Source organism: Schistocerca cancellata, chromosome 6 (genome assembly GCF_023864275.1).
Source record: "Schistocerca cancellata isolate TAMUIC-IGC-003103 chromosome 6, iqSchCanc2.1, whole genome shotgun sequence".
NCBI classification, from domain to species: domain Eukaryota; kingdom Metazoa; phylum Arthropoda; class Insecta; order Orthoptera; family Acrididae; genus Schistocerca; species Schistocerca cancellata.
The window spans coordinates 265,428,847-265,500,935 of record NC_064631.1 but is presented as its reverse complement, the minus strand read 5'-3'; the positions used below and the strand labels follow the sequence as shown (position 1 = coordinate 265,500,935).

Below are 72,089 nucleotides of genomic sequence, written 5' to 3'. Positions count from 1 at the left end.
GGAAAAACTGATATGTGTTAGAAATCAGGAATAGACCAACTGAAGTGCGATACATAAGTCAAACCAGGAGGACATTTGACACCAGATACAAAGATCTTATAAGACCAGGGAAGTATAGCACAAATAATTCAACTTTTGCATAACACTTACACCAACACCAACATAAAATTACAACCAGAGACACAGACATGGAAATGATAACGAAAAACAACAACAACAAAATACGTCCTCACCTTACAAGAAAACTACCACATCCAAAAAACCATAACAGGAAAGAAATAACTCGTAAACAATCAGATCAACTTGGCAAACCGCACAGTATTTAAACTGACTGACACTTAATACAACATTAAAAGTACACATACGACCACAGGCTCCATTTAACACTACCATTTCCTCCCTGATCTGTCCCATAATGACTGTTCACGCCATCCCTGTCTTTCCTCCAACCCTCCCCTTACCCCACTTCCCTCTAGTCAAAAGGAAACCCTCTCCTCTCACGTCTCTACCTACAAATTGACTAAATCTGTCTCTTACCCTCTCTCTCTCTCTCTCTCTCTCTCTCTCTCTCTCTCTCTCTCCCTCACACACACACACACACACACACACACACACACACACACACACACACAAACACACCAAATCGCTTCATAGGTTGGCAACAGTCACTACGTGAACGAAAGCAAACGAATAGGCATAAACACTGGCACTGATGAATGAAAAACAGTTAAGAAAGTCATTTCTACATAGTGAAGCGCAGGAAATAACGCAAAATGCCCAAAACTGCCAAGTGCAGATGTGAAATGAAGCCCGTCGACACCAACCACTGCTAGCAGATAATGTAAAGAAACACCGTAAGTAGCTTGGAGATCAACTTTATAAAGAAAACGCTGTTTTTAACGTTTAAAAAAAATATTACCAACGTGTGTACCCAATTTACAGAATACCACAGAAAATGCTTTGAAAATAAAAGCGAAACGCATCTGTTGTAATTCTTTTTAATAAGATTGCAGTCAGCTCAAGACAGATAACCTAGAATAACAGATGTTAACAGCTGCTGCGGAAGATGGTCACACAAACAAACGTAGTTCCGTTTCGTTATGCGATTATGGAAGAAATAAAAAAATCGATTAATCTATCAGAGTTCATTGTGAGAAGTTGTCCGTAAAAATTTAGTCTTATTTCTAGTACAGTATCTGAGAATTTTTCAGATTATTTTGTAGGTTGTTTCATTCTTCACATATACTATTTTGTTATCCTCAAATTTTTTCCCATGAGTTTTCTTAAAATTTTTCTTCCTTTTAGTTTTAATTGTTCAATCTGGCCTATGCGATTCTTGGCTAGGGTCTGCGCTGTATAGAATACTTCTGGCTTGATCCCTGTTTTGTAATGCGTAATTGGACTCCCATGAAAGGCATTTCTTATTCTACTTTTTGAGACTTCCCCTACGTAATAATTGCTTCATTGTTGTATGTCTCTTTTCTCAAATGGAAGGTCATTCAAGTTTGTTTTTCCTTGATGCTATTGTCTTATGTACTATTGCATTCCAACTAATATTTCTTTTGTTAGACTTTCAGTTATTTAATTAGTTTTTTGTTGTTTGGCATGATTTTAGTTGTTTCAAAGAAAATTTTAAGATCTACTTTTGAGCTTGTTTCTCTAGTTCAAGGATTTGTTCCTTTGCTTCTTCCATAGTTTCAGCAAACACGACCACGTCATCTACAAAGGCAATGAAGCTGATTTTAAGATTCTTCTTTTCGCAGCCCAGTGTTATTCTACTCTTCATATTTTTGTTCCATTCTTTGAATGCTTTTCCAAGTGCAGAATTAAATAATAACGGGACAGCCCATCCGCTTGTCTACTTCTGTTTTTATTTTAAATGACTCTGATTCTTCACACATGAATTTAACTTCTGAAAACGTATTTATAATAGTGTATTGAATTATGTTAGTTGGCTCAAATGGCTCTGAGCACTATGGGACTTAACATCTGTGGTCATCAGTCCCCTAGAACTTAGAACTACTTAAACCTAACTAACCTAAGGTCATCACCCGCATCCATGCCCGAGGCAGGATTCGAACCTGCGACCGTAGCTATCGTGTGGAATTATGTTAGTTGGTTTCTTTTCCAACCCTAGGTTTTCTGTTGCTGATGTAAGTGATTCTACATCAGTTGAATCGTATGTCTTCTTGAAATCAATGAAGAAAATTATGTATGTTTTTATTCTTGATTTTTAGTACTCCATAATGTTATTTTAGGAACTAATTGTGTGGATCAAACTGTGGCTCTGCTCTGTTTAAAAGGACATACGAAAGAATCGTTATCTAATTGATACAGATTTCTCTTTTCTGTTTATCTGTGTATTATTCGTGTCAGCAATTTGAATGAATGTGTTGTTAAACAGGTTATATGGTAGCTGTCGCACTTATCTGCATTTGCTTTTGAAAATTTAATGTCTGTTTATGCGTATATCGTGGCAAACGGCTTGCCCCGAAAGCTAACTGGTTAGTTGTTGGGAAGGACTTTGCAATGAAATACGAGGGTGGTTTAAAAAGTTCTCGGAACGGAAAGACTCCTTGTAGATTAATGCTCTTGGTCCAACGATGTTCCAGTCTCTTGACCCCAATTCGAAAATTTTCCCCCAGGCCTGGAAAATAGTTGTCAACTCCGGCTACCAGCTCTCCGTTTGAAGTGAATCTTCGTCCACTAAGAAAAATTTTCAGTTTTGGGAACAGATGGAAGCCTGAGGAAGCCATTTCAAGTGAATAGGCGGGTGTGGCAACAATTCATACCTTAGTTTGTGTAATTTTGCCATGGCGACGGCAAATGTGTGCAAGCGCATTGTCTTGATGAAAGATGGCTTTCTTCCTCGCTAAACCTGGCCTTTTTGCATATCTTTTGTTGCAGCTAGTCCAGGAAGTTAGCATAGTATTCTCCAGTAATTGTTTGCCCAGTGGGGAGACAATCAACAAACAGATTCCCCTTCGCATCCCAGAACACTGATGCCGTGACCTCTCCCGTCGATAGAATTGTCTTTGCTTTCTTTGGTGGTAGAGAATCAACGTGTTTCCACTGCTTTAACTGTTGCTTTGTCTCTGGGGTATACAAGTAGTAGTTCTGGGGTACAGTAGTGCACCCAAGTTTCGTCTGTGGTCACAACCCGGCGCAAAAAATTTTGTTTGTTTCTCCTAAAATGGACCAAACATTATTCCGATATGTCCATTCTCATGCGTTTTTTATCCATTGTCAACAATCATGGCACCCATCTTGCAGATATTTTTTTTTCATTTCTTGTTCTTCAGATGCCATCTGGAAAGCTAGAGCAATTTCACGCACTTTCCAATCGGCGATCCTTCATGACTATTTTGTGCACTTTTGCAATGACTTCTGTAGTAGTTACATATCTTGGCCGACCACTGCGCAGATCATCATCTAAGCTCTCCAGACCAAATTTAAATTCATTTGTCCACTTGACAACAATTGACGGAGCGGAGTATCGCAGTGTAATCTGGAAATCGGCTTGACTGTCTTTTGCTTTCATACCATTACTGCTCGAATCTCGATTTTTTCCATCTTCGCAAATCACCACGCGGGAACAACAGAGCCACATCACCGCCACGACTCTCTTCCAAGAGCACGGACGTGGCACGCAATTACAGGCAATAGTCCAATGAATATCTCGTGAACAACTCGTTGCGCTAGCGCTGACCTTTCGTGGTGATTCCGAGAGCTTTTCCAACCACTCTCGTATTGCGCGCTCGTCATATCATGAATCAAGTTATGAGGGACTGTCACAAACGAAACAAAACAGGTAAGTAGCTACGGCAAAGTGCCCGCAGAAAATAAACGGAAAGTATGAAAATGTCCCGTCATGGATCTCATGATACAATAAACGTGGCTAATAGAAGAGAAAAATGTAAGGAGGTGATCGAAATATGGCCTAACAGCTTGAACAAAAGCAATCCTACTACGAGATATGAGAGCACAGTTCACTCGTTGTCACCTCTTACATCTCTCATAGACACTATCATTCCGTGATGATGTTACGCATTTTTAAGGAAGATGTAGTAAAGGAAATGTGTCAATTTGTGGTAAGGGACGCTGGTCCATAAATGATTAGTCGGAAGTTCTAAGCGAAAATCATTCTCATACTTGTGACATTGGAATACATGTACTAGTACTTTTGTTGCTCGGATTGTAGGTTAGGCAACGTTCAGCGGATATAGTACTGACCAAAACAAGAAAAAATGTCAAGTAAACATGAGTTGTATAATCTATGGATCAAAACAAAATAGTGTTTAGTAAACAACTCTTAACTCCATACCTTAAGGGCTGTGACCATTTGTTGATTTTTGCTCATGTGAAACACATCACTTCCACTGAATAAGTGTTCACAGCTCTTAATGTATGCATTTAGAGCCCATATAATATGGATTTTTTTCCTTGTTTTAGTCCATACTAAGTCCTCCAAAAATAAGGAAGCTAAAAAGCTTGCAGTAGAAGAGCTGTGTTTCACAATATCGAAAGCAACCAGTGCTCATGGCTCTTAAGGTGTACAGTATAGAGTTGTTTACTAAACAATTTCTTTCTTGATTTGGTCCATACTACCACCTCTGAAAACTGGTTACCCTACAGTCCTAGTTAGAACAGGCCCGGTACGTGTATTCCACATTTTAGAACGATTTTCGTTTGTAAGGTATGGCTCGGTTGTGCCGGACCAGTGTCAGAAATCTCAAATTAATACACTTATCCTTCTCCACCGGCTCTGAATGTTTGTAACACCACTCTGAAATCACCCTGTACTTGAGTATAATGTTGGTCTCTAAACACAGTTGCAACAGCCTGAAAACCTAGCTGGTTATCCTTACTACTTAACCATGAAGAAGTTGTAGGAATTTACGGATATCAAAATATAAGACAAGATTGTGAACACGAAACATTTATTTGCTCTAGTCAACATTTGAAGAGAAAAGTGATTCTAAACATCAACCAACTCCTTGAAGGTTAAGTACGAGACAGCATATTCGCAAAACGCACACGTAGCGTGGCATATTTTGCCGTGTTAAATGGATCATAACTATATACTGGTGAAAGGCATAAAGGTTCGGGTCATACCTTCTCCCGACCATGTAATGAACATAACGTCCGACAAGCCAAATAATTGTTATGTCCTTCGTTCAGGGAAAGACGGTTGAATCGGGATGCAGGAGAATCTCGCTGGAGATTGGCGCCTTCGAGTCCAGGCAAGAAAGGCCAATTGCTTGGGGGCCAATTAAAATGTTTGCGTCCACAGGAGCACAACCGATGACATAAGGTATCCGTTTTATGGTATCGACTGCAGTGGTCGGCCGCACTAGGGCTATGAAAGAGCCAGAGTTGGTGAGGAAAAGGTTATGAACGACTTGGCCGGCCGCGGTGGTCTCGCGGTTCTAGGCGCGCAGTCCGGAACCGCGCGACTGCTACGGTCGCAGGTTCGAATCCTGCCTCGGGCATGGATGTGTGTGATGTCCTTAGGTTAGTTAGGTTTAAGTAGTTCTAAGTTCTAGGGGACTGATGACCTCAGATGTTAAGTCCCATAGTGCTCAGAGCCATTTGAACCATTTGAACGACTTGGTACCATGTGGACGCCATTTTCATCGGAAAAATAGATAGGCTGACGCAGGACCAAACAACCTTCCAATCCGTCTCTGGCGACGGGGAATCCATACAGGAAATGCGATTTGGAACGTCCAGTGATATAACATTTTTACAGACAAGTGCAATCGGGAAAGGAGATTAAACCCCAATAACTGACAGGAATTAAAAAATCCCAAATATAGCTTAATTTATTATTTATCCTGCCAACATCTACGGGAGGGGCTAGACTCGCATGTCAAAGACAGGAAAAAGGCTAGTTTTAAGTACTGGGAACGCGAAGACACGTTAAAATAGTGCGTCGAAGAAATAAAGCAGAAGCCTTGGCCCGAAAATCAGGGGGGGGCCCAAAACTCTCATCAGCCGGGGTCTCGCTATAACCTCATTTTTTTTTGGTCATCAGTCTACTGACTGGTTTGATGCGGCCCGCCACGAATTCCTTTCCTGTGCTAACCTCTTCATCTCAGAGTAGCACTTGCAACCTACGTCCTCAATTATTTGCTTGACGTATTCCAATCTCTGTCTTCCTCTACAGTTTTAGCCCTCTACAGCTCCCTCTGGTACCATGGAAGTCATTCCCTCATGTCTTAGCAGATGTCCTATCATCCTGTCCCTTCTCTTTATCAGTGTTTTCCACATATTCCTTTCCTCTCCGATTCTGCGTAGAACCTCCTCTTTCCTTACCTTATCAGACCACCTAATTTTCATCATTCGTCTATAGCACCACATCTCAAATGCTTCGATTCTCTTCTGTTCCGGTTTTCCCACAGTCCATGTTTCACTACCATACAATGCTGTACTCCAGACGTACATCCTCAGAAATTTCTTCCTCAAATTAAGGCCGGTATTTGATATTAGTAGACTTCTCTTGGCCAGAAATGCCTTTTTTTGCCATAGCGAGTCTGCCTTTGATGTCCTCCTTGCTCCGTCCGTCATTGGTTATTTTACTGCCTAGGTAGCAGAAGTCCTTAACTTCATTGACTTCGTGACCATCAATCCTGATGTTAAGTTTCTCGCTGTTCTCATTTCTACTACTTCTCTTTACCTTCGTCTTTCTCCGATTTACTCTCAAACCGTACTGTGTACTCATTAGACTGTTCATACCGTTCAGCAGATCATTTAATTCTTCTTCACTTTCACTCAGGATAGCAATGTCATCAGCGAACCGTATCATTGATATCCTTTCACATTGTATTTTAATTCCACTCCTGAACCTTTCTTTTATTTCCATCATTTCGATGTACAGATTGAAGAGTAGGGGCGAAAGGCTACAGCCTTGTCTTACACCCTTCTTAATACGAGCACTTCGTTCTTGATCGTCCACTCTTATTATTCCCTCTTGGTTGTTGTACATATTGTATATGAACCGTCTCTCCCTATAGCTTACCCCTACGTTTTTCAGAATCTCGAACAGCTTGCACCATTTTATATTGTCGAACGCTTTTTCCAGGTCTACAAATCCTATGAAAGTGTCTTGATTTTTCTTTAGCCTTGCTTCCATTATTAGCCGTAACGTCAGAATTGCCTCTCTCGTCACTTTACTTTTCCTAAAGCCAAACTGATCGTCACCTAGCGCATTCTCAATTTTCTTTTGCATTCTTCTGTATATTATTCTTGTAAGCAGCTTCGATGCATGAGCTGTTAAGCTGATTGTGCGATAATTCTCGCACTTGTCAGCTCTTGCCGTCTTCGGAATTGTGTGGATGATGCTTTTCCGAAAGTCAGATGGTATATCGCCAGACTCACATATTCTACACACCAACGTGAATAGTCGTTTTCTTGCCACTTCCCCCAATTATTTTAGAAATTCTGATGGAATGTTATCTATCCCTTCTGCCTTATTTGACCGTAAGTCCTCCAAAGCTCTTTTAAATTCCGATTCTAATACTGGATCCCCTATATCTTCTAAATCGACTCCTGTTTCTTCTTCTATCACATCAGACAACTCTTCACCCTCATAGAGGCTTTCAATGTATTCTTTCCACATATCTGCTCTCTCCTCTGCATTTAACAGTGGACTTCCCGTTGCACTCTTAATGTTACCACCGTTGCTTTTAATGTCACCAATGGTTGTTTTGACTTTCCTGTATGCTGAGTATCTCCTTCAGACAATCATACCTTTTTCGATGTCTTCACATTTTTCCTACAGCCATTTCGTCTTAGCTTCCCTGCACTTCCTATTTATTTCATTCCTCAGCGACTTGTATTTTTGTATTCCTGATTTTCCCGGAGCATGTTTGTACTTCCTCCTTTCATCAATCACCTGTTACCCATGGTTTCTTCGCAGCTACCTTCTTTGTAACTATGTTTTCCTTCCCAACTTTTGTGATGGCCCTTTTTAGAGATGTCCATTCCTCTTCACCTGTACTGCCTACTGCGCTATTCCTTATTGCTGTATCTATAGCGTTAGAGAACTTCAAACGTATCTCGTCATTCCTTAGTACTTCCGTATCCCATTTCTTTGCGTATTGATTCTTCCTGACTAATGTCTTGAACTTCAGCCTACTCTTCATCACTACTATATTGTGGTCTGAGTCTATATCTGCTCCTGGGTACGCCGTACAATCCAGTATCTGATTTCGGAATCTCTGTCTGACCATGATGTAATCTAATTGAAATCTTCCCGTATCTCCCGGCCTTTTCCAAGTATACTTCCTCCTCTTGTGATTCTTGAACAGGGTATTCGCTATTACTAGCTGAAACTCGTTACAGAACTCAATTAGTCTTTCTCCTCTTTCATTCCTTGTCCCAAGCCCATATTCTCCTGTAACCCTTTCTTCTACTCCTTCCCCTACAACTGCATTCCAGTCGCCCATGACTATTAGATTTTCGTCCCCCTTCACATACTGCATTACCCTTCCTATATCTTCATACACTTTCTCTATCTGTTCATCTTCAGCTTGCGACGTCGGCATGTATACCTGAACTATCGTTGTTGGTGTTGGTCTGCTGCCGATTATGATTAGAACAACCCGGTCACTGAACTGTTCACAGTAACACACCCTCTGCCCTACCTTCCTATTCATAACGAATCGTACGCCTGTTATACCAATTTCTGCTGCTGTTGATATTACCCGATACTCATCTGACCAGAAATCTTTGTCTTCCTTCCACTTCACTTCACTGACCCCTACTATATCTAGATTGAGCCTTTGCATTTCCCTTTTCAGATTTTCTAGTTTCCCTACCACGTTCACGCTTCTGACATTCCATGCCCCGACTCGTAGAACGTTATCCTTTCGTTGATTATTCAATCATTTTCACATGGTAGCCTCCCCCTTGGCAGTCCTCTCCCGGAAATCCGGATGGGGGACTATTTTGGAATCTTTTGCCAATGGAGAGAACATCATGACACTTCTTCAAATACAGGCCACATGTCCTGTGGATACACGTTACGTGTCTTTAATGCAGTGGTTTCCATTGTCTTCTGCATCCTCATGGCGTTGATCATTGCTGATTCTTCCGTTTTTAGGGGCAATTTCCCACCCCTAGGACAAGAGAGTGCCGTGAACCTCTATACGCTCCTCCGCCCTCTTTGACAAGGCCATTGGCAGAATGAGGCTGGCATGCCGGAAGTCTTCGGTCGACAATGCTGATTATTTATCAAAATTTAGGCAGTGGCGGGGATCGAAGCCGGGGCCGAAGACGTTCTTGATAATGAATCAAAGACGCTACCCCTAGACCACGAGTAACCTCATAGAGCATCCGAAAAAAGAGTTTCGCGTGATAAACTTGCCCACAACCTTTGTAACTTTCGGGACATTGTCACAGTAAGAGAAAAAATTTGTTCAACAAAATAGGATTTACTTAGCATACAAGGTACCAAGGTCTGAATCATACGAAGTAATGAGAGGATCGCTCCCTGAATCCTGTCCGTGACATACTTCCAAATTAAAGTAGCCACCTTCATCGGGCACAGATTAATAACAACACCCAACAATAGATGGCGTGCGACCGTCACAGCCCATGGAATCTCAACAGCGTCAAATCACTGCAAACTGAGTAACCGACAATTGTGGCGTTTAACCTGCGCTTCTGTAAGAACAGATACTTTTCTAAGCTCAAACAATATGAAATTCCTGCAAGAAAACAAGCTTTTCACGAAGTATCAGCATTAATTAAAGAAAGTCCGCTATCCAACTGTAACCTACAAAACCGTATATGCAGGAGGCTAGACAGCGTCTCTTAAGCTAGATCTGTGAGAGAAGCTACACACTTCACATAATGGAATCATATACAAAGTGCGACCATAAGGAGTATCTTCGAGACAGAGGAGAGCCGTGCAAAGATATTTCAGTACGTGTTGTGTATTCTCTCTGACACGTCCGAAAGTATAGATACCATTTATGTAGTGTAATTCCGGGAGACATAGACCACTGGGTAGATGGACCAGCTCGTAAATATCCAACTAATCTGCTTGAGCGCAACACCGGCGGTCTTTTAGCAACGTGGCGGATAAGAGGGCCTTGTCGTTTTAAACTGGTTTCTTGCAAGTTTTCCATCGATAAACTGCGTAAATGTGAAGTCAGATACGTGAAAGTTTTCTTTCCTCTGCCAACAAATTTTTTCCACACCAGTTTCATGTTGCGTAACTTCTCTGGCGTCCAGTATTCGTTCAGTCAATTATCTTACGCCCAGGTGTTGTGAGGTTAGAAGCGTCTCCTGGCAACATGACGACCTGGTCCATCTTTGCCGGTACTCGGGGTAGATAGACCACTAGGCTGACCAAGATGATGAGTGCTGTTATGCAAAACTCTGGTTTTGAACACCACCTTTACCTAGCCTAATTTCAAACATAAAACTACAAAACATAACTAATATTCGCTCTTTATCGTTCTTTGTGTTGTTAATAGTTTCTATTTGAAATCAGTCTCACGTTAAGTTTTGTTTTCAGTTGAATTGTATTAAATAATTTTTTTATTCTTGAAATTATATAGTTAATATAATTGTTACATTATGTTAAATATTTAAATATAATAATTATAATAATAATTGTATTATATTAAAAATAATATTACGGTTTGGTACAAACTAGTATTATAATATACAACCATCGTCCTGAACTTTTCATTGTAATTGCCTAAATGTAAATGCAGGCTCCTATTAAATTATTTTGGTTCTTATTTGTGCAGTAAAATCCCGACACCTTATGAAAGAAAGCCAGGTTCCGTAAGGCGATGTTGGAGCCTACAATGCTGTGAAGAACCGCTCATTGTGTCTCAGTGCAGCCGCCAGTCATTACCAGGCAACGTCAGCCACACTGAAAACAAGATTAAAGTCCGACAAGGAGTTAAAAGTTCGTCTTGGGCCACCACCTGTTCTCGCAGAAGGTACTGAGAAAAAAAATGGTGCAGCACATAATAAAACTACAGTCTTGCGGTTTCCCTCCTAATAGAGAGACCATTTGTGAGATCGATTTTATATTTACTGAGAGCCTTAAAATTCTCCATAATTCTAATATGGAGCGTCAGAAAGTACGTTTTGACTGGCTTGAAAGTTTCTTGTCACGAAACCCCGAGTTATCAGTTAGGAAAGCTACAAGGGAGAATAAGGAAACAGTAGAAAAGTATTTCGTCATACTGGACAGAAGCATCCGGGACAACGATACCAAGTAATAACGAAGAGATCCTCAATATGTGAGCACTATTAATAGCGGTGAAAAATGCGAAACAATTTCAGTTGTTGCTTGTTTCAGTACCGAATTGATGTTCATTCCTCCTTACGGCATTTTCAAGGGGAAGAATATGAAAAAAAATAACTTATTAACGTAATGCCATGTGGATCTCAAGTTGTGATGAATGAGAAGTCAGCCTTTGTAGCTTATGGTGTATTTTATGCTTAACTTAGACTTCATTTTCCTCCGAGGGCACGGGCTTGAAAGGTTTTCCCAATTTGGGATGGGCCAGTGTGCCTCAGTGGTGGACTCGTTGGAGCGTGCACGCTAATGGCAATATATTGTTTAATCTGCCAAGTCACATGACCCACTTCCAACAGCCTCTTGATCGCTGTTTCACTACTCTGCATGTAACAGTTTCATCTACAATAACCCTGGCAGACAAATAGCAAGGCTGTAATTCGGCGAATGGTTGGAATCAGCTTGGGTGGAAGCAGCAGCAGTAGCGAACGCCGTGTCTGGATTTAGGGCAACTGGGACTGTAACTTTCTATCTGCCAGGTATTCCAGAACCATATCTACCTAAACACCGAACAACCAACCAACCACCATTGGAAGAAGCACCTCCTACCACCAGTGGAGAACCTGGCTGGACTTCTTCAAACAGTTTTCAAGCCTCGCTAAATTTTTTTGTACATGGCTGCACGTTCAGTGACCGTGAATAGTTACAATTGAAAGAAACACAGCCCTCGGTCACTATTTTCAACAAATTAGTCTAGTTTCAACACTGCTAGGAGTGTCTTCTTCAGAATTTAAAACAATGAATGATCTATGTTCTATAACATGGTCACAGAATAATTACAAAAACGTATGATAGGGTATAAGTACGGAATCGTTGTAAAAGACTGACAGTACTTATATGTCATTTATAAAATAAGAAATATGTCAAAAGCGCATTAGTCACAAAGATATTTAAGATAAAGGAAACTGTCATGGCGAGCCACTAACTGCTGCTGGTTACTTCCGTGGTGCAGGTTGTAAAACGGAGTCCTGTCTATATAACTGTGAATATACCTAATCAAGTTTGAAACAAATTTTGAGTTCACGAGTCCTTCTTGTACTTGGCCAATTTTTATCCTGTAAGAAGAATATGGCGGGTACTTTTTACCTTGATACAGTATGTTGCAGGTGTGGTGTTTCCACAACTGATTGTTGATTCCGAGCATTTCATCTTCCATCAAGACACGGCATACCCTCATTGGATAACCATTATTCCTCTATACATAAACGACGAATCCTCATCTCTGGATTGGGCGTATTTGTGAAGCTGGTAAGTCTCCGTTCACTTAGTCCCAGTTCGCCTGACATAACGGTTCTGACATTTTCCTGGAGGCACCTTAAAGACTGTGTATCCCCACTGCCAAGAACTTTGGATGGAGGACACATTACTGCAGCTGTGATTACCAATAAGAGGATGTCACTGCAAATGGTATGGAACGAACTTTAGTGTCACTTACACGTGTGTGGTGTTAGCAGATGGGCACTTTAAACTTGTAAGGTGTCAGAATAAATGAAGTTCAATTTCACACCTTACATAAGTGTTTTATACATTGTAATGGGAAGGTGAATATGACACCTAACTTACTTCAGTGGTAATGAGCAGATTTCCCTTTAAGTATGTAATGCAAAAGGGATGACACTCAATCGACAGCATTAACACACCACTCCTATATAATGTATGTCAATGAAAAGAAGGTGAAACAAGCAGCGAGAGGAAACGTTTTGTGTGGAAGCCAGTGTGGACAGAAGCAGAGGCTGCACCCGTGGAGTCACTATGGAAAGCCCTTAAAGGGGCGTCCCGCGGTGGGTGCCAGCGAATGGACAGGTGACGCATACTGCAGACAAGTAACGGGCCACCAGAAGTAGGACAGAAAGAAGCTTTAGAAAAATGTGTTACGGAATTCCAAATGGATACGAACAAAACCAGTGACGAAACTGATCGCGTGAACAGTGAATGGTACAAATATTAGTGGTCACGAAACGTCCGATTGGCGGAAACGAACTAGGAAAGAGTAAAGTGCCGAGATTTCGACGCCGTTCAGTGGAAGGGCCCTTGAGATTGGTAGAGAGAGTTTCCACAAAATAAGAAGAATGGTCCTATTGCTCGAAAAATCCGTGACGTGGAGAACGAAAGAACCCAGGTGGGGAGAGAGTTCGGTTATGAGAAAGACGAGAGCGAAGTTTTCAGGTACTTTTATCTGAACTGGGGTCAAATGCAGAATGGAGCGCATAACTCTCCGTATGGTGCAGAGGAGAAATTTGTATGAACACTGCGTTCGCTGCAGCTGACATTCAGCTAGATATTAACTGTAGCATCGTTGAGCTCCCACTGTGGAGAAATCCAGTTAGTTAATTGTCCTTGTGAAGACTGGAGGGCATATTAATATGCAGGCTCTTCCAGCCATACGTGTGTATATCGCCATATTCCCAGACTAGTGATGAGTGCATGTTTTCTCGCATCACGAGAAAGAATTTCTGCTGAAAAAAGTCAGCAAAGGCTTAATTAGATTTTATAGGAATTTCAGTGGGCGAGAGCAGCCATATATATGACAGCTCATCGCAACTAAGGTAAATACCATGCGCAGAGGCACAAACTTGTTCAAAAAATGGCTCTGAGTACTATGGGACTTAACTTCTATGGTCATCAGTCCCCTAGAACTTAGAACTACTTAAACCTAACTAACCTAAGGACAGCACACAACACCCAGCCATCACGAGGCAGAGAAAATCCCTGACCCCGCCGGGAATCGAACCCGGGAACCCGGGCGTGGGAAGCGAGAACGCTACCGCACGACCACGAGATGCGGGCCACAAACTTGTTGGTTCACCAGCTTGCGTCAACTGTAAACTCGAGCGACCTTCGCTAATCTTTCGCTCAACTTGTCACAAAAATAACCATCCTCCGTAAACTAGATTGTCATCCTAAATAGTACCGAACTTTGAACCGGATGATTTATTGTAGTACTGGACAACATCATGATGTAGTTGTAAGAATAATTTTGTAAAGAAACTTATAGTTAAATTTTACCATTGTTGTGTTTAGGATTGTTTCACTTTCTGAGGACGAGATGCGTTTCTTTGACAACTGTCATAATATTGTTACACTGTAAACTGTGTAAATACGTGTATTTTTGTAATAAGTTTGCAAAATTAACCAAAGTTGTTTACAGCTTACACAGTTGTTGTTGATCGGACACAAACCTTACGAACTTTTTGAGTTTACGGTTCTATTCATGCGCCACTCATACTTGTGCAGTTAATACTTTTGAAAACATAGAGCTTTGAAAACGAATGAATCATTTATAGTGGACCTGTATTTAAGGATAGTACCAAGAAGCAACATGAAATGGGACGAACTCATCAAATCAGTATTAGGTAAAGTAAATAAAAAATTTAGGTTTACTGGAACAGTTTCTGGAAAGTGCAGTGATTCTGTAAGGAAATCACGTATAAGATGACAATCAATACCATCAGTTCCTAAGAATGGCTCTAGTACGGAGTCCTTGTAAGCAATAGGAAGGACAATGAATGAATTTAGGGATGTGCTGCTAGAGTAGTTAATGGTAAAGTCCATATGAATGTGCAACAAGAATCTTCGGTGACTTAAAGGGGAGTCTTTCGAAGAAATGAGAACACAGGGATCTTGAGATTAACATAATAAAGGTGAGGACAGCTACAGAGACTTACAATTAGCCGTTTTCCCTCCCTGTATGAATAGCAAAGAATGGTTATTCGCTACTATTGGCATGGTGCACCAGTCGCCAAGCACTGTACAGTGGTTTTTAGAATACATTCGTAGACGCACACCAACTTTTTCTTTGCTCTGTTAAACACTTCTTACTGGCTGAAAAATTGTCTGCTTTCTTTGCAGCGAAACGTTTCATTTACTAGGTGTACAATGTTTAAATCTGCAAATAGTAGCCGAGCGGTCTGAGGCGCTGCAGTCATGGACTGTGCGGCTGGTCCCGGCGGAGGTTCGAGTCCTCCCTCGTGCATGACTGTGTGTGTTTGTCCTTAGGATAATTTACGTTAAGTAGTGTGTTAGCTTAGGGACTGATGACCTTAGCAGTTAAGTCCGGTAAGATTTCGCACACATTTGAACATTTACAAACATTAATGACAATGTTACCTGTTGAAAAATAAGCCACACCCAAAGTCAGCAACGTCGAACTTTTATTTAAGAGCTTTCAGTGGTCGAAGACACAAAATTTGTTGAAAAAGGGCGGTAAATTGGGTTCTCTGTCGGCATTCTTGCTCTTAAATTGTGATCGTTTAAAAAGCATGCTAAGCAGGAATTTTTGTATCTTGGATAAATGTAACTATTCTCTTAGAAAACGAACAGGGACAGTTGATTGTGGACGCAGTAGTGAGGGTATTCATTGGTTTGTTGATTTGTGGAAGGGGAGCGAACAGCGAGATCATCGGCCACATTGGATTGGGAAGGATGGAGAAGTAAGTCGGCCATGTCCTTTCAAAGGAACTATCTCGGCATGTGCCTCAAGCTATTTGCGGAAATTACCGAAAATCTACATCAGGATAGACGGACACGGATTTGATACGTTGTCCTCCAGAATACAAGTCCCCTGTGCTAATCATTATGCACCTCGCCCGGTAGAGAGGATGTCTCGGCACGTAAGTTTTGGAAGCGTCAAACTAGTGTGATAATCATTGCTTATAGAATGCGGTTATACGATCTGGTATATAGTTTTAAACTGTAACCAAATGATCTGTAAGACATGTAGGAAATGAAACTTGTAGCTGATATGTTCGTTAACGAAGTGGGATAAATTAATTATGTGTACTAATAGCTTAACTGTGGTCTAAGCAGCAGTTCACTGTCTCATATAGGACTCCTACTACACACATAGTGCGTCATAATTCACAGCCAAATGTGGCACGACTGGTAACATATGATAATAGGAGAAAACCGTACCTGTCAACAGTGGCTGCGCAAATATGCAGTTGTGAGAGAAATTTATATGTGTGGCTACGAGCCACTAGGGACTTTAGTCCGAAGTATTATGCTAGTTAGTACAGGTTTATTTGAAGAATAAACTCTCGATTAAGACCCCTTCTAATGAGGATCAATTTTTACCCATGAGCCATGGTAAATACGGATGGGGCCTCGGCAATTTTCCTACTAACTGACTGCAAAACACACGTGTCTTAAGCCTGGTTTTCACCTGATCGAACACAACACAACGAAAATTCTCACTGCTGCAAACTGCAGACTTACACAGCGAAAAAAATTCGTTAGCTTTCAGTGGTGCTCTCTCGTCTTCCGCTGGTTGACGCTCTTTCTGCGAACCATCAGAGGAACTTGGCATTTTCTTTGCTGCTCCACTAGAAGCACAGGGAGCACGTGTTTGCTGTTTTCCGTGAGCAGTACGAACTACTTTTGTTTGTAGCTTAAGTTCGAGTGCGAAGTAGAGTGGGTAGAAGAGACTCAAATTTTGGTGATATATGAATTTGGATATTATAACTAGCTGTGGGATCCAAGAGATATACAGCACAAATGCTGAGGTAAAATAAAAGCAGTGGAAAAATGCTATCCGAACACACACACATGGTCAATATGCTCCTGCATAAAAGACGCTGAAGAGTGTGGTACCAGCTGCCTCATTCGACTTTCGTCACCAGCTTTAAAATGTTTCCAAAAAGTTTTGATATGTAATTTATTCGCCCTCTTTTTAACGTGCAACTTACTTATCAGGCCCAAAATAAGTAATTCGCTCACACCCACTTGACTATCACTGTAGGTCGCTCATTCCCATCCACTCCCAACTGCCCATTCTCTCTCATTCATTCCGTTCAACTCAATGTCATTGTCTTTTTGTGTATGTCAGTCACTTTCTCTTGTCTCACACTCACAACCTTCTTCATTCTGTCCTACCACTACTGTCTCCTTTCACTGTCACTGTCTCTTTCTTCCTCTCTCTCTCACTGCTACTACTCTGAAGAGCCAAAGAATCTGGTACACCTCCTTAGGGCCTCCATAAGCACGTAGAAGTGCCGCAAACACGACGTGGTATGGACTGCAATAATGTCAGAGGTAGTGCTGGAGGGAACTGACACCATGAATCGTGCAGGGATGTCCATAAATCCGTAAGAGTACAATGGGGTGGAGATCTCTTCTGAACAGCATCCGATTTATGCCTAATAACGTTCATGTCTGGAAAGTTTTGTGGCCAGCGGTAGTGTTTAAACCCAGAAGAGTGTTGCTGGAGCCACTATGTAGCAATTATGGACGTATGGGGTGTCGCATTATCCTGCTGGAATTGGCCAAGTCCGTCGGAATGCACAATGGACATGAATGGATGCAAGTGATCAGACAGGATGCTAAGGTATGTGTCACCTGTCAGAGTCGTATCTAGACGTATCAGAGATCCCATAGCATTTCAACTGCACACGCCTCACTCCATTACAGGGCCTCCACCAGCTTGAAAAGCCCCCTGATGACACACAGGGACCGTGGATTCGTGAGGTTTTCTCCATATCCGTACACGTCCATCCGCTCTATACAATGTGAAACGAGACTCGTCCGACCAGGCATCATATTTCTAGTCATCAACAGTCCAATGTGGGTGTTGACAGGCCCAGGCGAGGCTTAAAGCTTCGTGTTGTGCAGTCATCAAGGGTACCCGAGTGGGTCTTCGGCTCCGAAAGCCCATATCGACGATGTTTCGTTGAATGGATCGCACGTTGACACTCGTTGATGATCCAGCATTGAAATATGCAGCAATTTGCGGAAGGCTTGCACTTCTGCAACGTTGAACGATTCTCTTCAGTCGTCGTAGGTCTCGTTCTTGCAGGATTTTTTTCCGGCCGCATCGACGACGGAGATTTGATGTTTTCCCGGGTTCCTGATGTTCACGGTACACTCTCGAATTGGTCGTACGGGAAACTCCCCACTTCATCCCTACCTCAGAGAAGCTATGTCCCATCGCTCTGCCATGGCTATAACACCACATTCAAACTCGCTTAAATCTTGATAACCTGCCATTGTGCAACAGTACCCGATCTAACAACTCCACCGGACACCTGTTGTCGTATATTTGAACACGCATGCCTATACCAGTTTCTTTTGGGTTTCAGAGTATATCATTCATGCTCTACCACTGCTGCTGTCTCTTTACACTGTCACAATATCTCTCTTAGACAGAGGACGAGAGAGTGGATCTGAATCTGCGCAACTGCTTGTCCACTTTAAATACCTTCACGCGCGGATGACTCCGGCAAAGTTTCAATGGACTATGAGCTTTGAAATTCCTGCGGCGATGGAGTACTGATGGTGAGGCAAGGGTTTGGTGTACCTGAACCTTAGTTGGTACTCTGCACGTTAGGCGGTCAGACGGTGATGGTCGTTCAGGTACTCGTGAGAGACGGGAGGATTGGTTCGGCAGCTTGTCAGATGACAAAGCAGCCCTATTTAGGATCGCTCTGCTTTCCCTAGTCCAGGGAGGGGCCTAGAAAAGGTGGCCTAAACATAGCTCGTCTCAACCCAGCACAAGTGGCAAACTGCGGTCACTTGTTCACTAACATATGCGGTCAAAAAAGTAATAAAGTAAACAGTTACCTTAAATATCTAATGATTGGAGTTTGGAACGTCCGTACTTTACAGGATAACGACCATAATCAGTGCCCAGAGAGAAAGACAGGACTTATCGCAAGGGAATTGGCTAGATATAACATCGACATTACCGCCACAAGTGAAACACATCTTAGTGACTCTGGACAGTTATGTGAACCGCTCGGAGGTTATGCCTACTACTGGATGGGCGGAAAGTGGGGTAGGCTTTGCCATACGCAATAAATTGGCATGCTCACTAACAGAACTCCCAAAAGGTATCAGTGACAGAATAATAACACTCAGACTTCACCTGGCATCCAAGAAATATCTTCACTTGATCAATGTATACGCACCTACATTGCCATCTCCGGATGAAGAGAAGAACAAGTTCTACCAAGACCTCCGACATGTCCTTAGGGATATTCCTTCTGCAGATAAACTTCTGTTACTTGGTGATTTTAATGCTCGTGTTGGGAATGATTTCAGTGCTTGGAATGGAGTCCTCGGTCGCCATGGGATTGGAGAATGCAACTCGATTGGTTTGGATCTTCTAACTCTATGTGCCGAGTTTGAACTCTGTCTGACAAATACATATTTTCGTCTGCCTGAAAAATATAAAACGACATGGATGCATCCGCGATCTAAACACTGGCACCTTCTGGATTATGTGATAGTACGGAAAAAAGATCTTGGTGACGTACTGGTCACACGTGCAATGAGAGGCGCTCAGGGATGGACAGACCATCGACTCGTGAGGTCCAAATTAAAGATAACATTGAAGGCACCACGCCGAGCTTCACACAAAATACCAACAAAATTGTCCTGCAAAATCTTGGCCAATGATCAGACTATGAGAGCAAAACTGGATGAAAAATTTGGTGTCGATGGCCTTTTGATATCTGAATCTGCCCCTGTCGATGAACAGTGGAGTGCATACGCTAGCAGACTGCATGGCTGTGCTTCAAAAGACTTGGGAAAGCCTCAGAAGAAGCACCAGGACTGGTTTGACGACTCAGATCCAGAGATCAGAAAGCTAATTAATGATTTCAGAACCTCTCTTCGCACCCATGATGATAACAAGCGTAGAGCAGCGCATTACAATCTGAAAGTGAAGGTAGGTGTTCCCAAAGACAGTCGGTGGGCAAATAAAGCAAATGAAATACAGTTATATGCCGACACACACCAAACGGGCAGATTCTTTGAGTCCCTGAAAACTATCTTTGGTCCAAGAGCTGGGAAGATAGCACCAGTCTATAACAAAGATAAAAGTTGTCGGCTGACGCAACAGAGTGACATCCTGTCTCGGTGGGCGGAACATTTTAATGACGTTCTTAATCCCGACCATCAGACAACCGATATTCCATACATAGAAGCACTTGAAGACCTGCCAGTTGAGGAACAACTTGCGGATGCCCCTTCCTACGATGAATTCATTTCAGCACTGGCTAAGCTGAAAAATGACAAAACAACAGGATTAGATAACTTGCCATCAGAGCTATATAAATATGGGGGGCCAAACATCAAGAAACCATTGTTTGCTCTGATCTTAAGGATTTGGGAGTATGAAATGGTTCCACAAGACTGGAAAGATGCTTGTATTCCAAGATCTATAAAGGCAAGGGTGACATATCGGACTGCAGCTCCCACAGGGGCATTTCTCTTGTCTCGGCAGCGGGAAAAGTCCTTGCCCACATAATTAACACCCGGTTAACACACTTTGCAGAAAAACTGCTACCAGAGACCCAGTGTGGCTTTCGCCCAAACAGAGGCACAGTGGATGCCATATTTGTTGTCAAACAAATACAAGAGAAAAGCTTAGAGCAACATCGGCCTTTGTTCATGTGCTTTGTAGACCTGGAAAAAGCTTTTGATCGTGTCCCACGGGAAGCTCTCTGGATCATACTAAAGAAAACTGGGTGCCCTGACAAAATTGTCAGTTTGATTCGGCAGTTTCCTGAAAACATGATGGCAAAAATCCGCCATGAGGACAAGCTCTCAGAACAGTTTCCCGTGACATGTGGTGTAAAACAAGGCTGTGTTCTGGCTACCACACTCTTCTCACTTTACTTCGCAGTTGTTATGAGAGACGCGACCAAAGCCTGTAGTAATCAAATTAGTCTCGACACAAGGACAGACAAAAGTGTCTTCAACATCTCTCGCCACAGAACAAAAAGTCGCGTAACCAAACTATCCATCTTAAAGATTCTCTACGCGGATGATGTATGCATGATGGCTAATTCTTGCGAACCTCTTTAGACTTACATAAACATGCTAAATGCCTCCTGCAGAAGATTTGGCTTAGCCATTAGCATCACTAAGACGCAAGTTCTCAAACAGCCACTTAGAGGTCTTAATGCAGATGACTCCAGTATTGAGATAAATAACAAACCCTTTCAAAATGTGTCAAATTTCAAATACCTGGGAAGCCAAATTAGAAGTGACAACAGCCTGACAACGGAAATCGCAGCGCGTATAGCCAGCGCAGCCTCAGCCTTCGGTAAGCTTAATGACCGAGTATGGAAATCACATGATCTCAAACTACAAACAAAAATTGCAGTCTACAAAGCAATAGTACTATCCACCTTACTCTATGCCTCGGAAACCTGGTGCTGTTACAAAGCTGACATTAAGAAGCTAGATAAATTTCATCTTCGATGTCTGAGATCAATTCTGCGCATCAAATGGGAAGACCGTGTCCCAAACACGGAGATTTTGCGCCGCGTGAAACTGGCTGGTATTGAAGCTTTAATAATGAAATATCAACTGAGATGGAGTGGTCACATAGTACGCATGGATGACAGTAGGCTACCTAAACTGGTGTTCTACTCGCAGCTCTCGTGCGGGAAGAGGAGGAAAGGTGGTCAACACCTGCGATATAAAGGCACCATTAAACGCCACCTTGCAGCCTGTGGCATTCCAAGCAACCGTTGGGAGGAGCTAGCATTGCGCCGATCGGAGTGGCGATCAACTGTACATAAGAGCATCGAACAATTCGAGCAAAAGCGTGTAATGAACCTGGATGCTAAAAGAGAGCTCCGAAAATCTCAGCTCAAGTCTGTCTACACGTATACTTGCAACTCTGCTGGTCAACTTCACTGTGCTTCATGCAACAGGATATTCAAAGCGAAATTCGGATTCGCAAGCCACATACGAGCCTACCACAACATGGACAGAGAAGACTGACGGAGTCGCTGTCGCCGGACACGGCGAGGAGGACATCATCATCATCATCATCATCTCTCTTCCTCGTTGTCATTGTCAGAGACTCTCTCATCATCACTGCCTCTCAGCCACTCCCACGTTCTCCTTCTCTTTATTCCTCTCCCACTGGCAGTGTCTCCTTCACTCTTTTCCTGTCACCGTTCTCTCTCTCAACTATGTTCCACTGCCACCGCGGCCCATTGTTTCTCTCACACTGCCATTGTCTCCTTCACTGTTTCTATACCACGACTACCCTTTACTATCTTCCAGTATTTACTTCTCTTCCGTCCCCTTCCCACCGACACTGCCTCCTTCTCTCTCACTATAAAAAGCATGAATACTTTTGGTTAGCATAACTTTTGGGAAAATTTAAAACATGCCGAGGAAATTATAGCGGGGCAGCTGGTACCCTTATCTGGATTCAGCGTCCTTTAAAAAGGAGCATATCCCCTTTTGAGCTCCGACAGGAGAATTTTTTCGATGGTTCCTTCTATTACCTATCACAGCAGGGTCTGTCACTCATATGAAAAGAACTTTATCGGTCAGTAAAATTTTGATAGTATACTTATGTAAAAGCAAGACTAAACTTACATGTCAAGCCGTATATTTCGTGCATAAAAATATTGCATTTGCTTTAGTACTACAACATATGATTCCCACAATCCTTCGGATTGTAACGAAGACTCTTTACAGCATACTTCTCCGTGCTACGTCACTTTATAAACTACGTTTTCTTCACTCACTGGTAATGGTGTCTAAATTTTACGTGTACGGGTTGGGTTAATTTGAACCTTTGTATCTTGGAAGCTAATGAAAATAACAACAATATTTTCATGGATGCTCAAAATTTGGAGCTGAGGAATATGTCGTAAAAACTTTAGCCATTTTCTGTGCAGAATTGTTTAGGAAACCGCAACACGGTTTGGTGCGAAAAACTGATAATTTTTGGGGTTTTTCTAAGGAACCATCCATGAACTAACAAAGATATTTGAAAACGGGAAGAACCAACTCCTAGATAAATCCCTAGATTTTATACCATTAAAATTTGAGTAGTTTCTGCTACTGTTTAAGATTAGCCTCATACCGGATGTTATATGCATGTGAAGCGGTAAAGTAACTTTGAACATCCTTAGCACGGAAACGGGTAAAAATATGAAGAAAATTTGAACGGTATTCGCAGATCTGGATCTTAGGGATATATCGTAAACTTTCAGCCGTTTTGCATAGCCTTTTCGGAACCTGCGCCATGGTTTGGTAAAAAAAAAGTCGAAAATTTTTTTTGTGTGTTTTGTAACTAGGCACCTCCATAAGCCCCTTAAGGCCCACTGTAGGCCACATGAAATGCAAAAAGAAGCTACCGATTTGCTCCATTTCTCTGAGCAGGAGAAAGTGTGCAATATTCGAGACTTGACACTATATTGTAGGATGTTGACAGTAAGAGAATCCTCCTTCTGTTGAATATACAAAAGGTCCCTACCCCAAAGATTATTTAAAACGCTTACCCGTATCTGTCTATCTCTTCTTGTGTCAGCTGCTTATTGTCCATGTTTCACTTCCGGACAAGGCTACACTCCAGACAAATACCTTCAGACATGACTTCCTAACGATTAAATTTGTATCATAACTTAAAAAAATTCCTCTTCTCGGGACAAGCTTTTCAAGATATAGCCGATCTGCCTTTTATATGCTGTTTACTTCGGCTATCGACATATATTGCTGCCCGAATGTGACAACTCATTTGCTGCTTTAGTGTATTATTTCCTAATCTGATTATACTTTTGAATATGGCAGGTCAAGCTTTCAGGAATCTTATTAGCTTGCTTGATAACCTATGGATATGTTAAGACGTATTTCACTACTTAATGTGAGGGAGACACAACCCATTTCACATATAATGAAATTAAATAAATGAATTATTCTTCGATCCTTGACGGAACATGACAATAACATCATAACAGAAATACTTTTCTTGTGTTGTTCAGCGTTTACTAATTTAATCACAATCCATCATGCTGTCACTTGATGGTAGCATAAGAAGCTGAATCCCAATTTGTGATTAAATAAAACATGATTGCTGAACATCAGGAAAGTTTTTCTTTATTATATCAATAAGAAGCATTCTGTGCAATTGAGGCACTAAGGCCTGAAATTTGTAAATATTCAGTGAGCAGTACACGTATGCCTCTAACAGTAACAACAACATTGGCGTTGGGGATTGTAAAATTTGTTTGCTTCAAGTCGCCAACAGCAACTAGATTTACAACCCGATGCTTATGATTAGGCGAATTAAGTGTACGCTAAACGTTTACAAACACCAAATCATCTGGAAGGCACGAAATAAGCTCATCAGACAAACTGCTAGTCGGCCACTTGACAGAGCACACGCGTCGCTTTGAAGCGCTGAGTGTACTGGTGCACGATGGTACCAGGCGGTACCGTGACCCTCCACCGCTGACTTCAGCTGGTGATCTCGGTGCGTACGTGCCAGTCGCTCGTGTGGAGTCAGCAGAGTCAGACGGGTCGACGTGGAGATGTTGAGGAATGGCAGAAAGGAACTATTGCCTTTCGACATGTCTGTGATCACACCACGAGTTAAATTACAAGATTTGTTTTTGTATCAATGTGTACTGTTCAAGTGCTTACAAGGAATAATGTACTACTCGTAGTGATGTAAGGCAGCATAAGAACAGTCTCGTAAAGGGATCCTAGCCGACAGGATCTGGAGACCCGTATCACTCAGAGACGATCGCTTTCAAACCAGGCACGCTTACCCGTATCTGTCTATCACCAACAGAACCCGAGGCATGAGCACCTGAAGAATCCCTTTTTTTAATGCGCGGCGTTTCGGAGTATATTGCGTTGGGCATGCGATATGTTTCGTAGAAAATTGCGCGATGGAGTCAGAGGTCCAAACGTAGATGTGAGAAACAGGGCAGATTCAGCAGATGATACCAACAGGCGGGGACGGACTGAATAAGACACAATCTTTACGTTTATTTTTATAAAAAGGAGCAGCAGAACGTATTTGTCTTTCGTTGATTATAAGCACATGAAATTTCATCATTCTAGTTTATCCGTGGTAGCCGTAGTCATATGCCTGATGATCACTGTTATAAAACGTTTTGATATAATGACCGACAGAACAAAAATCATTTTTCAGCCATAACGCTATGTTTCCTCTAACAAACTATATACCACATTTTATCAACTAGCGTTTGTGACAGGTTGTAGATATATTACACACTTCGTAAATCACACTTCATTGACATTATCTTCCTTCTTTAATTAAATCATTGAAATACCACCCACATGTAACGGTAGAATATCAGTAAATTTTACGGGTACTGGTACAGCAGTTAGTGAAATGTGAACAATTTCAAACATCCCCTTAGAAAAATTAATGAATTACTGTGCTGATAAATCTCTTACGTTATTTGACTAACAATAACCCATACCTTTCATGAATCATTACCTCACAAAAATCTTCGTTACTCAAACAACTGCGATACAGTGAGCGCCAATACTGCCAGCTAAATAAAAGATTCTAACTACTGGAGGCACTAGTTACTGATAGGCATAGTTAGCAAATGAAAGATTTTGATAGAGGACAAACATTGTATTTACCTTAATAATGTTCAAAAGTCATCATATATACAGGGTGATCAAAAAGTCACTATAAATTTGAAAACTTTACAAACCACGGAATATTGCAGATAGAGAGGTAAAAATTGACACACATGCTTGGAATGACATTGGGTTTTATTAAAACAAAAAACACCCCATATTGATACACGCGTGAAAGATCTCTTGCGCGCATAGTTTGGTGATGATCGTGTGCTCAGCCGCCACTTTCGTCATGCTTGGCCTCCCAGGTCCCCACACCTCTGTCCGTGCGATTATCTGCTTTGGGGTTACTTGAAGTCACAAGTGTATCGTGATCGACCGACATCTCTAGGGATGCTGAAAGACAACATCCGACGCCAGTACCTCACCATAACTCCGGACATGCTTTACAGTGCTGTTCACAACGTTATTCCTCGACTACAGCTATTGTTGAGGAATGATGGTGGACATATTGAGCATTTCCTGTAAAGAACATCATCTTTGCTTTGTCTTACTTTGTTATGCTAATTATTGCTATTCTGAGCAGATATGGTGCCATCTGTCGGACATTTTTTGAACGTTTGTATTTTTTTGGTTCTAATAAAACCCCATGTCATTCCAAGCATGTGTGTCAATTTGTACCTCTCTGTCTACATTTTTCCGTGACTTACTCAGTTTACAAATTTATAATGACTTTTTGATCACCCGGTATATCACTTCACGATATTCAATATTACAAATTTAATCTTTCTGATGGACTCACGGCCAGATCGTCAGCTCTCAAACTTCTGCCATCTCTCTTACCACAGCCACCACTGCTGGAAGCTCACCTCCAAGTGTCCAACGCTACGCGCTGTTCACACCCAATAGCGAATATTCCAACAATGCAAACCAGCCACAGACTTCACACAGCACAGTCAGTGATTTTCATATAGAGCGCTACGTGGCGTTACCACCATAAAAACCTAAACCGCCTACTTACAAATTAAAAACGCAAATGTCTTCAGTTGCTAAAAAACAGAGTGTGAATGGTAGCGTTTCTTCATATTGTGCTGATAGTGGATAAATAGTGGTTTAATTTTAACCTTTTCCTCAACTACAATGTGACATAAGTGAAATATATCAACTGACATTTTACCTTTACACTTTTATTCTTCCTTTTCTGCACCATTTTACTTACTTCGTTAAGAACTGTGCACTCGTCACACGAAATAATCATGTCTGAGTACCAAGGTTTTGCATCTTGCCTGTAAATATTGTTGTTATCGAGCGAAACCTGTGTGGCGGTTATTAACTCCCAAAAACTATTTAGCAGGGTTTGCAGAGTTAGCACGTGATGCTCGTTCTCTCGTGTTCTTCCGTTCCGTCCAGTATAAACGTAAGTTCACAAGGTAAAGCTAATGGTACTGAACACTGAAGACCTAAGGATGCCCGTTCGCATCTGTTCGCTTCCTGTGATGACGAGGTTTTCATCTGCTCCGTTTGTTGCCAGAACCGTCGTGCAGACGGCGTTTCATTGTGGGTGCGCTCCTCAGTACCTTAGAGCAACTTGGTACAGGTGTCAGTTTGAGCCGGCGGTCCTCGCGGTAGAGCCACTGTGGGAGAAGCGGCACTCCCCAAACTCATTTCTGCGAACGCAGTGCCGCTTCGAGCGCATCCGCTGACGTCAGAGCGTCTGCGTCGCGCGCGGTATAAGAGGCCGTGAGCTGCCTCGCGATCATAAGGCGCACGCTCCCCCGCCACCGCTCTGCACAGTAGCCAGTAGACGGTAGCCGCTAGCCATGGCCCGAGTGCTCATCCTCTGCTGCCTGCTGGCTGTGGTCGCCCTGGCGGCGGACGCGGCCCCGCAGGACAGGCTGGAAAACATCAACGTGGACGAGGTGCTCAGCAACCGCCGCCTGCTCAGGACCTACGTCCAGTGCATCCTGGACGACGGCGACGGCCGCTGCACCAAGGAGGGCAAGGAGCTCAAGAGTGAGTATCGCCTCCCCTCTTACAGTCCTCGACAACCCACACGTCTTCGTTTAATTTCTGGCCTAATATGTTAGGTACATCTATACTCCGGAAAGCAGTATTATGTGTTGTGGCAAAGGGTACTTGCTGCACACAAAACCCATTCCACTATTCACTGAAGAATGATGCGTGGCAGACTGTTGGTATGCCCCCGTGTGAGCTCGAATATCTGTAGCTCTTACACACTCCCGTCATATTGGCGGTTGGAACAGAGACAAACAGAGTAAGGAAAAATTATTTCCTCTGTTCTATTCTCGTACTTTTAGGTTGTATAATGATTACTGGTCCGATGCTCGTTGTCTCCCGGTAGCTTCCTCGCTTCCCGAGCACGGGGTTCCGTGTTCGGGATTTTCACCTGCCCCGAGATGACTAGCTGCTGTTGTATCATCATCATCATCATTCATACCCATGACGATCGGAGGAAGGCAACGGCAAAACACCTCCATTAGTACCTTACTATGTTCTTTACAAAGAACGAGATATTTTTCTCTGTGATAGCTAACAGATGGCACAAAGTACAGCCTTAAAATACAGACAGCCGCTGGCACGAAGTTGTCAAACTTGCTTAGGCAAACAGGAATGTCACATTAAAAGTAAAGCCTGATTTTACACTTTAAATAGATGAAAATTATAGCCAGAATTGGTAACAGGATCACAGTGTGCGGAGGTTTTCTACTACATAATGAAGTTATTATGCGATAGATATAAGATAAAATATGGAATCCTAGATGATAAATGATAAAATATAATGAATGAGACAATCCCCACTGCAGTAAAGTATTAGAGGCACAATAACTATCTTATTCGCTATGTTTCCATCCATCCACAAATGATGGTTAAATAGCGTATGAATAAAATCGTACCTGGTAAGAGTTCCAGAATGATGAGAAATAGTCAACTGACGATCGGTCCTTCGTGGATGGGGTACACTGGCTGAAGATTCTTCGAGTGCATCTGAGTCCATCATTTACATTTCCTACAGTTAGCTTCATGTGGAAATTCCACATCAAATTTTCTGTAAGCGTTCTTCCAGATATTTAATGAATGGGATTGTTTCAGTGATTGTTCAGCAGTGGTGTACTCAAGCAATTATCGGTCCAGTTCTTTGGGATCGACTGGCAAAACATGAGCCTAACATCGATCCACAGCAAGTCTTTATGTATTTCGCTACGATTTTCCAGCATTGTGACATCTCCATATACATCAGCAACATCTGCGGAGAGCCTCGTGGGGCTTCAGGCATTATCCGCTCGGTCATTTCCATACAGCGTGAACTAGACCTTCATCGACAAACTTTCAGAGGTTGCAATATGGTCCATAAGAAAAGAGTGTCTAGTAGATATGGGCTGTAGATGCTTACCTTAAGAGCTGTGAGTACTTGATTGTCTTCATTATTGCGAAACACTCCAGTTCTCCTGAAAATTCTTTGTTTTAAAGTTCTTTGTTTTCCATATTTTGGGAGGTGGTGGTAGGGATCAAAACAAAAAAAGTCCAGATATAGGCTCTAAGGCGCGTACCTTGGGACCTATAAGCACTTGTTCACCTTTGCTATTTTAAAACACATCTACATAACAAATGCTCACAGCTCTTAAGGTATGTGTTTTAGTGGCACATCTACAGGACATTTTTATTGTTTTGATCCATATCACCCCGTCACAAAATAAGGAAAGACAAAGCTTGTGGAATAGATTTGTTTAACACTGTCTAAAATGAATAAGTGTTCAATGCTCCATGATACACATTTTAGAGCCCATGATTACAGACATTACTTCTTTATTTTGGTGCATACTGCCATGTTTTCGTCCATGTTACCATGAAACTTCGTCGGTGGAGTTTTGGTTCACTCCGTACACTGTGAACTATAATGGTCGTATAACATACACTTGGGGTACACCCGAAGTTGCTTTCACATCTGAAGATTTCTGCATTTTAAGAATTACAAGTCTTATAGTATTTGAAAGAAACTTTTCTACCCAGTTTCAAAACTGGAATGGTATTCTGTTATGTTCTTCTTTTTCACTATGCGACAATGCTGGGATGTGTCAAACACCCTCTGAAACACAAGGAACACTGCAAAACCTATGCGCCGGTATTTACTGCCTCCTGAATCTCTTGATTTCGGACGTTGTTTGCGGAGTCCACGTACCTTCGTACAGGGGAGAATTTCGGTCTCCAGAAAGCTCATAACTTGTGTTCCATATTTCTATGACAGACCGACGTCAACGATATTCGAGAAAAGCTGTGTGCTTTGTTCTTCAAGCGACTATCGATTGACTGCTGCTAGAATGGCAGCAAGTACTTTCGCGTACCCTCAAAAGTATCTGATACATATGCCGTATCAAGTCACCTTCACTTCGTTCACCGATTCAGTTGGTTTTGGATGTAACAGTAACTTATTTCGAAGAGAGTCTTCAGTGCTCGTGAGACCATTGAGAGGAAGAACCGCAGTACGATCTCCACCTATGCATGCACGTATTTTGACTAGATGTACACACATCAAAAAAAGTTTTCGTTCCCGAGAGTACAGAAAATCGGAACAGAGATCAACATAAAACTCATTTCCGCCCTTTCGTATTGCTAATGGAGCCACACATTGCACGTTGTACCACTACACAGCGAGACCTTCAGAGTTGCTGGTCCAGATTACTGTACACATCGGTACTTCTAATACCCAGTAGCAGGTCCTCTTGCATTGATGCATGCCTCTATTCGTCGTGGCATACTATCCATAAGTTCATCAAGGCACTGTTGGTCCGGATTGTCCCACTCCTCAATGGTGATTCGGGTTAGATCCCTCAGAGTGGTTGGTGGGTCACGTTGTCCATAAACAGCCCTTTTAAATCTATTCCAGGCATTCCCGACATGTTTCATATCTGGAGAACATGCTGGCCACTCTAGTCGAGTGATGTCATAATCCTGAAGGAAGTCAGTCACAAGATGTGCACGATGGGGACGCGAACTGTCGTCCGTGAAGACGAATACCTTACCAATATGCCGATATGATTGCACAATCGGTCGTAGGATGGAATTCACGTATCGTACAGCCGTTACGGCGCCTTCCATAACCACCAGCGGCATAAGTTGGCCCCACATAATGCCACCCCAAAACAGCAGGGAACCTCTACCTTCCTGCACTCGCTGGGCAGTGTTTCTAAGGCGTTCAGCCTGACCGGGTTGCCTCCAAACACGTCTCCAACTATTGTCTGGTTGAAGGCATATGCGACACTCATCGGTAAAGAGAACGCGATGCCAGTCCTAAGCGGTCCATTCGGTATGTTGTTGGGCTCGTATGTACAGTGCTGCATGGTGTCGTGGTTGCAAAGATGGACCTCGGCATGGACGTTGGGAGTGAAATTGCACATCTTGCAGCCTATTACGCACAGTTTGAGTCGTAACACGACGCCCTGTGGCTGCACGAAAAGAATTATTAAATTGGTGACGTTGCTGTCAGGGTTCCTCCGAGCCATAATCCGTAGGTGGCGGTCATCCACTGCAGTAGTAGCCCTTGGGCGGCCTGAGCGAGGCATGTCATCGACATTTCCTCTCTCTCTGTATCTCCTCCATGCCCGAACAACATCGCTTTGGTTCACTCCGAGACGCCTCGACACTTCCGTTGTTGAGAGCCCTTCCTGGCACAATGTAACAAGGCAGACGCGATCGAACTATTGACCGTCTAGGCATGGTTGAACTATAGACAACACGAGCCGTGCACCTCCTTCCTGGTGAAATGACTCGAAGTGATCGGCTGTCGGTCCCCCTCCGTCTAATAGGCGCTGCTCGTGCATGGTTGTTTACATCTTCGGGTTGGTTTAGTGAGATGTCTGAACAGTCAAAGTGACTGTGTCTGTGATGCAACATCACCAGTCAACGTCTATCTTCAGGAGTTCTGAGAACCGGGGTGATGCAAAACTTTCTTTGGTGTGTGTATTTCGTATCTAGACTGTCACTCTCATGCTCTTCTCCAAGGCTATTACAGCTAAGTGTATGGATAGATGACAATGGTTCATACTATACCTCGTCTAAGATTGATCCCCAATATATGGAACACGTCTCGCAAACGTAAATGTATGTACGAATGTGCATTTTACTGTACACAGCGAATTTCTGGCAACATGAAGAATCCGTGAGCGCTCGGTATACGGACATGGCCATGTCCACAAGTTGCTTTTTGATTCTAAGTGTTTTATTTCATACTAACATTTGTATTATGTGCTATTATTTATCCACAATAATGACAACATGGTATGATGTTCTAACTCACAATGAAAACGTTTTGCAAAAGTAATTGTTTGAGTACCAGAATATGACGGCTATGTCTGTGGAAACTGGTTACCTAGTTGTGCAGTGTTTAGCACACTGGACTCTCATTCGGGAGGACAACGGTTCAAACACCGGTCGGGCCATCCAGATTTAGATGTTTCGTAATCTCCACGAACCGCTTCAATCAAATGCCTGGATGGTTCCTTTAAGCCGGCACGGCCAATTTCTTTTCCCATCCTTGCCACAATTCGAGCTTAAGCCCAGTCTCTAGTGACCTCGACGTCGTCGGCATGTTAAACCCAATCTTCCTTCCTTCTTCGAGACCGGTTGTCAAAAATAAAGGCAAATTTATTCGATCTTCGATATTGAAAATTTTTTAACAGGTATAACATTGATTGCTCCTTCTAATTTCTCAGCATGAGAAAATTCAATTAATGTAAAATGGGCTATGCCGATCTATTCGATCTTATCAGTGCGTGTTTGAATTTGTTCGATGTGTTACCTAACAGGTACTCCAAGCGCTGGTGATTACTCTACTGCTCATTGGATTGGCATCTGGTATGCCACTTTCTTTACTGACTTTCTGCACTTTCCTAGGACGTTACAAAAACCTATAACCTCCATTTACTGTAACACAAATCTTATGTGTTAGTCCCATATCACAGCAATCTTATTATTATATTTTAAACTTTAGACAAACTCATCTGTCCCAGATGTTCGCTTGACGTTGTGTAAATCGGCGAACAATTAAGTAGTGTCGCTCATGCTATCTGATAATTTGTTTTTCTGTAGTGAGAGTTAGAGACCCTATTGCGCTTGGTCATGACACGTCCGATGAGGAATTACTACAGGGTGTTCAAAAATTTCCGTTACAAACATCTAGGACTTGGAGTCCTAGAGGAGGGAAGTACGTAGATAATATTCTACGTACAGTTTCCATGCTACAACCAATTGAAAACAGTAATGCAATCACTTTTACAAGTAGTTGATTAGTCGTGAGCCAGTACATACAGTTTCGTACAGTTCCAATTATTACTAGTCAAAGAAATTGCTCATGTAGTCGTTGACAGGTTTTCTTGAATGTGATGCAGTACGGCCTCGTCCAATTCAGGTGTGTGGCGTCTCCTTGCAGAACCGCAGTCACGCCTGCTGGCAGTGAAGCCGCCGTTTCCCGAAGCCGATAGATAACCATGATGAAAAGGGTACGTTGTGGAGAACGATCGTGATAAGGGCGACGAACACCTCTTCCATTACCGTGAGCTTTACCATACAGAAGTACTGTACAGCGATACTATTGATGACAAACAGCTGGAGACAGAGTCTGCTGTAAAATATCTAGGCGTAACTATCCAGAGCAACATTAAATGGAATGACCATATAAAACAGATAGTGGGACAAGCAGACACCAGACTCAGATTCACAGGAAGAATCTTAAGGAAATGTAACTCATCCACATATAAGGCGCTTTTTTGCCCGACTCTTGAGTGTTTTTCATCTATCTGGTATACGTATCAGGTAGGACTGATAGAGGAGAATATCCAACGAAGAGCGGCGCGTTTCGTCACGGGATTGTTTAGCTGGCGAGAGAGCGTTACGGAGATGCTAAACTAACTTGACTGGCAGACGTTATAAGCGAAGCGTTGTGCATCACGAGGAGATTTACTACTGAAATATCAGGACAGCACTTTTTAGGAGCAGTCAGACAGCATATTACTTCCCCCCACATGCATCTCGCGTATTCACCGCGAGGAGAAAATTCGAGAAATTACGGCCAATACAGAGCCTCACCGACAATCATTCTACCCACGCACTATTCTCGAGTGGAACAGGGTTGGACGGATAGTGGCACCGAAAGTACCCTCCGCCACACACCATTAGGTGGCTTGCGGAGTATGATGTAGATGAAGTATCATATCGGTGTATTCTGCAAAACTTTACTGAGCCATGTTGCTAGAACTCTCACACACACGTGAATGAGGCTCGAACCGGGTCAGAGAGGTAGGATAGGCTTCAAATGCCATCAGCCGATCCGACGTAACCTTCCACTGCAGTGTTTACCCTGATGTATAACTATCTTGCAAACACATTTTCAAACGGCTATAGCGCGGAAAAGGTACGTTTCCGGTTATTGATTCATAATCAAAATATTATATAGGCCTACTCACTCCCCTCTACAAGTTCCTAGAAGTTTGTAAGGGGAATTTCCGAACAACTTCTATTGTTGAAACGTATTTGACAGTGTTAGTAGTCGCAAGCAATTTTTCTGTGGTGTATGTGGGTGGCTTGCTTAACAGTTGTGCTGAGCTAGGCTGGAAGGCCTGGAGAAAAGAGAGGCGACGGATGGTGGCCAGGGTATACAGGCGCTCAGTTACGCCCGCAGGAGGCTCCGCCCCCCACCGCCCGCTTCCTGTCGCAGTCCTTGACGCAGGAAACTATATCCAGTCCTCTTTCAGCGCACCTCGTAACGCGCGCACCACAGCAGAAAGAAACGTTTTCTTGCTGGATGATCTTGAACTTTGTTAAGTTTAGCTGTCGCAACTATCTTAAAGTGGCATTTACACTGATTCTCGTTTTCGGCGGCTACGTGGTACGAAAACTCCACGACGTGATGTACATGACCCTGGACTGCCGACTCCATGCGATAATAAGACGAGGCCAGATTGAGCTACGTATTTCAGAAATTGTGAATATTATTAATAACACAGCCATGCAGGCTGTTACCAAGAAACCTATAACAGTAACAAGGACATTGACGTGGGAAAAGTCATGGGTTAGCGATATGCACATATACAGGTGTCGGTCGTATCGCGTACAAAAGGTATATAGGGGCAGTACATTGGCCGAACTGTCGTTTGTGTTCAGATGGTTAATGGGAAAAGGTGATTATGACAGCACGACTGGAATTAACAGACTTTGAAGCCGGCCGAAGTGGCCGTGCGGTTCTAGGCGCTGCAGTCTGGAACCGCGAGACCGCTACGGTCACAGGTTCGAATCCTGCCTCGGGCATGGATGTGTGCGATATCCTTAGGTTAGTTAGGTTTAACTAGTTCTAAGTTCTAGGGGACTAATGACCTCCGAAGTTGAGTCCCATAGTGCTCAGAGCCATTTGACCCATTTTGAGCAGACTTTGAACTCGGAATGTTAGTTGGAGCTAGACGCATCCGACATTCCATTTCGGAAATCGTTAGGTAATTTGATATTCCGCGATTCACAGTATCAAGTGCGTCCCGAGAATACCAAATTTCAGGCATTACTTCTCAACAGGAAGAAGGCAATGGACGATGAATTGCACTTAATGGCCGAGACAAGTGGCGATTACGTAGAATTGGCAATGCTAATAACAAGCAACATTGCGTGAAAAAACCGCAGATATCAATGCTGGAGGTACGACGAACGTTTCCTTTAGGAGAGTGCGGCGAGATCTGATGTTTCTGAGCTATGATAGCAGACGGCCTACGCGAGTGTCTTTGCTAACAGCACGACATTGCCTCCAGCGCCTCTCCTGGGCTCGTGACCATATCGGTAAGACCACTGATGACTGCCGGCCGATGTAGCCAAGCGGTTCTAGGCGCTTCAGTCCGGAACTGCGCGACCGCTACGGTCGCAGGTTCGAATCCTGTCTCGGGCATGGATGTGTGTGATGTCCTTAGGTTAGTTAGGTTTAGGTAGTTCTAAGTTCTAGGGGACTGATGACTTCAGATGTTATGTCCCATAGTGCTCAGAGCCATTTGGATCTAGATGACTGCAAAACTGTGGCCTGGTCAGATGAGTCCTGATTTCAGCTGGTAAGAGCTGATGGCAGGGTTAGAGTGTGGCGCAGACCCCACAAAGCCATGGACACAAGTTGCCAACTAGGCACTGTGCAAGCTGGTGGTGGCTCCATGCTGGCGCGGACTGTGTTTACATGGAATGGACTGGGTCCAGGTGGACAGATTATTGACTGGAAATGGCTATGTTTGGATACTTACAGACCATTTGCATCCATTCATGTTCTTAAACAACGGCGGAGTTATTATGATAACAATGCTCCATATCACTAGGCACCAATTGTTCGCGATTGGTTTGAAGAACCTTGTGGACGTCGGCCAGCCAGATAGCTCGACGTGTAACTCATCGAACATTTATGGGACATAACTGAGAGGTCAGTTCGTGCACAAAACCCTGCACCGGCAAAACTTTCGCAATTAGGGACGGCTATAGTGATAGCATGGTTTAGTATTACTGCAGGGGACTTGTTGAGTCCATGACAAGTCGAGTTGCTGCCATAAGCCGGCAGAAAAGCGGTCCCACACGATATAAGGAAATATGCTACGACTTTTGGCTATGTATAATCAATAGATAAAGTCATTAGATATTTTCTTATTAAGTGAAATTTATGAGAGATTTCTAAAAGAAATTTAAAATTAAAACATTCTGATAGAAAAAAAATTAATAATCTGGGAATGAGATGAGTTGAAATTAAACTAAACAGTTGGGGTGTTGCAAGTGAGTTTTCATTTCTTCAGAGAATCTGAGAGAAGCAGTTATCCCAATACGTCTTCTGCAAAGGACAGCCAGTTCCAGTGGTTTCAGAATATCCGTCAAGAAAGGAAAATTCAGGATAAATGTATAATACGCCCCAAAATAGATAGAAACACATGTAATTAAAATAGAGCGAGTTAGTAGATTTAGCAGTCTCTCGGGCAGCATACAGCAGAATCGATTAAAATAATTCGCTGTAAATGTTAATCGTTATTACAATGCAAACTGCATGTGCTTTACAACAAAGAATGCATACCTATAAATACGAAACTAAAAGTCTAGAGTCTAGTAGAGTGGTAATACTAGAATGTTTACACGCATGTCAATGTTTGAAGATGTGCTATATGCTTGACTGAATACACACACTTGAGAGAAGAATTATTAGAAAAATAATGGGTGCAATACAAACTGCATATGCTTAAAAATTGTGAGCAGATCTGCCTACATACACAGATAATACCGGATGTTACGGAGAAACCGAAGGTTAATCTAGTTTTGATTATTCTACGGAATAAATGAGAACCGGCTAACCAATAGATATTCTTCTATTTCCGATCAAAGAAGTCAACAGTAGTATGGATTACAGAAATAAGAAGCAACTTTAAATAACATACGTAAACTTTTCAAGAAAAATTACAAAATCGAGAAAATATAATAAATCATGCAAACATGGACAGAAGAAAGGGGAAAAATGTGGGGAAAAGATGCAGTACTTGAAAAATAGGAAACAACAAGGAAAACTAACTGAAGTTGTACACCGGTTCGTCAACTCAAAGATAGAAAGAAGCTATGCAGATAATGTACAGTGAGGAAGGGCGACTAAGCAAGATTGGGGACTACCATATACCCGAAAGTTTAGTAGCAAAAAGGCATAATTTTTTTAAAATAAAGTATGTGCCCTACAGTATCCTTCGTATTTTACATGATACAAAGTGGTGGTTTGTACAAAGGAGCCTAGTAGATGGCGTGACCTCGTTTGAGAGCAATCTGTCATTCTTCAGCTCTGCTGCAGACGCAAGCCTGTGAAGCAAATTCAGCTGATCACTGCGATATAACGAATAAAACTACAGTTTTAAATGTCTTTACAGATGTTCTTAATGACCAGCAACTGTCCACATCCTATTCGATATTCTAGAGACATAATACAGGATGAGAACTTTGCTGCTGCTGTGACAGAAACATCGCAAGAAAACCAACAATATAGATTGTATGCGTAGAGCGAGTGGAGCACCGATCGAGGATGACCCGTCTCCAAACAGCAAAAACTAGTGCGCAGTAAGCGTGTGTTAAGATGAAGACGCAGTAAATACTCATATCGTACGTATCGACAGAAACGGTAATTTGTCGCCAAAATTTAGGACCGAGGTCGAAACAGCAACTGTTTGTTGTTTCTAAGAGACGCAATGTGTAACTGGTCTCTGAGTTTCCTTACAGTATGTAGCCTTCATCAGTCTAATGAGTATTACCAGCGTAACTTCCTAGACGATGAGTGGAATGACTAACTTACGACCAGTGAAGACTTAGAATTACAGCATCTGAGTGTTCCAGTAATTTCGCAACCTATACAAACGTCTCCTTACATTAGCGAGGCACTTGCAAGTAGCATTCAGTTATGGGCTCAGGGACTGGTGACAGTCTTCTAGCGTGGTTTATAGTGCAGAGAATACATCATCACATGTTTACACAGAACATAAAAGCCGCAAGAAGTACTCGCATTGAAAGCCAACAGTGTACGCGGTGTACGACGGCGAATAGGATGTGAGCGGGATGAATGAGATGGTGGTCAGGGCCAAATGAAATTTATAAATACAATGAAATTAATGCTGCGTATATTACAGTTTCGGTTTATAATGGGTTTTTATTGGAAGGATAGACTTCTATCATACGCAAGTCCTAGGGGAGACAGGGTCGGCTGCTAAAGTTAAATGTTATTCGAAGGCTACAGTGATATTTCTGGGTGAAAGCTGGTTAATAGAGGCAGAGGCAAGCGCATCTCACCAGACAGCTAGGGGAAGATCCAAGTAACATGAGAGAGAGAGGCGTGGAGCTGTCTACCAGGTGGCAGAGAAGGAGAACTATGTAAAAAAGTGAGGATCATGACCGTGTGAATGCGCGACTGGGTACGGAAAGTAAAATTTAACGAGTGACGGAAAGGTAACAAAATATCTCAATGTCTATGAATCCTCGTTGCGACTAACAACTGGGATTGTACAATGCATCGATACGACAGAATAATCTAGTTACATCCCTGAATTGGAATTTACATAGTAATTCACTATAAAGCCGCTTACCTCTCCCCAGTGCCTACAATAAGTAGCTATAAGAACTTTCTTTTCTCTCAGAAGAATTTTTTTTTCCATGTTGCAAAATATGCTCGGGTGTCTCATTTGGTTAGTGCATTGCTCCTAAAAGAATAACGACGTGTGTACAACACTGGTCTTCTTCGCTAGCTAATTTGTTTTTCCTTTTTCTATAGAATTTTTTTCTCTAGTTCTCTGCAGGTAGAGTTCCACTCTGGCTTCTTTCATTTGTCACTTTATGATCTTTTATTACTATTCCAAGGTATTATACGAAATTGCATACGTTACGTTTTTGGGGAACACTTGCGTATATCCTACGGGATGCTAGAGAAGGAATGAAAGAGACCCATAAATATATCTGCTTATTATAAAGAACATGAATCCGCATATGTGCTTGTGAGGGTTGATGTGTCAAATTACGATCAGCTGGTGACAGAACGCGTCGAACAACCAACGCATCGTGGCAACTAACACCCTTCGAGATAAGGAATATCCTTAATGTAACTATGCTTGTCAGGGAGTACGTACTAAAATACTTGACTAGAAGAATGAGACTGAGACGCTTTACTAAACCCGTGTTTGTTTAGCCAATGGTTAGACAGATCTTACCCGGTTATAGCCCTTCAGTATCTCCACCGTTGCACCCTCCCTACAATATTCTTCGCAATCACGTAACCGGTTCTAAGCTGCAAGAAAGAAAAATCGAGCGGCACCAAAATTTCAGTCACTACAAATGCTCGACACTTATTTTTGTGGGCTCTATCACAGCAGTTCTGAGAAGTAACATGTGCGATCAACTTTTTGAATCTTAGCCTAGTCTACATTCACACGTACATGGAAACTGCAACAACATTCCAGTTCGGCATAATTACTGTAGCCACAGCGAAAGAACTATATCAAGTTCAATTGCTAGAGTTGACATCAACTTTCCTTATAGCTCATCACCGAGCGAGGTGGCGCCGTGGTTAGCACACTGGACTCGCATTCGGGAGGACGACGGTTCAATCCCGTCTTCGGCCATCCTGATTTAGGTTTTCCGTGATTTCCCTAAATCGCTTCAGGTAAATGCCGGGATGATTCCTTTGAAACGGCACGGCCGATTTCCTTCCCCATCCTTCCCCCACCCGAGCTTGCGCTCCGTCTCTACTGACGTCGTTGTCGACGGGACGTTAAACACTAATATCCTCCTCCTCTTATAGCTCATCAATGTGGCAGAGGTCGGAAGTGTACTGAGAGACTTGACACTGGACTTAAGAAAGTGATATCACAGTTGTGAGGACAGTAGTAAAATATTCCCGCTTCCACCGTGTTTAAGGATTCTCATACTATCCACATTAACACTCAGAGTGGATGAAGGGATGGTTGCTTTCAAAGGGCGCCAGCAGATTTTGTTTCCCGTTCTTCGAACGAGCCAGTGTTGGCAATACAACGATACATTTTCTTTTAGTTCTGTTATTTACATTTTCAGCATTCATTTAGTGGTAACTGATATCAGCCTAACATTGCCATCTTATGTATCCATTCGAAGCAGTACAGGACGACAGAAGGGTTCACGACATGGTTTTCCTCGAGCTTTGCTTGTATCTCTAAGAAGTAAAAAAGCATTATATAACACACGACAACCAATAATTCGATGGATTGAAAGTAAAAATCCACCTTATGACATTTGGTGGAGGGTGCACTGGGTATCGATGTCGCTCATAAATTTTCTAGTTCGTTCCGCACTGCTAAGAATTAACAATGACTGTTGATAAGTTCCCGTATACATTTACCTGATTTTCTCGCTATAATGATTTAGCGAGGAATATACGGGCGGACGAAGCATATTTCTTGAATCGTACACCAGATTTGGATGAGCAGTCGGTGACGCTCTCTCGGTTACCAAACGAACCCATGGCGGAAGACACTGTTTTCTTATCTTCTCTACCTGTATTATTCACACCTGGAATGGGCCCTATTCTGACTAGCTGTACTAACGAATCGGTAAAAGATTTCGTAAGCTACTACTTTCGTAGGCTATATACATTTCCGCCTGGCACCAGTCAACTTATTTTGCACGACCGTTTCTCTTCAGATCACTCCAGGCTTGCTGTAGCATTCCAATTAAAATGTCAAACATCGAGCTTCATAGCACATATTACGAAATTTTCCAGCTGCTAAAAATAGCTGGAAAATTTTTAAGAGAACAATCATACAAAATTTTATCTTAAGGTCAATACAGTATAAGATGAAGCAGTTTTGGTTCATTCTTGCTTACCATATGCTTTTTACACATTTCTCGGTGCAAATAAAAGTATTTTGTTGGATCGTCTCAGGCAGTATGTAATGATCCTGACACCACGAAACAAGATCGAAAAGGAACTATGGGCTTGGCCCTAAATGTTTTATTGATAGTAATTACTTAAAAAGCTTCCAATAAATGCGAGATATCACCTGGAAAACGTTTGGACGTCAGCGAAGTGGCTGACACCTCTTACATGCGAACGCTGAAGGTCGACAAGAACATTACAGTAACTGCTTGCCGCAAAATACCTGTCGGGAATTGTCCAATAAGGTCTTCAATAGCTAGCCGTTATTACAGCCTTCGCTGAAACATAACATACAAGGAATTCAAGTTTTTGCCGCAAACGCGAAGTCTTTATCTTTCTGGACATAGTGGATTGTGGGCTGGTCTCGCGGCTTACAGCGCAGTTTGTCGAGTTACGATTTTAAACGTAAGATGTTTCACGTCTGTTGTTTACTGGACTTAGAGGGGATTTGATCGTAAGGTTAAATTTTAGTGCGACTAGGTCCTCTTATATTTTCTCTTCGACCTTATGTTCATGAAGACGACGAATAAGTAGGCGCAATCATTGATAACAATGGTCCACTGTCTATGATTGAATATTCTCTGTCTTCCAACTACTAAGATACCACTATTAGTTCTATCCATCATTTAGTTACTCTTACGGACTCTTTCGCTTCTGCACTTGAAGTAACCTTTTAAAAATTGCTTTCCTTATCAGAAATGCGGCTTGTACATTTGAAATTGTTACCCAATCACAATCATTTACAGTATCTAGATACTGAATTTAGTTGCTCACAAACGTGTATAATAATACATCTTAGTAGTCTCCTGTGCAAGACAGGTACTTTGACTTAACGCTCTTGTCCTCACGGACTGATGTTCCAATGTCCTGCGTGAGGTAACAACTGTTTGTTTGGCTTCGGACGGATTGTTTATACATCCGGAGGTTCACAGAAACAGATAATTTCACCATTTCAGTGTTTTTAAAAATGTCACTGTTGGCTTACTCTGGCTTTCTAAGATCCATTTGATTAGTACATAAAATCATGCACTGATATTAGTTAATAGCATAAAAATGACAAAATGTTAGTTCACAACTCACTGGAATGGCTAGTTGTGGAGGTTTTGTCTGTGAGCAGACATATGTTGCCGTTACATAGCTTCCACAGGGGTGTTAACGTACTGATTGAAAACTATCAGCGTGCTTAGTAGTGCTGTTACTTTGGATAGGACAGAAGGAAGGGAGCTACTACAGCGCCTATAAAGCTATGCGTTCACTGCCAATAATTTCAACATCACGCTGATATGGTGAGCTACAATGGCGACACACCCCATCAGAATCAATGCACTGACAGATTATTACCAAAGAAATTCACCACCAGTGGTTTCGTGTGTCAAAAATTTAAACTTCTCCTTTGCATATTTATATCGGATTCTCGTAAAATGTGCAGCTCAAGCAGTGAAATAAAGGATAAATTTGTATTATATTAACAAACGTTTGATTGACCTTCTCCTAGTATGTAGGATCCTTTTTTTTAATCACTGTAATCGTGGTGTGCACTGCGTAGGCTGATATTCAAATAATACTGCGTGTTTCCTAGAACTAGTTATGTTACGACTTTTATCATAGCCCATGTGAACTGTCTTTCCCAAGACGCAGTTACGAATCGCTTACTGTACTTACTTGTTTCAGACGCACAGTGTATTCCATACATAAGGCGCTCTGGTGGGTTGCTCGCATGCCAGACATTAAAACTTAACAATTGTAGTCAAGCAATTTTAGTTACATTTTGTTGAAGTTAAATTGAAGACAGTAGTTTTTATGTTATCTGTCGTTCCTTAGTTGTTTGTATGCGCCTGGGGACGTGATACGTCTAGTGCAACTAAACGAAAGGATATTTGTTTTGCTCCATACGTGTTTCGCTTCTTTTTGTTTATGAAACATCTACCGTGGTCTTCAGTGACCGGCATGCATGTTTGTGTTCCGTATATAACAGTTTCGTTACACAGGGTCGTAAGAAACAGTCTGAAATCTTGCTGGCGTCATACAGGAGAGTTTCTGATGAGGAATAATTGTTAACAGAAAAGTCTGTGCATTTCGCCATTTCTAAGATATTTAGCTTCGAAGTTAGTCAATCAGGTTATTCAGCGAGGAAATTCAAGAAGCCCGCCAGAGACTGTGTTCTTCGTTTGGTTTCCTCAAATCGAAGAAACGTAGCCGGCCGCTATGGACGAGTCTTCTAGGCGCTTCAGTCCGGAATCGCGCTGCTGCTACGGTCGCAGGCTCGAATCATGCCTCGGGCATTGATGTGTGTGATGTCCTTAGGATAGTTAGGTTTAAGTAGTTGTAACTCTAGGGGACTGATGACCTCAGAGTCCCATAGCTCTTAGAGCCATTTGAACTATGTTTGAAGAAACGTAGCATTTGCTCAACTAGCATACACTTTTCGCTTCCGAGAAAGGCACATTTTAACTGGTAGTGAGCATTTCATCAATTGGTAAGTCACGGACCCAGAGATGACGGTGTAGTACTGCATTTTAGCTTGCGCAAGTGCTTGACCTTGAGCCTCAGTGACCTGATAGGCTAACTTCAAATGCTAATTAACTCGGAAACTGTGCAGCGTATCGAATTTTCTTCTTAACTGTTATTTCTTAGCACAACCTCCACAGGAACGCCCTTATAAGCTTTTTAGACTGTTCTGGCCAAACTGTATAAAGATTCCAGATATTTTGATATATGACAGTTCCTTTCTTGTTCTCTTATTTTTATGTAAGGAACAACGTTTCGCAGTGCAAGTTTCGAACGCTATTTGCTTCTACTTACGATTTTGTGATTTGATTATCTCATATGTGTCGTCCTCGAATTGTTGCGCTGCGTACACCAGAATGTCCGATTTTTGCGCTTCCGAAGACTTGACACTCGAACACTCCATCTTCGCTGTTTCACTGTAGGCTGGATGTGTTGACTGTACATAGTGTTTCCACGTGTAGCTGTACGTTTTGCAATTCGTTTAATTGTCCATGTGTTTGTTGCGTGTACGAGATCGTGCTCTGGGAACAAGGGGAATTTTGATAAGAGGGAATAATAAATACTGTTTCCTTTTTTTATTTTTTAAAATTAGAATGAACAATCACAACTACAATCTGCTGATATTACAAGGAAACGTTCACATACAGAAAGACCGTGCAATGAACGGAGAAGAAATAACTGACTAAAATCAGTCTAAGTAACAAGTCACTTATCTGTTTAGGAACGAAAAACAATAAAAAATTAAATATGTAGGCCATACCCAGACTAAATGATTACCCAACCTCCCACTACAGACACTTAAAAAAAGAAAGAAAAACAATATTTCCGGTTTCCTCCTCAAAAAATTCCCCTTTGTCACAGCACAGTCCCCACCACACACAATAACACACGTACCCACGTACGAATATCAAACAACACGGTCCAGCAAAAAGGTATCCCGTATTTTAAATGGTAGTTACAAACAAAAAAAAAAAAGAATGATACAGAGAAAATACTTTTACTTGTGAATAACAAATATTATGCCATTTTGCGTTAATTAATTTTAAAAATTATATCCAGTAAGTGGCGTCCTCCATTGTTCATGTATCCACGAAACCTTTCTAGGGTGTCAGTAGTTCTTCGTGTCGTTTCTGATAGAATAGTAGCCACTTCCTGGGTAATTATCTCTTTACGTGTTTGCGGGGTTGTGTGGCGGTGTTTGTACACTGGAGCCTTTAACTGTCCTCAAAGGAAATAAATTGCAAAGTGATAAATCGGATGACCTTAAGGACCAGGCGATATATTCCCGCGAAGAGAGAAGAAGTCCAGGAAATAACTCTCTGAAAATCTCTTGAGAACGTTAAGAGGTGTAAGCTGTTAGCATCGTCTTGTTGGAACCATCCTTGACCCTCTAACGGTTCCCAACAAACTGGTCTAACATAGATCTCTGTTATGTGACGGTAGGAATTTGAATTAACGATTACTGTTAGAATATCTTCTTCAAAAAATTAAAGTCATTGCGTCTGCTGTAATTGGTACGAGCACGATCAATATCTCCTCCAAATCAGTAACTCCACCACAAGTCGCACACTGGCCTCTCCAGATACTGGAGGTCTTTTCTGCCGGACCCTCTAACTGCAGACCCCACAACACAAACAAAAAAGCATAATTAAACACATACGTGAAAGAGTGAAAGTGAACTTATCGATTGTAATGTACTCTGAAACGCCAAAAATCGGACAAACTGGTGTACGCAGTCAACTAAGGACAACTCCAGCACGACACAAGTTGGATTAATAAAATCACATAATCGTATGAAGAACCGAACAGTAATTTACCATTACGAAACTTGGACTCCAAAAATTTGTTTCTTACCTAAGAAGAAGAGAATAAGAAAGAAAGAAATATTAACCTATCTGGAATCAATAGATAAAGCAATTTCTATGTACATAAAACAAACATGCATCACAGAATACTAAATATGCTTCTTAAATAAGGCAGAAAACAGACAACCTTTCATTTAGTCGAATAGACCGACCACTTCTGCAAGAAGATACAAGACATTAAGACTTTACCGAAGACGTGACGAGCTATCACTTAAAGTTCATGAATTGAGCCAGGAGCCAGACAATAAACGAGTGTTCTTTGTGTTAACCTCTTCATATGTATTATATTTGGATTTGCAGCTCCTTGTGTTTACCGTGTTTTTGCAGTTAAAATTGTAGGATGTAAGGTCGGCCAGTTATGCGAAACGCCGTTTTCTCCAACTTCCCAAACATGTTTCAGCACCACTGTGCCATCATCAGTGGGTTTCCGGTTTATTTAATCTGTAATGTGAACATTTTTACTAAATGATGACAAAATTATGTGGATATTTAGTTCAAACAATGATTTGTTCCTTTTTGTTAATACCTTAACACTTGGTGTGCATGATTTTTCAACACCACTTGTGTTCATTTGTTCACCAGTGAGATGGACGCCAAATTTGAATTTTGTTTACATTTTATCTTTATGTGTGTGTGTGTGTGTGTGTGTGTGTGTGTGTGTGTGTGTGTGTGCGCTGGCGCCGAACTCACTGGTGAACAAATGAACACTGACTGGGCTGGGACACACAACAAACACAATTACACTGTGTTTTGGTGAAGTGCACAGCGCGTTTACGACCTAGGGCTTGCCACACGAAATCGTAAGTAAAAACGAATATAGGCGCTAAATATTCCGACAAACTAAATTTCGTTTAGATGATCGGTTAACTCCCAACAAAATTTCTCATCTGCGTCGTTTTATTGCACATGACAAGTTACCTGTTACAAATAATAAACAATTGGCCCTGAAAGGTCATGCACACCAAGTGTAAAGGTATTAACAAAATGAAACGAATTATTGTTTAAAATACATATCCATATAATTTTGTAATCATTTAGTAAAACTGTTCACATTACAGATGAAATAAAACGGAAACCCACTGATGATGGTACTGTGGTGCTGAAACACGTTTGGGAATTCGGAAAAAAACGATGTTCTGCATAACTGGAGGATCTTACATCCTACAATTTTGTATTTCAGGGATACTGCACCATCTGGATGAAGATATACACTGCAGACAGTTATTTCCTGTGTCGTGAAATGGAAACCACAGTGAAAATCAAAACTGGTTTATTTGCAATAGTTAGCTACAACTTCCAGCTACTTATCTCCATAGTCGCCGATCCGACTTAGACGTTTGTCGTAGTGTTGTACCAACTTTTCAATACCATCGTTATAGAAGGCAGCCCCCAGCGCTTTCCGCCAATTCTCTACGCTGGCCTACAGCTCGTTGTCTGTGCCAAAATGTTGTCTTCAAAGCCAGCAGTTCATGTGAGCAGAAATGAAACTCAGAGGGAGAACATTACGGGCTGTATTGTGGGTAATCAAACATTTCCAATTGAAAACGACGCAGGAGCATCTTTGTTGCCCTTGCAGGATGCGGCTGAGACTGTCTTGAAGAAGAAAACGCATGACAGTTATGAAATGTTGGTTGCATAGCTTCAGGCAAAATTTCTCACCAGCCCCTCGTACTCGGCGGGAGACACTATTGTTCTAGGTATCTTTATGTGCTCCCTGCGTAATGCGATCGACGGGCATACTAGAGACACTGTCCAAAACACCTGTGCAAAACTTCATCGGATTTTCACTGTGGTTTCCATTTCGCGGCCAATCGTTCCTTACTTTCCGAATAATCCTCGTATATTTGTTATCCTGGCACATTTTTTTGCCTTTGGTTCTAGAGTGATAGGTGAGCGAATATAAGAGCTCGAGTTTAGTAAGAATTAGTATTTTACCAAAATGATTTTCTGTCTCTGCATTTACTCTCTTTGTGTAAGTTCTGGAAAGAAACTGAGAGTTGGGAGACATAGGTAGCAGTACAGCTATTCTCTACAAATGTAACTGAGAATTGGACGCTGAAAATCACTGTGCCTTTAGAAACTTAGACGGTCTGCCCTGAAAATCTTTCCCTCGAAGGTTCGTTACGCAAAACCTGTTTTCATTGGTCACTCTTGCAATGCTCTGGAAGTAGGTCTCATCGCATCAAATTAATCTGTACAATAACTTGTCGATAAAAAGGGTTTTATTCATTTTGTGCAGAGGCGCTGCCCAGGATGGTGGAGACGGGATGCAACGACTGCTCGCCTAAGCAGGTGGAGAACGGCGTCAAGGTCATCAAGCACATGACGGAGAACTACCCCGAGGAGTGGGCCCAGATGAAGGCCAAGTACGACCCCACTGGAGAGTTCTCCAAGAAGCACGCCGACACCTGGAAGCAGCGCGGCGTCACCTTCTGAGCACAGCTTCTTCACCACAGCCCTACTCACCTCTGACTGCGTGTCTGACTGTTCGGCCACGTCATATTCAACATCTCATCACAGAAGAACACGTTAAAATTCCTATCTGTTATAAGATTAGGTTTCAGTAACTTTCTAAAACACACAAGTCACATTGTTTGAAAATTTACTCTTAATAAAATCGTTTTCCTTCAAGTGTTAATTTTCTTTCTTCCCACATGTCTTGAGAAAAGTAAAATACAAAAAATATCCACATTTACACATTTTATAATCTGTCTTACCTTACAATCGTTCACTGAATTTGGGGTGGTGGGCAGGGGGGGGGGGGGTAGTATTTTTCTTATGAAGTGTGAAATAAAGACTGAACGTTTCCAGAGATCTTGGAACAACGCTCACTTCGTCGTCATGTTACCGAAGCAGAAAAATACGGTTAGTATGAATACTCTACTTCAGATAAAGAATGGTTTCCGATAAGAAGTACTGAAGTTAGTAGGTAATATTTCTTGTCATAACGGATACAGATAAGAGTTAGACGACCTGTTTAACGGCATTTCGCGATTCAAAAAACTTTACCAAAAGCCGTGTATTTTGGGTTATTTTATTTTATATATCAAATGCTACCAGTTTCCGCAACTCAGTATTGCCATCTTCAGGCCCTATACGCTTTTTTCGTATTAACAAGGTTATCGTATGGTGTCACAAAACTGGAACAGTAAATCCGAACCATTATGCAACTTATTCGTGTTTCATATGAAAGCGTAGCATGACGGTTCGCATTTATGGTTTTTAACAAATAAAAATAAAATAATAATAATAATAATTATTATTATTATTATTGTTTGGATAAGTAATTTATAGATTAAAGTTTGTTTTGCCTTTGAGATTGGAACTGAATTTCTTAATGTTTCATAAAATCTTACGTAGCATTGTTCATTGAGGTCACACAATAAAGTAAATGCAATTTACGCCGTGAATTTATCGAGCTTCGCACGTCCGAAGATGTACGGAACGTGGCCAGGGCTCATTATATATTTTTTGTAGACAAAGTCTGATATCTGACCTCAGCTTCAATCATGACAATGGGTTGACTAAAACTACTAAAACCGAGAAAAGCATACGATTAAACAAAACATGTATTCATTTCAACATATACATTACGATATGAATAACACTTACGTAAAATTCTAGGTAAATAATTGCAGATAATTCACTAATTAGAGCGACTTATTAATTGTGCGCCTCTTTTCTGCAAATAAGTAATAATATGACTAACTGTGGAGCCACACAAAATATTACGTCCTTCTAGGACAACGAATGACATAAGAGTATGCTGATGCCTACTGGCTGCGACAAGAGAGCGGCGCTAATTCCTTGGTTTTGCCTTCTCTTGTCTTAAAAAATCGATACATATAATCTAAGTTCAGTAAATTAAATATCGTCCGTGCTCGAGTGCAAATGGTTCCTTAAAGGTTCCAGTTATGCCGTCTATATCATGCAACTGATTTCACATGTATCAGCTGCATAACGGTTCGGGTTTTACAGCTCCAGTTTTGTGTGTGTGAAATCTTATGGGACTTAACTGCTAAGGTCATCAGTCCCTAAGCTTACACACTACAACCTAAATTATCCTAAGGACAGACACACAACACATGCCCGAGGGAGGACTCCAACCTCCGCCGGGACCACAGCTCCAGTTTTATAGCACCATACGATAAGCTTGTTAATACGAAGAAAGCGTATGGGGCCTGAAGATGGAAATATTGAGTTTCCGAAATTGGTAACATTTGATTTATAAAATAAAATAACCCAAAATACACGGCTGTTGGTAAACATTTTTGAATCCAGAAATACGTACTAGCTGATGTCCCGTGGCCATAATGGACAGACTGAGACTGTTTAACGCACATGTGTATCCCACATTGTGCGATAACCTTGTTGTGATGTATCTTACTGGCAGCACGTTTAGAAAACTTTGGTGTGATTTTTCTTTAGGAAAGCTCACAGCGTGCATCGATGTTTGCTTTAGTAGTAAATACGTTTTGAAGATTCTGGCATTATGTTTTGCTCAAGGTAAAAGACTGAAAACGTGACTACTATAGAGCAGCCCTCATCTCCTACAGGCCACTGTAATGGTTGGCGTGTGGCGTGTGCCAGACTGCTACAAGTGAACCGAAAACAACGCCATTTATAGACTTAGAGTTAGAAACAGATTACGGGAAGGGAAAGCGCCAACAAGGAAACACACACATTAAATCAATAAATACCATGTAAGTCGGAATTTTTCAAAGAAATAACGAAATTTCAGATTCCTCACAAGGGAACCTCCCCATCGCACCCCCCTCAGAGTTTGTTATAAGTTGGCACAGTGGATAGACCTTGAAAAACTGAACACAGATCAATCGAGAAAACAGGAAGAAGTTCTGTGGAACTATGAAAAAAGTAAGCAAAATATACAAACTGAGTAGTCCATGCGCAAGATAGTCAACATCAAGGATAGTGTGAGCTCAGGAACGCCGTGGTTAGCGTGAGCAGCTGCGGGACGAGAGGTCCGTGGTTCAAGTCTTCCCTCGAGCTATTTTCGCAAAGTTATTATGTGTCCGTTCGTACATTGACGTCTCTGTTCACTGTAATGAGTTTAGTGTCTGTGTTTTGCGACCGCACCGCAAAACCGTACGATTAGTAGACGAACGAACGTGCCTCTCCAATGGGAACCGAAAACATTTGATCGCAAGGTCATAGGTCAAACGATTCCTCCATAGGAAAACACGTCTGATACATTCTATACGACACTGGTAACGGCATGTGCGTCACATGACAGGAGTATGTTGTCGACCCACCTAACTTGTACACTTGGCGAATGGGTAAAAAGATTCTTCTATCTTGCCCGATTTAAGTTTTCTTGTGAATCTGATAATCACTCCAAAAAAAGTGATGAAAATGTAAGAGTTTGTCACATAAACTGAAAACAAAAAATTAAACCTTCACTCGAGGGAACACTTGAACCACGGACCCCGCGTCACGCAGCTACTCACGCTAACCACGGGACTACGGTATTCCTGAACTCAAGCTATCCTCGATGTTGCCTGTCTTGCCCATGGACTACACAGTTTGTATATTTTGCTTATTTTTTTCAATGCTCCGCACAACTTCTTCCTGTTTTCTCGATTGATCTGTGTTCAGTTTTTCAAGGCCTATCCACTGTGCCAACTTATAACTAAATTTGAGCGGGTTGCGATGGGGAGGTTCCCTTGTCAGTATATCTCAGAGGGCTTAACATTGGTGGAAGATAAATAATACACCATTTATTCTGTATGAATGCTTGAATGTTCACGACGTACAAATTTGTTCTCTTGGGGACAGCAGCACCACTACCTGATTGTTCAGTGATGATGATGTGTGCAGCGAAGTACAGTCGTTGGACGATGGTAAGTAAGTTCAGGGTTGAACGACTAAAATTTAAACTTTGTTGAATGATTGGCAGCTCCCTTTAAATGTGGTCAAATACAAGATAATTCTTATAACAAACATAAAAAGAAGAAAAAACGTGTAGTATCAGCAACAAACTCACAAATTATTTAATGACATATGTGTATGTGGCATTAGTGGGCTATGGGAGAGATGCACTATTTCTTCTCGTAATTTTTATTTGCGGCAACAAATTATTGACATGATGAACGCACAGTTCATGAAAATACATTTCCTGCCCACGTCACCAAATTTTCGATGTTCGGCGAAGTTTTTACTGTTGAACTTGGGTGAACACATTACACGAACAAAATATTAATAATACATCAGATTCTCATTTGCTCCGAAACGATACTCTGACAGAGTTGTCTAATACGAGATTATTTCAGTTAAATGTGACGAGCAATTATAAGCTCGCAGCTCGCGTACAAATCAGTCACTGTTACGGTTTCGTGACGCGAAACAAATCTCTAGATTTATAATTAACGTTTTGTTAAGCTTCCTCATCTTCTCACTCACTTACAACATAAAAATATATTTATGAGTGGTTCTGAAGGAGAGAATAGGTATCTTGCATTGACCACAATGTGCTGGGAGAGAGAACAAAAGCGATCTAAAAACAGTATCTCGGTACCGAAGCGGGTATACTGCAACCAGAGATATTTATTTTTTACCATACGTACTGAATTCCCGAGAACTACGTTGAGAATTTGTTGCTGATAATGACTTTCTTATTAAGACGTCACAGCTTACATGTTATGTAACTACTTCCCACGCGCTCCAAACATTCCGCTGAATTCATGTGCTGCCACCCCCCTCCCCTCACCCCTCCTTGCCAAAAGGCATTGTCATTGTCCCTTTAGTTCTGTCATCCGCCCAACACTGGTTCACTACTTGACGAAAACTCACCGATGTATCATCAAGCTATCCCACCTTGCCGACGTTCATGCCACGGATTGGCACTGAAAATCGACGCCACCATCTAACTACATCCTCGCTCTCTCAAAAGCTTACGGCCACGAAAATAGCCATAGCGCAACCGCAGGTTGTGGAAAATAACGATATGCTGCTGTCTTGAACAAGACACCATTCCTTGTGGGTATCAATAATTCAAGGAAACCTAATATAATTATCATAAATACGACGACGTAACGCTTTAACACTTGAGTATCCAATCAGATTAATGTCACAATTTGTCAAAGGCCTTGAATAACCACCTTTTGCAGCGGACACGTGCAGGAAGAGAGCCGTGTTCTAGAAGGGCATGTGGAGCAATGCCAGCTCCACTGCCATTACCAGCTGCGTTATGTTTTTCGGTTGAGGCTAAATGGTGCACCATGCTCGATCGAGGTGGTCCCACAGATTCTCGATTGGGTTTAAATCCGGGGAGTTTCGTGGCCAGAGAAGTACGGTAACTCATCGTGGTGTTCTTCCGACCACAAGCACTGTGAGCTGTGCGACACGTTGCACTGTCCTCCTGGTCGATACCATCGAGTCGAGAACTGCGTGCACGGTTGGACATGGCCCCCAAGTGTTGACGTATACTTGCGTGGATCCGAAAGTCTTCCCGGACGACGGTATCACACAGGGACAGCCATGAAAACATTCCTCAGAGCTTAACGCTACCTCGTCCAGCCTAGTCCCTTCCGAGGATTTTTGCTCGATGCTGGCTTTCAGACGTTCACGCCAACGGCTATTTGTCCGATGCATCATTAAACGTGATTGTTCTGTAAATGAGACCCGTCACCACTCAGTGAACGTCCATTGTGCTAGTGACGTGCAAATTCCAGCCTTTGTCGCCGATTAACAGCAGTCAGTGTGGGTACAAGAACTACGTATCTGCCCTGAAGTCCCATAAGCAGAAACGTTTGCTGAACGGTCGTTGAGAGGACTCTGTTGGTAGCCCCTTGGTTCATCTGGGCTGTCAATTGAGTAACTGAATTGTCGCACTTCTTCTCGTCCTTAGATCTCCGCAGCTGTTATTCACCCCTATGATCTAAGGCCCTTGGTGCACCATAGTTGCTTCAACGCCGGTTTTGTATTATGCCATTTTGCCGCGTTCCCCCAACATGCCTTATATACCCTATACTGCTTATGCTGTCACCTGCTGTCTATGAAAAATTACTGCACACTGACGCTAAACAAAGGTGGTGATGACATTAGCGTTGACTGGACCATGTATATTGGTAATCTGTTAATCCATACATTTTCCCCAGAGTTTTAAGCTTGAGTACTTTCCAGTTTTTCTCCCTTTTCTTATCCACTGTTCAAAATTGTATTTTTGTCGTATTTAAAAAAAAATGGTTCATATGGCTCTGAGCACTAGGGGACTTAACATCTGAGGTCATCAGTCTCCTAGAACTTAGAACTACTTGAACCTAAGGACAACACACACATCCATGCCCGAGGCAGGATTCGAACCTGCGACCGTAGCTGTCGCGCGGTACCAGACTGAAGTGCCTAGAACCGCTCGGCCACAACGGCCGGCTATCGTATTTAGAGCTATAGTATTTTTATCAGTTACCATATTGACGGAGAGCAACATACTACCATTACGTTACCTAGTCTCTAAGTAAACACATTATCATTCTATCGATTGACCTCGTACGGAAATGCCCTGGGCAAGAGAACTGCGTCGTACTTTTCCATTCAGAACTTTCAACAAACTTGTTTCTGACATAATTCAGTACCACATAATAAAAAAAATTACAACTAACATAATTCCTGCAACCATAAAAACGAAAACTAACAAACCACGACGTGCAACGGACAATCATACACGTTGGCAACCTGTCTGAAATTTCTAGTATAAATCGCGCAAAAAAGAAAAAAAGGTCAAATAGTGATAACGTGATATATTGATAGTAATGTGATTAGATAATATTACAGATAATGATAATGCAGTTTATACTGGATTCTGCCGTCACTGCAATATCTTAGCCGATTTTGGTGCAGGTCGGAGAGAGAGAGAGAGAGAGAGAGAGAGAGAGAGAGCAGAGTTTTGAACTGCGTTGCAACGTTTTAACGATTGTGTTCAGAAGGAATAATGTCAGATTACGCAAAAGTGGCTTGAGCCTGATATTTTACCCGGATTGCCTTCACGCAATCTGATTCTTCGATACAAATATCTAAGGGACCTAACTGAACATTAAAAAAAGGGGGAAATGGATACACGAATGTGGGTTTTGGTAGTGGTTATATCAAATCTGAGATTGCATACATTAGTAGCATCCCGGAAACAACCGAGATACCGCTGTAAAGAGCTGACCTGTAACATAGTTAGATTACATCAAATGAACACTGAGGTTACTTAAAGACAAGAATAGAAAGAAAAAGATTTCATTATGGCTCATCAATGTATCATAAAAGAATCCATACCACTGAACATGAGCAAATATCTAAGCAACATAAAACTTACATTCGATATTTCTTTCACACATTGCGTGCTACAACAATGTCCTGTTTTGTCTGTCCAATATTTCCTTTAAATTAGATGTCGTTGCGTGTGCGCGTATTTCATTGCGTCGCACGGTTTTTCGAAGCGTTTGATCAAACATTTACATTTTTTAGTACACAAAATATAGTATAACTTGTAGCGATGTTAAACTGCACTTCTTCACACGTCGGCAACGAAACAGTAAAAGGTAATCAAGTCTCTAGAACTATTCATCTTATTAGGATCCAGCGCTTCGGCAATTATTGAAACATCTGCGCCCAGTGGGTCATAGTGTTTATTTGAAGCAGTTAATGCTGGACACGCGTCTTTGCGTAGACGCACATTACAAGAGTATAACATTTTACCAACTACAGGTCGATGGCTGTCCTTCTCTTTTACAGAAAATATTTGATATACAGAGCATCCAGATCCCCATAATATTACAAATTGAAACCTTGATGAGACGGAAGTGTTGCAGTGATAAGGTCAAGGTTTACAACTTCACTTGCTTGCTGAGGCTACAGCTCTTGTGGTATTGGAGGAATATGAGCCGCGCATCCCGTGAGGGCCTCATCCCGATTACTTACGTCGCAGCGCAAATCCTAACGAACCTCAGCACGCGTATTTCTGCTTCCACGGAATATGCCATCGAAAGAAGACCCCAACAAACATCGATGAGCGGCATTAGAGAGATAATCACATACCATCTAATGCCTGTAGCCCTTTCTATTCGCGTAGTCTGCGCACTTCAGTAGCTTCTGAGACAGGTGCGTCAGTTTAATGTGTACATTTGTTCATAAGAATTAACTTTTAATGCAAACGACAGAAGCTGTTGCTGGCTGTGTGTCGTTCTTACCTCCTCCCAGAGCTACTCCTTCTCTCCCACCCTCACAGTAGGTTCGAACTCGTTGTTGATTGCCAGACAAAACATGACCATTGAACACTGCGAGACGAAAAAGTGTCTGGTAGACTTGCGAGTGCATTGCGCAGGAAAAAATACTATACATACGTGCCAGAGACGAGTAAAGAAACATTCTAGCGACGTTGCGAGTCGCAAAAGAGGAAATCCACTGACATAAACGACGTCGACAAGAGAAAGGTAGTTATAGTGCAGACCTGGGAACGAGCACCAAACACTAGGCGAAGATAGTCGACTCCTTACGTGGTACTGTCGTGAACGTCTATGGGAAGTGGATGGTGGACGATGAAATCACGAGCAGGCGGCAGTGCTGCACGTCCACACCTCATCACAGAACATGGGTGTTGGAGGCTTGGCGTTCTGGCCGGCCGTGGTGGCCGAGCGGTTCTAGGCACTTCAGTCTGAAACCGCGCGACCGCTACAGTCGCAGGTTCGAATCCTGCGTCGGGCATGGGTGTGTGTGTGATGCCCTTAGGATAGTTAGGTTTAAGTAGTTCTAAGTTCTAGGGGATTGATTACCTCAAATGTTAAGTCCCATAGTTCTCAGAGCCATTTGAAGCTTGACGTTCTGTAAAGCAGAATAGGAGGCGATATGCATCAGATCTGACGTCAGACAACAATGCTAATGCAGACACAAGTGTTCCACAGCATACCGTTCAGCGTACATTGTATAAGGTGGGACTCGGCAGTAGGCGACGTCTACGTGTTCTCATGTTGATCCGACATTGTCAGATATGGCTGCAGTGAGCAAGGGAACATAGGGATTTGATGGCGAGCCAATGGGAATGTGCTAACTGGTCGGATGAATTGGGTTTCTTCTTACACAAGGTTTGTAGTCGTACCTGAATACGCCGTCAACTGGGTCAACTGCCGTTGGATGCATCCACTGCGTCTGCGTTATGAGGAAAATTCACTCACCCGACCATGGAGGCTGTGGCAGAAAATTGAAGCATCTTGACAGCTGTGGACTATACGAACATTATTGCGAACCATACGCTTCCCTTCTTGCTTGATGTCTTCCCTGATGGTGATGGCATATAACCGCGGCATATACAAATATTTCGTATTCCAAGGTCACAAACGTGCTATAGAGGCTTGAGGAAAATGAGACTGGAGGTATGTTGTTGTCTTTGCTACAAATTAGTGTGATCTGAACGCGATGTAACACATTTCTGAGGCTCTCTGCCGTCAGCTTCGCGAAAAGACAACTCAAGTGACAGGAATTGCGTCACCTAGAACAAGTAACTCCGGAAGCACACCAAGGTCTTGTGCAGTTAATGCACGTATTTCCCTCCAAAGATAGACCAACACGCTATTAGGCAGGTGATCATAATGTCACATTGATGTGACCACGTGTCAAAAGCCGAAATAACGACTGTTTGCTTCGCGGACGGCTGCAAAACGAGCAGGAGAAGAGTCAGTGAGATTCTGGAAGGGACCGACAGGGATGTAGAACCAGTCGACTTCAGTTCCGTATCCAGCTGCACGAGGCTTCTCGACTGAGTATTGTGACGCCAATCGCTAAATCCTGTTGGTCCCAGAGATTCTCAACTGGGTTTAAATCCGGGGAGTCTGGTAGCCAGGGAAGTACGTTAGACTCACCCTGGTGCTCTTCGAACCATCCACCTACATTGCGAGCTGTGAGACGCGTTGCTTTGTTCTCTTGGGAGATGTCATCGTGCTGAGGAAAAACTAGTTGCATGTTAAGATGGACATGGTCCCAAAGTATAGATGCATAATTTTGCTGACCCTTTGTACCTACTAGAGTGATGAGATCACACAGGGAAAGCCATGAAAACATTCCCCAGAGCTTAACGCTCCATCTACCAGCCTGGACCTTGGTTTTGAGATGTTTCACGTTGTACACTCGAAGAGCCATGTGTCCGATGGAGCATAAAACGTGATGCAGCTGAAAAGGCCACCTGTCACCACTCGATGGGCGTCCAACTGCGGTTCTGGCGTGAAAATTCCAGACTTCGTCTCCGATCATCAACAGTCAGTCTGGATGCTTGAACCAGGCATCTGGTACAGAGTCCCATATAGAAGTACGTTCGCTGAACGGTCGGCGCCGGTTTTGGGAAGAGCATGGTATACCTTAACCACAGCAGCACGCGAACAGTTTAGTATCCTAACCGTTTTGGAAATACTTCCACCAGTGACCTAAAAACCAGCGACCATGCCCTGTGGGATGCCAGATAAATAGCTCCGTTCCCGCATTATGACAATAACTGCACTCTTTTCCGCGTGCTCCCAACACGCTTTCTAGTCCTGCCACCTGCCATACATGACTGCTTATAGCAAGTAGACATCGAACGTAGGCGGTGGCCAAAAAAATGTAACTGTGTCGTGTAGGAAACCTTGTATGTGTACAGTGTCGTCGTCTTGTGCAAAACAGCCCTATAGAATATATACGGTAGACGAAAGTGTTGGGCGGTAACTGCAATCCACAGCGTCCGGTGTTCAGTATATGTCTACTCCTGTTAATACCCTTAATTAGGACAATGCAGTAGATTTTACAATTGTGCCTGGCTGCCATAAGTGATGGGATTCCGCAGGTATGAGAGGCAAGTTGATGCTGCTAACTGAGGGACAATTTCTGGTCGTTACGGGAAGGATTTAAGATAGCTATCTGGACGGTAGGTGTCTGACAGGCTCGCTTTATACAGGATTAGTAAAATAAAACTGGTCCGGGTGTTATTTATAAGACATACCTGGAATTGACACCTGTTGATGAGTACGAGAACTGCCAATCACAGAAAACGCTAGAAATCGTGATGTCCGTGCAACAGTCGGTGGGATGTCACAAGTCTGCACATGCGCGTCTCCCTCATGTTCTGTCCGAGAAATTCTCTGTGTCATTGTGCGTTAGTGAGTGAGAGGAGCAGACGTCTTTAGTGACCAGCTGAATGCAAGACAAAAGGGCCCTCAGATTAAATAAGATCGGTATTACACTATCAAATTTCTTTGTCAAAGATTTGATCAAAGATTTGATAAATATTCGTCAAATATATTTGACAAAGATCTTTGGCGTGGTGCTAAAAAGGGGTACTACACTGTCATCATATTTTTAGTCAAAGTTCAAGATGGCTGACAACAGCAACTTGTTATTAACCGCAGCAGTTGCACGTACCACAATTGCACTGTGTGCACATATGGAAGAGAAGCGGGGGAGAAAAAGGAAACGTACCTGGGTGAAGCCGTGGGTTTTACGACGACACAATAAAAGCATTCAACAAAACTTGTTACGTGAACTTATAGTGGAGGACGTCAAGTAGTACATCAATTACTTAAGAATGGATGAGCATACATTTCAGTATGTGCTCGCCGGCCACGGTTGCCGAGCGGATCTAGACGCTTCAGTCCGGAACCGCACGAATACTACGGTCGCAGGTTTGAATCCTGCCTCGGCGATTGATGTGTGTGATGTCCTTAGGTTAGTTAGGTTTAAGTAGTTCTATAATTCTAAGTTCTAGGGGATTGATGACCTCAGATGTTAAGTCCAATAGTGCTCAGAGCCACTTGAACCAGTATGTACTCAGTGAAGTGTAACAGGCTCACTGTAACACTCCGATTCCTTGCTACGGGAGGGGGTTAGGTTAGGTTAGGTTGTTGTTGTTGTTGTCTTCAGTGCTGAGACTGTTTTGATGCAGCTCTCCATGCTACTCTATCCTGTGCAACCTTCTTCATCTCCCAGTACTTACTGCAACCTACATCCTTCTGAATCTGCTTATGGTTTTCATCTCTTGGTCTCCCTCTACGATTTTTACCCTCTACGCTGCCCTCCAATGCTAAATTGGTGATCCCTTGATGCCTCAGAACATGTCCCACCAACCGGCCCCTTCTTCTTGTCAAGTTGTGCCACAAACTCCTCTTCTCCCCAGTTCTGTTCAATACCTCCTCATTAGTTATGTGATCTACCCATCTAATCTTCAGCATTCTTCTGTACCACCACATTTCAAAAGCTTCTATTCTCTTCTTGTCTAAACTATTTATCGTCCATGTTTCACTTCCATACATGGCTACACTCCATACAAATACTTTCAGAAACGACTTCCTGACACTTAAATCTATACTCGATGTTAACAACCTTCTCTTCTTCAGAAACGCTTTCCTTGTCATTGCCAGTCTACATTTTATATCCTCTCTACTTCGACCATCATCAGTTATTTTGCTCCCCAAATAGCAAAACTCCTTTACCACTTTAAGTGTCTCATTTCCTAATGAGAGTTAGGTTAGGTCGCCAATATTCTTAATCTATTTTTGTGTTCAGGGTGCCTCACGTTGCAAAGCGCCTCATCAGCTTCATACATCTCTATTAATTTCGTAGTTGTCGGTACACACCAATTGTATTTATCAGCAATGTGTATAAAAACACTCCAGATGACAGAACGCTGCAACGACACTAGTACTCCACGTGGTAGCATGTCACATTGCAGTGAACAGAAGACAAGCGACTTCTTTGATCAAATCTGCAGCGTGGCCCTAGATTTGATCAGGTTTATTTGACGACAGACGACATTTGACAGAGTTCCCTATTACATCATCAAATTTCTTTGACATAGATATTTGACAAAGAAATTTGCTAGTGTAACACCAGCTAAGCGCGTGCCCATTGTCGAGCCTTCTGCGAAGCACAGTTCGTTGAGAATGTGTTCAGAACTGTCTACGCAAGAATTTCAGACTGGAAAAGTTGCGACAAAACCTCCAGCCAAGTCTGCAATGAAAAATGTAGTACCGTAATGGTGCGAAACGGGCTCTAGTGAATAAAAACCGCGACTATCCAAGAAAGAGGAATCATTGCTTGAATGTGGGAAAGCCTGGAAAAAAGTCCGACTTATCTCAACGACGTTTATCAGTGCAAATGGGAACTAAGAGCTCGTCGTTCGAAAAATTATCGGAAAGGACCTACATCTCTATCCTTACGTATTTACTATTGTGCATGAGTTAAAGTGTCAAGGTGAAACTAACGCATTGTTGATTCCTGCCGCTCGTTTCTGAGTGAGGCTGGATAAGAACTTTAGGATCCCCAGTTTTCACTTCTTAAGATGAGGCTTGGTTCAGCCTGTCACGGTACGTGAACTTACAGAACACGCGCCATTATGCAAGAGAAAATCTCCTTTTGTACTGTCAAGGTCCGCTGCATAATCTAGTGACTGGTGTTTGGCACGCAGTGTCTAATTCCGCATCATAACACGATTCTTACACCAAAGTGTTAGTGGTAACCGGTATATTGAGAAACTGTTTATTCGATAATAGATGATTCACAAAAGGTGAACTACTAGATGTTTTTAGGAAGGCAGAGTTGCAGGGGACACTGCCTTGATAGCCCTGTAAAGAGTGTGTCAGATGTTTAAGGATCAGTTTTTAACTGTAATACATAAGTTTTCCGGTAAATGCGACTGTGAGAAGAAAAATTCTGTGCTCTTTTGTGAAAATGTGCTATTTAATTATTTTTTTCCTAGCTGTCGATTTAAGAGAAATAAGAGGTCATTAAAACCATTATACATATATATTATTTCAGCGTATACACAATTTTAAACAAAATCTTCATATACAACAATGTGCGGTTTTGCTTCCTTCCTTGCAGCCGGTTTTAACAGAAAACCTACCTTTAAGAAAGTTGTATTTATTGTTACCCTTTTGCAGATTAAAACTATACCAAATAATATCATCGAAGCTACTGTCTTCAGAGACCCAGCAGCACCAGAGATCTCTGTCATTAGGTTTGCTATACGTCATAATTAATCGGGGCTGTCCCAGTGTTTCACTCTTTGTCCCGTTCTCGGCAAAAAGTCCCGATTTTCAAGAAAGAGAATCGAAGTTTTTATTATAGTGGTTCAATAATTAATATGTATTGAAATATAACATATAAGCATCTAGCAGCGTCTTACTTTCATACTTCGGCTACTATCTTTGGCTGCAGTTGGTAACGCTGTACAACGACCACTGTTCATTTCATATTGTTGAGTAACCTGAGATCTTTAAATTGGTTTACCTATCATTGTTTTGTGATACGAAAAGCGAAACGCATGCTTTTTCAGTGACGGATACACGGAAATATCACCTTTCGTAAAAAGATTCAACACAGATTGGGAAGAATTCTGTAAACTTTGTTCCTCATATTTTTCAGTTGAGCATGGAGGAATCTCTGACGTAAGGTATTATATTGAGACCCAAATGGACAAAGGAATTACTCAAGGGCAGGCATCCGGTTCAAAACTCACAGAAACCGGAAACAACAGAGGAAATGCTCGTTGCAACCTCTGAATTTACAACAGTGTGCAGAAATGTAAAACAACACAATTCATTTAAATCATTGATTGCACGAGGAAACTGTGTTCAGTTACTAATCCCAATTCTGTAATTGCTAAAAAGCAAAGTATCGCGAAAACAGAAGCCACAGCAAAATTCAGACATATTATTCTCCTCATCCTGTATCCATTTGCAATTAGGACTCGAAAAAATCTCCTTTTACGGACTAGCAACTAATAGCGCAATCACGTAGCACTGAAATTATTTTCTGTAGTTGTTCAGTATTTGAAGCAGGTGAAAGGATAAAAATTAAATAAGGCTGGATTCTGTACAAAATGGAAACCTCGGAGATTATATACAATTTATGCATTTCAGCTTCACAGATATTAAAATTAATTTAAAAAATTGTGTAGCATATTGCTGCGAAACTTCCACACCAATTTTGGTTTGTTTTGTTGAATCGGAGAGGTGCAAACAACGTTTCCGCTAGATTAACAAAAGAGACGCCCCATAACCCATGGAGTCGCCGTTGGTGGGGAGGCTTGCATGCCTCAGCGAAACAGATAGCCTTACCATAGGGGCAACCACAACGGAGGGGTGTCTGTTGACAGGCCAGACAAAGATGTGGTTCCTGAAGAGGGGCAGCAGCCTTTTCAGTAGTTGCAGGGGCAACAGTCTGAATGATTGACTGATCTGGCCTTGTAACACTAACCAAAACGGTGTTGAGGTGATGTAATGCGAACGGCTGAAAGCAAAGAGAAACTACAGCCGTAATTTTTCCCGTGAGCACGTAGCTTTACTGAATGGTTTAATGATGATGGCTTCCTCTTGGGTACAATATTCCGGGGGGAAAATAGTCCCCTATTCGCATCTCCGAGCGGGAACTACGCTGGAAGACACTGGGAGATTTCAGACCGATTGTATAAAGGTAAGACAGAGTTTTAGAAACCAAGTTTTAAATTGTAAGACATTTCCAGGGGCAGATGTGGACTCTGACCACAGTTTATTGGTTATGAACTGTAGACTAAAACGGAAGAAACTGCAAAAACGTAGGAATTTAAGGGGATGGGACCTGGATAAAGTAAAAGAACCAGAAGTTTTAGAGAGTTTCAGAGAGAGCATTAGGGAACGATTGACTTGAACGGGGGTTAGTAGAAATCCTACGGTAACAGAAGCGATATTGAATTTAATTGTTGGAAGGAGAAAATATAAAATTGCAGTAAATGGAGCATGGAAAAAGGACTATAAACGTCTCAAAAATGAGATCGGCAGGAAGTGCAAAATGGCTAAGCAGGGATGGATAGAGAACAAATGTACGGATGTAGAGGCATACATCACTAGCGGTAAGATGGATACTGCCTACAGGAAAATTAATGAAACCGTTGGAGAAAAAAGAACCACTTGTACCACTATCAAGAACTCAGATGAGAAACCAGTTCTAACCAAAGAAGAGAAAGCAGAAAGGTTGAAGGAGTACATTGAGGATCTATACAAGGGCGGTGTACTAGAGGTCAACATTATGGAAATGGAAGAGGACGTAGATGAAGATGAAATGGGAGATATGGTACTGCGTGACGAGTTCGACAGAGCACTGATAGACCTGTGTCGAAACAAGGCCCCGGGAGTAGACAACATTTCATAAGAGCTACTGATAGCCTTGGGAGAGCCACCCTTGATAAAACTCTACCGTCGGGTGAGCAAGACGTATGAGAAGGCGAAGTAACCACAGACTTCAGGAAAAATATAATAATTCCAATTCCAAAGAAAGCAGGTGTTGACAGGTGTGAAAATTACCAAACTATCACGGCTGCAAAATACTAACGCGAATTCTTTACAGAAGACTGGAAAAACTGGTAGAATCCGACCTTGTGGAAGATCAGTTTCGATTCCGTAGAAATGTTAGAACACGTGAGGCAATACTGACCCTACGACTTATCTTAGAAGATAGATTAAGTAAAGGCAAACCTACCTTTCTAGCATTTATAGACTTAGAGAAAGCTTTTGACAATGTTGACTGGAATACTCTCTTTCAAATTCTGGAGGTGACAGGGGTCAAATACAGGGAACGAAAAGCTATTTACAATTTGTGCAGGAACCAGATGGCAGTTATAAGAATCGAGGGGCATGAATGGGAAGCAGTGATAGGGAAGGGAGTGAGAAGGGGTTGTAGCCTATCCAGATGTTATTCAGTGTGTACTGAGCAAGCACTGAAGGAAACAAAACAAAAATTAGGAGTAGGAATTAAAATCCATGGAGAAGAAATTAAAGAGGTTCGCCGATGACATTATAATTCTGCCAGAGACAGCAAAGGACCTGGAAGAGCAGTTGAACGGATTGGACAGCGTCTGGAAAGGAGGATATAAGATGAGCATCAACAAAAGCAAAATGAGGACAATGGAATGCAGTCGAAATAAATTAGGTGATGCTGAAGGAATCAGATTAGGAAATGAGACACTTAAAGTAGTAGTTGAGATTTGCTATTTGGGGAGATTTGCTATTTGTGGAGCAAAATAATTGATGATGTTTGAAGCAGAGGGGATATAAATTGTACACTGGCAATACCAAGGAAAGCGTTTCTGAAGAAGAGAAATTTGTTAACATTGAGTATAGATTTAAGTGTCAGTAAGTCTTTTCTGAAAGTATTTGTATGGAGCGTAGCCATGTGTGGAAGTGAAACATGTACGGTAAATAATTTGGACAAGAAGAGAATAGAAGCTTTCGAAATGTTGTGTTACAGAAGAACGCTGAAGATTAGATGTCTAGATCACATAATTAATGAGGAAGTATTGAATAGGACTGCGGAGAAGAGAAGTTTGTGGCACAACTTGAGTAGAAGAAGGGATCGGTTTGTAGTATATGATCTGAGGCATGAAGGGATCACCAATTTAGTACTGGAGCGCAGCGTGGTGGGTAAAAATCATAGAGGGAGACCAAGAGGTGAATAAATTAAGCAAATTCAGGAGGATGTAGGTTGCAGCAGGTACTTCGAATTGAAGAAGCTTGAACACGGTAAGGTAGAATGGAGAGCTGCATCAATCCAGTCTCCGGACTGAAGACTACAATAACAACAGCAACAAGAGAGAGTTAGGAAGAACAGAGTGAGAACACATTTTATATCGGACTATTCCAACTGCTTCAGTCATCTTATCTGTTTATATTGAGTTCATTGTGGTGAAATTTTAACTACTTTTCCATCTGCATAATCAGAAACACAAAACCTGCTGACTTTTGTGAATTTGTGTGTACTTGCCACAGATACTTATCGTCACAGTCTAAGTTTATATGACTGTTTTCAGTATCTGCAGTCGAGAGATGTTTACAACTGTGGGAAGCTCTGAAATCTCTTTTCTTGTCTGAAGGAAAAAAACAAAGTTCTTGGTAGAATTTGTCCCTGCTCTTTTAAGCGAGGACTTTGGTTAATTCGCCATCAGCTGAGCTTTTTAGTAACGAAATAAAAAAAATGGAGATTAGTAACATATCTGTGACTGAAGTGAAGGTCATTATTGAGAATAGAATAATTTCACAAGAGAAAGAACACTGTTGTTTTTGGACATGAATATAAAATAATTGTTTAAAAATTCGGATTGTCAGTGCTCTAAACTAAGCATTACAAATTTCACATTGAAGTAAAAGAGTCTGATGAAACTCCCATTATGTGTCTTACAAAGTGGCGACATCACCTAGCAGGATTTGACGTTTTTGGAGTGGATGTCTTTGACTAAGTTAGTGGAACTGGAAGACTCGGAAAGGACATTGGTTTATTTAAAAGGGGGAAAAGTAAATATTGGTGGGTCAGCAATTTTTAATCAATATGTGCATTTGAGGAGTCTTCTGGCTCGAAATGTTTCAGAGGATAATTGGAACTGACTATTACCTGCCCAGGACAAATGGCTGCAATTTTTAAGAAGTATAGCGCTCAGCGTTCTGAGTTCAGAATCGCTAGAGATGTGCCAATATGCCCAGGACCAATGGATGCAATATTTCAGAAGTGTAGCGTTCCGCGTTCCAAAGTCAGAATCGCTAGAGATGTGCCAATATACATTTTCTAATGTTGAGAGACGTTTTTCATTCATGTGAGTTCAATCAACTGAGGAACGGAATAGTTTGGATGTCTCAACTATAGACAGCGCCTTACAGTGTAAGACAGTGTCATAGAAGTACGAATAGTTGATAAAGTAATCCGTGTAAAAAATGTGTATATAAGTAACTCACATTTTGTTTTTTATCAGATTTGTTTATGTATTACGCTCAGTGACGACGCATAGGTTAATCTTTCCTCACACGCATCCTTGATTGGATTTCTGTGGATTTTGTACCGATTTTAGCACTAGTATTTGTGGCAACCCTACTGTGGTACCTTGTACACCAATGAGCGTAACCGGTATCCCCATTCAATTTGTGCGCGTGTAACAAGTAGTAGTCTCAAGGTCCAACATTGAGATAGATCTGATTGATTTTACCATGATTTCCCTTTTCCATAATTCTTACCACACAGTATTCCAAAAACTAAAACTGTACCCTTTACTGTTAGGAAACGGGGTATATGTTTTAAACAACAATGTAAACGCGTCAATTAAATATTGCGCTTTCACGAACTGAGAGTTCCGAAAACGAGCTCATACTCTCACGACACAGTACCAAACAAAACAAAAAATGATTTTATATTCTGATGTTTGGAAACTTTATTGTGTACAAAAAATTTAAAAATAACATTAAAGATAATAAAACTAAAAAATAAAAACAAAGGAGTCTTTCACAATCATATTCTCTAAAATGTTTTATAATTTCGATTACCATTTCTTCAAAGTCGGCGAAGTCACAATGAAGAGTCGGAAATTGCGTTCTGACAATACCCATGGGATACCCCAGATTAGTACATACATCGTTTTCCCCTCTGTATTTAGCAGTTTCGAAGCACTGCCGAGTTCGCTATTATGTTAAAAAGAAAAAAGTTATAAAACTCATAAAATAGAAACCCCACTTTTTTTTAGAAGAAATTAAGAATATAAAAACATTCTCAGAAGTAGCTTGAAGTCGCCCTACTGGGCAAGCGTCTTGCTGGTCGGGGGCAAGACGAGCAACGAAAGAACAACATTTTAGCAGGAGTGGCACTGTGGGAGTAGGGTTCCCATATCTACCTGGGACTCCGTCGGGACACTGAGATGGGATGTAGACATGAGGTAAAAAGTTTATTTAGTGTAATTACTTTTCGTTTCGAACACAATTACATGGAACTCGTTGCGGCAGAAGTGGTTGTTACACCACATTTTTCGGAAGATTTCACCTTTTTTCAGCAAGTGTTTTTTCCCTTTTTTTGCGTTCATAAAAGGCCAAGCAAGTCAGCTTGTAGTTAACTGGCAGTGTAAGATTGATTCCACTGTTTTCCTGGGAGCAGTCGATTTCTTTTATCAGTCCTCTGGGCATAGAGCAGCGAAAACACCCTTTCCATTGTAACGTTGTGTGCGGGAATAGAAAATAAAAATGCGCATAATGTTAGCAGTGGGCATTTGTGCTCTGTATTTTCTGTTTCCTTAAGATAGTAAATACACCTTTCTTCCACGGAGTGCTTAGACTTCCATTCTTCCGAGTCAAGCTTAGTTTCTAAAAACCTCTTCAAATACAAGTACTGAAGAACCAAAGAAACTGGTATACTTGCCTAATATCGTGTAGGGCCCCCGCGCACAACCAGAAATGCCACAACACGACGTGGCATGAGCTCGACTAATGTCTGAAATAGTGCTGGAGGGAACTGTCACCAAGAATCCTGTGGAATGGTCCATAAATCCGTAAGAGTTACAGGCGGTGTAGTTAGAAGGGGTGGAGATCTCTACTGAACACCACGTTGTAAGGCATCTCAGACATGCTAAGTAATGTTCATGTCTGGCAAGTCTGGTGGCGTGCGGAACTGTTTAAACTCAGAAGAGTGTTCCTGGAGCCACTCTGTAGCAATTATAAACGTGTGAGGTGTCGCATTGTCCTGCTGGAATTGCCTCAGCCCGTCGGAATGCACAATGGACATGAATGGATGCAGGCGATCAGAGAGAATGCTTACGTACGTTAGAGTCGTATCTAGATGTATCATGGCTTCCGTACCACTCCAACTGCACACGCACCACCCCATTACAAAGCCTCCACCAACTTGAAAAGTCCCCTGCTGACATGCATGGTCAATGTATTCATGACGTTGCCTCCATACCCATGCACGTCGATCCTCTCGATAGAATTTGAAACGATATTCGTCTAACCAGGCAACGTGTTTCTAGACATGATCAGTTCAAAAATGATTCCAATGGCTCTGACCACCATGGGACTTAACATCGGAGGTTCAAAATGGCTCTGAGCACTATGGGACTTAACTTCTGAGGTCATCAGTCCCCTAGAACTTAGAACTACTTAAACCTAACTAACCTAAGGACATCACACATATCCATGCCCGAGGCAGGATTCGAACCTGCGACCATAGCAGTCGCACGGTTCCGAACTGAAGCGTCTAGAACCGCTCGGCCACCGCGGCCGCCCATGAACAGTCCAATGTCGGTGTTGACGAGCTCTGGCGACGCGTACAGCTTTGTGTCGTGCAGTCATCAATGGTACACAAGAGGGCCTTCGGCTCCAAAAGCCCATGTCGATGATGTTTCGTTAAATGGTTCGCAGGCTGAGACTTGTTGATGGGCGAGCACTCAAATCTGCTTCAATTTGCAGAAAGATTGCACTTCTATCGCGTTGAACGATTCTTTTCAGTCATCGGTGGTCCCATTCTTCCAGCATATTTTTCCGGTCACAACAATGTCGGAGATTTGACGTTTTATCGGATTCCTGATATTTACGGTACACTCGTGAAATGCTAGTACGGGAAAATCCCCACTTAATCGCTACATCAGAGATGCTGTGTCCCATCGCTCGTGCGCCGACTATAACACAACGTTCAAACTCAATTAAATCTTGATAACCCGCCATTGTAGCAGCAGTAACCGATCTAACAACTGCGCCGTACATTTACTCGTATTGTCTTAGTATAGGTGTTGCCGACCGCAGCGCCGTATTCTGCCTGTTTAAATATCAGTGTATTTGAATACACATGCCTATGCCATTTTCTTTGGCACTTAAGTGTATATAACTGAAAACAACTGTCACGTGAAATCTTCACACTATTTTTAGACATATATAATATATATTATATTATAGTAGTGTTTTCAATCATGACACAATCTGGAGTTTCAGATAGCGTTATCCAACCAGATACTTGATAATTACTGAAAGAAATAGCCCATTTCTCTGAGCAATCAATTGCTATGATAGAGAAAGTCATTGTCTCTTCCTCAAATTTCGAAATCAGGTTAATTATTTCTTGGTCAAGGCTCTCATTCTAAAATTTGTTCAAACTTATGTTGGTCTGCACGCCAATAAAGCTGGTAGCCTTCCTTTCATTCAGACATCTTCGAGTGTCAATTAATATATTTCTTTTTTCAATTTTCGAGGCTTTTTTCTTCTCCACGCTTCTTCCATCTTTTTTCAAACGGAGCCAAGCTTGACTGCAGAAACATTAAGTAAATTTCACTAATCGGACTACTGAAAATATTTAAAATTTGTAGCTGGCCGGTCTTGGGCTTCAAATAATTGTTTAAATGCAATTCAAACCTTAAGAACCCTCTCAATTATGGGCATTAACGACAGCCATCTAATTTTTAAGTGAGACAGCAGAGTCTCATGATTGACATCTACGCATAACAGAACTCTTTGAGCTTTTTTGTCTTTTACCATTTATATTAAAAAATAACTAAATATTTTCATGACGATTATTTCTGTGTCGACGGTTAAGACTCCAGCAGCTCTTGATGTAACATTGTTGAGAATATGGGCAGGGCGTACAATTCCTTCTACGTTTGTTCCTAGTTCTGCTTTAATTTTGTGAAACAATTCGTTGGCCGCGTCGATGAAGCATACCGAAGCTGGTATTGGTATTGTACCACAAATAGCAATTAATTTATCTAATAGAATTTGCAGTTGTCTTAAAGTGCCTAGACAAAACTTTGTAGTTGTCTCCGATGTTTCGTTATTCAGCGAATCAAACTTCAACAGCTTCTGATAGATTCCGTCACTTTCAGTCAACTATTGAACACCTAAAGGACACATCTTCCAGCCTTGTAGTTCGATGAATTATGCCGTAAAATCAAACTTCTTGCAAACTTCTTGCAATTGTTTTAAACATTTGTGCACGGAGTAGAGCGAGAGTACATGGTGTTTCAAAAAGTATCATCCGATTTGGCATGTCTATATTTCTGAAATGAAGAAGCGTATACAATTAAATTTTTGTTGTATGAACGGGAAACTCAAAAACTTTTTTTAATACCTTTTCATAGGCGTGCTACATGCCTCCCCCCCCCCTTTCCCCTTGAGATGCACTGCGTATGTGAATGCGGTATTCAAATTGTTGCCACACTATAGCGAACATGTCTTGAGTTACAGCTTCCACGGCTGCTGTTAACGATGTCACAGTTCATTCATTTTTGTTGATAACAGAGGCAAATAAACAGTCTTTTCTAAGCCCCCACAGGATATAATCACATACCGTCAGGTCCGGCAACCTTGAAGGCCAGTAATTTAAGGCTGAATCATTTGGTCCAGTGCGACCGATCCATCGTTCAGTAATCCTTTGATTTAAAAATTCTCGCACTTGCAGATGCCAGTGTGGCGATGCCCCATCCTGTTGGTAAATCAAGTCGTTCGAATCAGTCTCCAACTGTGGGAAATGAAAGTGCTTCCGGTAACAGTGTTCTCGGCAACGAAAAATGGACCATACACCTCATCTCAGATATCATAACAGTTATGATTGTTTTAAGTCGGATGATTCTTTTTGATGTACGATACCATGTAAAACTCGAGTTTGTTCTTTCCAACTGTACGTTGTTCACGCTCGAATCTCAAATAATATATCACTTGATATTTTTTAAAGCGGATTATTCTTTTTGATACACGCTGTGGTTTGAACAATCGCTGTAGATTTGGTCCTGGCTGTAGACTGTGGGGACTTTGGAGTCAGGATACATGGCGGTATTGTTTTACGGTATAGCCAAGAAATATGAAGGATTGATGATGCCTGACAACTTTAAATTGTTGTTAGTTATGCAGCAGCAACGAGAAATTCTTCCTGGGTACCTTCTTTAATCATGACAGGATACATGGCGGCATTGTTTTACGATATAGCCTAGAAACATGAAGGATTGATGATGCCTGACAACTTTAAACTGTTGTTAGTTATGCAGCAGCAACGAGAAATTCTTCCTGGGTACCTTCTTTAATCATGACTGCAGTCATAGGCTTTGATGTCTATGCAACCACGAATATATTTATATAACTCTTTTAGAAATATTTTGCCTCACATTTGCGTAACCTCTGTGAGTTACTGAGATGAAACAGCTACAAATCTCACTCAACGCTTATTAGTCAGTAAGTCCTTCACTGAAAAAAAGGCAATTCTTTTGTGTAGTCATCCAGTAAGTGACACTCTCTCCATCCTTAGACACTTTCGCAAGCTGTGGTAAATTTATTAGACGGTAAACAATCGACAATAACTCTTTAATCACCGAAATACACGTCGCTATACACTTCATGCCCTATATACCTACAGTAAACACTTACCCAAAACATTAATAACTAGCACTCGTTGTTCGTATTATGTTTTGAAAGTATAGTCTTATCAGATCGCTATTCAAATGGGAACTGCCCGATTCTTCCGCATGGAGCTGCTTAAATGGTTCCAGCCTCGTATTACTGGAGAAGGCTGGCATTTTTTCGGATAATGGCGATATATGTAGAAGGTACTTGCATCGTCGATACAGGATACGCAACATGCAACGCCATCTGCGAGACGATCTCATCAACGTAGACTTGTTGAAGTAAGTAAAACTTTCTGAGGCTGCACTTACCTGTTGCGCTGACAGATGGCGTTACTTCAGCACTTGAGCCTATCCTCGCAATAGTATTCCGCAAAACTGGGACAAAATCGGGTCTTATCGGGATGTCGGGACAAGAAGTCCCATAACCGTGAAAGTCGCGATATATTGGGGCGGATAGCAATCCTGTATAGGACACAGTCGCCTAGAGAAAGAGCGCATTGGCTGTGT

At 41.9% G+C, this 72,089-nt stretch overlaps 1 protein-coding gene across 1 annotated transcript; it reads left to right on the top strand.

Annotated features, from left to right (window-relative positions):
* The first annotated feature begins 27,388 nt into the window (after positions 1 to 27,388).
* Positions 27,389 to 48,088, top strand: LOC126190959 (ejaculatory bulb-specific protein 3-like). Its single transcript, XM_049931620.1, has 2 exons — positions 27,389 to 27,655; positions 47,697 to 48,088. The coding sequence occupies exons 1-2, from the start codon at positions 27,463 to 27,465 to the stop codon at positions 47,891 to 47,893; spliced, it is 390 nt and encodes a 129-aa protein (XP_049787577.1). The 5' UTR covers positions 27,389 to 27,462; the 3' UTR covers positions 47,894 to 48,088.
* The last annotated feature ends 24,001 nt before the right edge of the window (positions 48,089 to 72,089 follow it).

Bases quoted from the DNA above. Each gene is read 5' to 3' on its own strand.
- LOC126190959 (XM_049931620.1), top strand. From the start codon at position 27,463: ATGGCCCGAGTGCTCATCCTCTGCTGCCTGCTGGCTGTGGTCGCCCTG. The intron at 27,656-47,696 runs GTGAGTATCGCC...CATTTTGTGCAG, and splicing joins GGAGGGCAAGGAGCTCAAGA to AGGCGCTGCCCAGGATGGTG.